The following is a 72,089-nucleotide window of genomic DNA, read 5'->3' on the forward strand; positions in this document are numbered from 1 at the left end:
TTGACTCAAAGGGCAACTAAAGAATATTTTAGCCTGGTGTCTCTGGACTAACTGGAAGACTAGCCTTGTAGATGGTCACAAGTGAACCTGAGATAGGGTCTAAAGCATGGGTGGGCAAAGTCAGTCTTGGAGGGCTGCAGTGTTGCAGGTTTTTGTTCCAACCCAGTTGCTTAATTAAAAAACAATCCTTGTCAATTATTTAATTTCATGGCTTGCTAGTGCTTTAACTCTGCCATCTCAAGTCATTCTCATATCCTAGATTTTTTTTCCTTTCTAAGGATATCATCCAAATGATTTGAAGTCTAAACAAGACGAGTTATTCTCAGTTATTCTCATTTTCCTTCCCGGTATTTAATTAAACCCAATAGTGCATGATAAATACACACAGGTGTAAATTGAAGCAAGCTAAATGGAGAATGCTGGTTTCTTTTGTCATTTGCATCTTATTGCTAATAAGGAGCAATTAAAAACCAAGACTACAGCTGTTTACAAATAGAATAAGCAATAAGGGTTCAAAATCTTAACGAGTGAGACAACTAAAGTGAAGCAGAAGTGTCACTTGAGCAATAAGTGCTTCTTATTAAGCAACTGGGTTGGAACAAAAAACTGCAGCCACTGCAACCCTCCAGGAATTAATCTGCCCACCCCTGGTCTAAAGTTTCTTTCGTGCCAGAGACCTATTAAGTGCAAAGTCAGAAGGGGAATGAAACAAACAGTCATCTTTTGGGAGGTAGATAGGCTACAGGTTGAAGAGAATAGAAGTGTTTTAAAGTGGAACTGTAGTCAGAATATGGGATACCCACAGAACCAGTCAGACAGGTAAGCTAGACCTGTATCATTATGCCCACAGGGGCAGAAGTGTTCTTGTTTTGGTTCAAAACAATTACAAAATATAAATAAGATGGCATCATATCGTGCACATGTACAGTATTTATTATTTTGTAAGAAAATTATTAAAATATTTTGTGGAAGAGTGAATTAGCAACACTCCCCAAACACTCATTCATCCATCCATTTTCCAACCTGCTGAATCTGAACACAGGTTCACGGGGGTCTGCTGGAGCCAATCCCAGCCAACACAGGGCACAAGGCAGGAGCCAATCCCGGGCAGGGTACCAACCCACCGCAGGACACACACAAACACAGCAAGCACACACTAGGGCCAATTTAGATAGATAGATAGATAGAATCTCCCCAAACAACTTTATCTTATTTCTTTCTAAATATTCTGCCTAAACCATTAATTCATCATGATTACAGTAATGTGCAAATAGTATAAAACCCATCCCCCAACCTTGCTTTTTAAACTTCATTGTTAATTGCCAACATACTAGGAAATAAGGAAGTAAAGGATCATAACCAGCAAGTTAACTAAAATGAAAAAAAAAACACTGTTCTCATGTGCATGAAAAACTATGACTGCACTATGTATCTTTGTAAATTTTCTACAGTACCATATTGACTATTGATTACTTCTAAGAATGTAGACATACAGCTAAGGTAATGTCTAATTATCTGGTATATTCACTAGTAGAAAGAATTGGTTTCAAATTAGGAAAGTGGTTGGAATGAAAGACTTCAGGCACAGTAGTCCATCCAGGACTGATACTTCTGGGCTAACATGTGTGCCAAATCATCCTGCTACTCTCCATTCGTTTTCCCCATGAGTTTTTTTCACTACTGTAATTTTTGAGTTTATAAAACCCATTTGTTATAAATAACTTTAAGCAGTCCAAGCTAAACTATACTGTATGCTGAACAAAATAAATTAAATTTGCAAGCATAAGATGTAGAGGTCCTTCCTGCTATTACCTTAGTTCAATTTTTATTTTAATCCACTTCTGTATAATGTTTACCTAACCTATACAGGTTCATATGAGCATATCTGGTAATACTAGTTTCTTCTTAAAGTCCAAACATATGCTGAGAGAATGGCTAATGACATCAAATGGGCCAACCAACCATACATGTGTGCATGTGTGTTTTGGGAATAACTGGTATCCCATTCAAACCTGACCCCTGTCTTGTACCTGTTACTGACAAAATTGGCTCCAGTTGTCAATGATCTTGAAAATCAAGTGGGGAAAAAATAAATAAAAGAGAAAAAACACGTGATGAATAAATTGAATAAGCAAAGTATCCTAAGTTATCTCTGGCATACTGTTACAGGTACTCTTCAAAATAACATTTAACTATTTTTGCACAATGCACTGGCCACAACAGGTATAGAAAACACATTGTTGAGTCTAATGGAGGTACAGCAAAACATGTACATTACTGTTACGATTGGAAGAACAATTCTACTCAGAATTTTGACTTGAATGTGAACCATTAAAAAAATGAAAGCAGCTTTCTTCCATATTTAAGAGGCAATTTTATTGACCTTTTTTGCTTTAAAGAGGAAAAATTTGTGCAATGGCATTATCATTCATCACTGTACTGTAGTAGCAGAACTCATCTGCTCTGTTACTCTTCGGACTGCATATCACCACATATTACATCCATAATTGGTATAATGTTCATGTACTCATTGCTTTCTTAAACTTTATATACCATAGCTGACAGATAGATAAACAGATTGTACTTGAAGTTAGCACAGTTGTTGTTTAACCCATAATTAATGCTTTCAGATGTAGGAGGAAAACTCATCACAGACATAGACACCTTTTCCTGGCGCTGTAAGGGAGAAATACTAAACACCTGTCACTATGCTGCCCTTTCACTGATCATTCATTTAATTTCAAAACTGTCCTACCCACTTCACTGCTGCCAGTCCCAACATGAGTGTGCCTGTCTGAATGAGAGTGCACTGTGATAGACTGTCATCTGGTCCAAGGTTGGTGCCTACCTTGCAACTGATTGATCACTCAAATAAAATTATAATTGGAGCACGAAACAATTGAATCAGAACGATTAATGATCAAGCCTCACGGAGTAAAATTTTACCATAGGCTGGAAGCTACTGGATCAGACTCCTCAGGTACTTGCAGATTGCATAGTACTGGAACTGCCCTTACCTGTCGATGAGCTGGAGGAGAGAGAAATTCAAGAGGATATGAACAAAGTGGTGTATGTATTGCAAATGCAGTCTCTGACAAAAAACGCAGTACTTCGACTCTTCAGTTTATGATTCAATCTAAGTACTGTTTGCATAAATGTGCATGTAATTGTAGAGGACAGGGCCATTTCTGGGCATACATGGGCTAGCCCCGTGTAGAGATTCCTATCTTTATTTTGTTTAGAAAAATATGTGCAGATCGGAATGAAGCACAAAGAAATGTTTATGTTGTATGTGACTTTTTTTTAAACAATGCAGACCTATGAACACACAGACTCAAAGCAAATGTACGTTTATATTACTTTCACATACTAGTGTTGCTGGGTCTTAACGTCCAACAACCTACACAGTCCAACAATAACATGAACAACAACAACGATGATGATGTTCCCAGTAATAATAATCCTTAAACTGTAGAATAGAACATACAGACATGGTGAAATAAAATTAAACTACCAAAATGGCAACAGGACTGTAGCTCTTGAGTGAATTGCTAAAAGTTGATTTAACCCAAACAATGATCGTCTCCCAAATGGACATACATTAAAACTTGGCAAATATCATCCACTGTTGTTCACCACCATTTGTGTGATTCGCTCTGGGCACATTGTGTGTTTTGGTAAATTGCAATATTTGCATACATGAGCATACGGTAAATAGGAATTGTGGGTAAAGATTCCTTTTTAAAGATAATTATTCTATTCTCAGTTTCACTGAATGTTGTCATTATACTAAGTTTTAATTAATTTTAATCGTTTAAACATCATGTATATGTTATGGTGATGTCTTACAAAAAAAAAAAAATTATATGTAGAATGTCACCATCATCAAAAGGTACAGGTTTAGCTGGTCGTTTAAATAGATAACTATAGAAACAAAAAGGAATGTTAGTAATAATTTAAGTGTTTTTTAAATTTTCTTTACGGAAACCTTAAATGCAATAAGTAAAGACTACTAATACAGCCCGATTCCTAGTTATTTTCTGAAATGGTACGCCTCAAGAGCATATTTTTCTAAGACAGTCTTGTAAACAGACGCTCCTGTCACTTGACATTCTCAAATTGTGAATCTGAGGTCCTAAATGCTTCGCTGACCCCCAGTCCTGACTTCAGGTTTCAATGTACAGATCTGGCAGTGGTGATTGCTCTCAAAGCAAAGGGGGTGGCATGGGGGTTATTTACAACTTCGCCTAGGGCAGCAAAAATCCTAGAACCGGCTCTGGCAGAAGGCACCAAGCACCACAATTAAAGTCGGCCGTCACCTTCATTCACTGCAAGCTCATATTAAACTGTTGGATGGTAAATTGATAAAGATAATGTAAATGTGCATAAATCTCCAGGTCCACACGCTACTACGTACCTTACGGAGTGGATCCCAAGCACTACTGAAAGCGGTTTTTCTGTGCATCTTGCGACGTCACCGTACCTTTTCCGTCAAGCCGCTATATTCGTTAGTTACTGAGAGCACGCAGCCCCTTCCTATTTTATATTATTATTTATTTATTTTTTTTGCAGTTTAAGTGTTTAAAAAATGCTTACTAATCCAACACTTTATTTAATTCGGGAGCGATAACGCTGCGTACTCGCCGATTGTCTCGCAGTGCCACCGCCCAGCAGACTCGCTGATCCACGAGGAGTCGAGTCGAGTGCCGCGCGCGCGCCTGCCTCTTCATTCCAGCAGTGCCGAGAAGCCCCGCGCGATGCTCCACCGGCGCGCTCAAAGGCCGCCGCGGTGACACGCAGCTCTGTTTTACCGTGGCGACGATGCAGAGTGCTGCTCGTGTGCTGCATTCCCAGGGACACAACCCCTACCCAGTTCCTGCAGGTTGCACCTTTAAACAGGTGGCCAGTGCTTTACTGGGAGGCTGACACCGTTTTGTTTGTAAGCCTTCTTTCTCAAGCGGAGGACAGCAGGTAGAGGGAGCTGTGCCTGCTGTCAATATCTCCTTTGCGCGCTTTTCTATTCCTCTCTGTCTGTGTTATTAGTGGTTTTATCGGCATTTTTTTTCTCCATCATGGCGGAGGACAGCGAGTCTGCAGCCAGCCAGCAGAGTCTGGAACTGGATGACCAAGATACCTGCGGAATAGATGGGGACAACGAAGAAGAAAACGAGCACATGCAAGGGTAGGCAGCGCGCACATGGCGGAGAGGCCGCCCTTCTGCCGGTGCATCTCGGCTACAGGAGCAATGCTGGCAATGAGTTCGCGGCCCCTGGTTGCTGGTTCGCAGTGATGCCCCGATAAAAATGCGACCCACTAAACGAGTGGGACTGCCTACAGGGTGGTAGGCTACAAGGTCAGAGAGACCGAAGGAGAAGAAATGTGTAAAGTGGAAGGCGGCTGATAGAGACGGCATTTCGCATCGGCACGAAGGGCGATGCTTTATCACAAAGGGAGCTCTCATTGAGCCAGCCACAGCATCACTAATAACCTATTATTGGCATCCTTTTGCGTACTTACCTGTGACGGTGTGTAGAGTCCGTTTAGCCTGCTCAGGTTCCTTAGTATGTGTTTAAGATCGTTCCTTAAATAATCCTGACGGGCTCCTTCTGTCTCAGGTGTTCATTTCTGAAACTGGACCAGGCAGTCCCACTACGGAAAATAACGAACGTTTCGTTTGATCTTGCATCGTTTTAGAATTCAAGGAAATATGGAAAAATATTTCATACTCCAAGCGTTTTAAAAAAATAAACAATCGAGTGTTGACTTTGGTTCTCGTGTCAGCAACTGCCAGGTCTGCGGGGCTGTGCTAAAAACTTGATATAATATCAGTCGTGTGTTGGATTAAGTGGGTTTGAGGCTTGAGTGTAAGTTTAGTAAGTACTCATACAGTGTTTGAAAATGCACATTAAACCTCCCATTTTCATTCATTTGTTTGACATAAAAAGCGTGATCCTGTGCAAGATTACTGCTAACCAGTCTGTTTATTTTATAGGTTTTCCCAGCTTTTCATATTATCTCTTGCATAGGTTGAAGCAATGTAACATCACTTAAAATCAGTGTTGTTTTGGAGACCACATTTTTGTAGAGTATACTGTATAAATTAATTTGTGAAAGAGGTATCAAATTACAAATGTGTTTTGAGAGATTTTCAAGTGATGCCAGGGTGTTACAGACTATGGCAGGAATCTTCACTCATAGTATTGGAGGGCTGCATTGGCTGCAGGTGTTTGGCCAAACTAGTTTCCTAATTAGAAGACAGTCTTTGCTGATAATGTACCTTGGTATTTAACCATATTGTTTGTTAGTGCTGTCATTCATCCAAGACAAGTTTTAATTACATTATAGTTTCCTTTTATAAGAGCATCATTCTTATATTTTGTGGTCTGGAACAGGTTTGCACTTCATGATCCTCCCATTTTCTCACGTTTATTAACACAGATATTTCATAATGTACATTCACCATTGCAAATGGAAACAGGTCTAACTAGAGAGCTGTTTTTTTTTTTTATTTGCATTTCGTTATTAACTGAGAAAACGATTAAAAACTAAATGGTGCTGCCTAAATCTAAAATAGGTAATTTTGAGTTCTGAGTCTTAATAATTTAGTTAAGTAAAATTAAGACTGAAAACATATTACTTTAGTAGCAAATATATGAGTTCTAATAAAGAAACTGGTTGAAGTGAAAACCTGAAGCCATTTTGGCAAATGGTGGGCACCACAGAGAAAGTTGGGACTCTGCTGCCCTTTTAAGGATGTGATTGGGGAAAAGCAACAGGAGGCCAGCCATTTCCTTCTGTCTGATTAGTTGGTGACAAAAATGCCTAGAGGGAAATAGATGTCTGTAAAGTCTGGCAGTAGGAAAGTGGCCTTTGATTTTTTTTTTTTTATTAAACTAAAGAGAAATTGCCACTGAAGGGAATCCAAAGGCCTTGAAGCGTGAGTGGGGTATAGCTTGGTGTTCCTGGCACCATAGTGGGCATCTTGGGCTTAGTCCACACTAATAATAATAATACATTTTGTTTTTATAGTACCTTTCCCATGCTCAAGGTGCTTAAAACCAAATTATACAAATAGTTTCTGCATCAAACAATAAACAAATAGACACAGGATATACAAAAGCATTAAGTAGAATAAAAGAAAGAATAAACCAGAGTGTAATACTAAATTATATAATTAAAGAAATGCCTGAACAAATCACAATTTATTATATAGTACACACACAAATTATCCTGAACATCTGGAGGAAGAGGTAAACTAAAAGAAGGAGCAGAGAGTTAGGTTAAGTTAAAAACCTTCCCAAACAGATGAATTTTAAGTTGTTTTTTAAAAAGAATAAATGGAGTCAGCTGAGCTAATTAATTTTGGGAGGTAATTCCAAAGTCTGGGCACTTCAAGGCTGAAGGCCCTGTCATCCATAGAGTGCAGGTTAGTGTGGGACACAACAAGATTGCCAGCATCGGAGGACCTTCGATTGCTAACAGGAGCATAGCGATGGAGAAAGTTATTGATATAGTCAGGTGCAAGGCCATTTAAAGCTTTGTAGGTTATTAATAGAATTTTAGACTCAATCCTGTGATACACAGGGAGCCAGTGAAGGCGAAGCAGGATGGGTGTGATGTGCTTGCTGTTGCTGGTTCATGTAAGGACTCTTGAAGCAGAGTTTTGAATTAACTGGAGATAAGATATGAGATTTGAAGGGGTATCTGCCAGTATGGAGTTAAGGTAATTGATGTGGAATGTTATTAAAAAACACTAACCCTGTTAAATATGAAAATTCTGTCTTTGTTTCCAAAGTTTTCCATCCATGCATTTTAGCTCACTAAACATCAAAAACATCACTAAACACTAAAACATCAAAAATCACAGTTCAGGCCAGCTGGTGCAGAGAATTTAAGAAAGGGACATCCCTACAGTAAATATGAGATCACAAAGGGCATTGTAATAAAATTGAAGTTCATACCTGATTACATGACAATCCTACATGAACATTTTTGAAAAGCTATGTTTTACCTACACCATGCAGTTTCATGAGACACTTTGGAGAGCATTTTAGAAAAGATGTTTTTTTTTGGAGTGTTAAACACACATTTTCAGTGTAGATAAAAGACCAAGTTGAATAAATAAACACATACATTTTCAAATTTATCCATGTTAGTGTGGACAAAGCCTTGCACTCAGGAACCACCTCTGACTAGTGTAAGGCAGGAAACAATCCTATACAGGGTACCGGTACACGGCAGGGCCAACTTTCATACTCTCACATCCTTGCATTCTCACTTAGCTAATTTGGAAAGTCTAGTTTACTTAACAAACATGACTTTAGGGATATAGGAGAAAAATCCACACATAAACAAGGAGAACATACAAATTCCACACAGGTAGATACAGAGTATTTGAATTAAAAAAACAGGATACTGAACAAAATACTTACACTTTAGAGTATATGTGTGTGTTTGTGTTAATTAATTATTTTACATAAACATATCTTTAGATCCTAACATAAAAACAATTAACATTTTTTAAATTTGTGTGATTATTATGCATGTTTTTATAAACAGACACACAAGCATATAAATATAGAATTAGAGATGTCATCTTTTACAAATTGGAAAACAAGACACACAAGCATTTAACTTAATTAATGCTTGATTTGATTCAAACCAAGTTTTGTAAAATTGGACTTGCTTTTATGGAATGTTATTTGATTTTAATAAATTCAATGAAATGTTTAAAAAAGTAATAATAATTAATGCTTTAAGATCTCTCAAGGCCCATATAGTGCAAAGTGCAGAATTGTGAGATGTCTGTCTTAATTCCATGATACTAACACTCTGTCTCTGGCTCTGCTACAGTGCTTTGTGTTATTAATGACCTTTGTCTAAAATGATAGTTAGCTTCTTCCATGTGCCACCAGTACATAGGTCTACAGAGTTTCCTGAAAGGAGTGCAAAACCTTTTGATTATAGGGTGTAATATACAGTGGCAGTTGAAAATAACTAAATATAGGGGTAATTTCTAGCAGCCTGCATACGACAAAGGCTTTGCATCTACTTGGATGGTCAGCCACTTCAGACTATTGGGAAAAGGGCATATATTTATTCAACAAAGTAATATAAACTAACAAATTAGAAAGGCATAATTCAGAAAAGATACTAAACAAGCATTAGAATTCCACATTGCAATGCACTGCAGCTTCAACTTTCTATGTCTGTTGTGTTTTAGTTTTCTTTGGCTTCTTTTATCAATATTTTCATTATATGTAACATTAACATAACTTGGAAGATTGTCTGTATGACATAGTGCAAAATACCTAGACATTGTTACACAAAGTCTAAGAAAAGCAGGTGTGGAATAGGAGAAGAAAATAAAGACATAACAAAAGACATGTACAAATTCAATTTAATTTATATAATATGAACTAGTTTATAATCCAGATTTTGAGAGTATTGGTGCTGAGAAAGTTTAATGAATTTCTAAATGTTTTTATTTTCTTTACTTTGAAAGTAAATGTGGTGTTTTCACAAGTAGGACCTTTAGGAACATAAACCTTGAATGGAGTGTCCCAAAAAAAGAATCATTCTATGATGTTATGGCCCTGTCTGTAGTAAATGAAAAATGGTAATCCTTACATGATTTTGCAAAGAAAGGAATATGAAACATTTTCAAATGTATTGGAACTTGGTGGACATCAAGACCATGCTTTGTTTCTCTACATGTCTTTTCAGTAGTGTCTGGTGTGATGAGATTTGGTGATTATTTCTTGTAGACACAACATGTCCTAATATTTTTTTCCATTATGGACAATATTTTAAATAGCCTCACATGAAGAAATCCATTGATATCTGAGTAATTATCTTTTAAGATGCTAGAGACAATTAAGCAACATATACAGTAAGTTTTCTGGCAGATGTGAATCCATAGCTACTGATGACATCATCTAATGTGTTAAGAAAGATTAAATTTGTTCTACTGTATTAGTTGTTTTGGGTATTTATTGAGCTAAAATATTTTTAAACGGCATAAACCATGCATTTTTATCTTCTAGTGAATAGAATATTTTTTTAAATGCTGTAACATTCTCAAATCTACTTTATTCAATTTAAGGTTGTGGTAGCCAAAGACAAGCAACTTTACCCAGACCAGCAGTCCATTGCCTGTTCATACAGACATCCACCCATACAGGGCCAGTTTGAAATTGCAAGTAAATGTGACCTCAGGAACCAAAACCAAAATGTTTATGTTGCAAGATAAAACGTCAATTTGGTGTATTGGTTTATTTCGTACATTTTTCTAGTACCTAGTTTATCAATCTAAACAAACTAAGAGAATGAAATGAACATTACTTCACAGAAGTAAAACCTGAAACAATGTATAGCCATTTTTGGAAAGATTTTATTTTGTATACCTATTTCTAAGTCTTTTGAAATTATTTAAGTTAGTCTTAGTAACAAGACATAAAATACAAAGGCCAAAAAAGAATTCATTTTAAAATGTGAGTTAACCCTTTTTGACACAGTGGTACATTATAGTTTGTAAGTCTTGTATTAGTACCCCTAACAATTTTTATATAATTTACTTGGATTATCATTTTTTTCCTGCATTGATTTTATTATGCTTTCAGCAATGTCTCAAAAGTCTCTAACTTCCTATTAGCTCATTTAAGCATATTTTATGCAAGCAACAGTCTGAGGTATGAACCAAGATCACGATAAATACTACAATGGGCTAATAGGTCAAAAATAATCTTGAGTTTGCGCCACAGACCACTTAATATATGGTCTCCTTAGGAACTCTGTTGGAATAATTAATTGAATATTGTTCTCTGTTGGATTGTAATTGATTTAGAACTTTAACTTTCAATCGTAGAAGTCCTGGAGGAGATGTTGGAGCCAAAAAGAAAAAGAAAAAGCAGAAGAGAAAGAAGGAGAAACCAAGTTCCGGAGGAACCAAATCTGATTCTGCTTCTGACTCTCAAGACATAAAGGCACAACAGCCCCCAAAGGTGAGAATGTGTAATTTTCTGTATTTCCTGCTAAAAATATGAATGTAGTCCAAAAAACTACTATATTACATATAGAATATCACATTTCAAGTAATGTAGAAGTCTTTCCTCTACCGATAGCCAGTAAAAGAGAACATAACAATATTTCATTACATACCACAGTATCACAATTTCAGCTTTATCTTTTAATTTCATTGTTTGAAATTATGTAATCATAGATAATAATTTAATGTGTATTATGTAACCTGAGACAAATTTTACAATTTGGCAGTAAATAAAAAATTTAATTTATTGCTCTCTCATTAAAACCTGTAATATTCTGAGTTGAGATAAAAATCACGTTGAGTAAATGCCTCTTGCTTGTGCTGTTTTATTCCATTGTACCAATTGTGTAATATTGTATTAAAATTACAGATACGGTATGGAGTTTTTCATGGTTTACATCCGAAATATTGAAATGTCAATTTTTTCTGGCATTAGCTGTGTAAAGCATGGATATTTTCAGAATAGCCATTGGATATTACGGTATTCTCCTGTCCTTTATTAATCCTTCATAATGAGGAGCTATTTGTAACTGAAATACCAAGAAATTGTATTTGTATAGAAACGCATTTTAAAATAAAAGGCATATTAACATAAGCTTATCAATGATAATATTGTGCTTTATGAAATTTCTGTTTTAAACCACTTAAACCTTGTTGTGGTAAATCATTCAGAATATAAGCAAAATGGCTGTTCAGTTTCTGTGTTTATTTTTTTCACACCAAAACGTTTTTACCATACTCCATTTTTTATTGTTAAGTGCGGCTTGTAGAACTCTTACGGAAAAACTCTTAAGAAGCTCTGATTTTTAAGGAAATATCCTGGGTATATTTGAGTTGTTAACCATTTTACAGTGATACTTAGATTTATATCCTGGCTAACCTGTTTCAGTTTAACCAATAATCATTTTAGAGTGACCAGATGACCCCTGTATGCTGTAGCCAAGTAAGGCATTTCTAACTTGCCCTGAGCTACTTTGCTGGAATTAACAAATACCTCCATATGTATAAAGGCCTTCCTGCTGTAGGGTTTTCATTTCAGTCATTTTTTAAAGTGCTTTTACCCATTTGTTCACTGTGAAGAAATTCATATCCAAGAATTACTGTACTACAAACCAGGAACAAACACCAAGGATTTCAAACAAAAAGGTTTTTAATTTTGTCATTGTAATCCTTGCAAACTACACTTAGGACATGTTTAATACAAACTTATTTCTCTTCACAGTGAAAAGAATTGAATAAATCATCATATGCCATCGTTCTGATGGCAAGAGGCTGTCAAAAGCGTTATGAGTGTACCTTATAGGGTGGGTGCTTCTCATATCCTGTACCCTCAGCTGAACATTAGTCATCCAGAAATAGTTGCATTTTTTTATTTTTAAATTAACTTGCATTCATTTGAATTGAATAATTTAACAGTACTATAGAATGGCTTGAATGTTGTCATCATGAATCCTTTGAAGTTTTAATGTGTCATCACAAGATTTTTTCCCACATTTAGATTTACTTAAAACTTTTTATCTTTTGCTTCAAATACAACATCATCTTACTGTTATTACTGCATCCATTGAAATAGCATCTTACTTCAGTTATATTTTATCAGCTGTTAGGAAGGATTAAAGGTACAGTATTTGTCATATATTCTTGCTAACGAATTGCCAATTAATTGGATGTAGTTCATCTTTGCATAGTATGTTGACTTTTATCAGAATGTTGACACTGTATTCCGTTCTGTTGCCAGATGTTCCACTATTATTATTATTTTTTATTGTTATAGTGAATGTCATGGTATTGTGGCACAAACTGCAAAAAATAACTCAGGTGTGATAGACAGGAGAACAATGTATTGTACAGATTATATTTTTCATTGTGTTGTAATTTTTTCCATTTGTACAAAGCAGAATCCTGCTGTCCCAATGCAGAAACTGCAAGATATACAGAGGGCAATGGAACTGCTCTCTGCCTGTCAGGGTCCAGCAAAGAATATAGATGAAGCCACAAAGCACAAATATCAATTCTGGGATACTCAACCAGTTCCAAAGCTAAGTATGTTTGTTCATCATTGATAAATAAACAAAACTTCTTAACCTAGTTAACTTATGCAGGAGCCTGCTTTATATTTACGTTTACCTTTTACTTTATGAGGAGGTACTACAGTATTGTTGTTATTATTACTCTGATAGACAGTAATTATTAATTATATGAAAAATAAGGTGACCTAAGAGATTGAAACACATTTTTCTCCATATATTTTTTACATTTGAAGCACAGGCAGGAACAGAGCCAGCAAGGGAAGAAATACAGGGTCCTAGGGTATTCCTAGAATTATGGCTATACCACACTGCCTATCAGTCTTTGCTAGATTTAAAAAAAAACAACGTTTTTTGAAGACTTCTAGGATCAGGTGTGTTGTTTATAATGTGTAAAGTTCCAAATCTTTCAAGATTAAAACATTCTAACCAAGATAGTGTTTTCTATATTGAGGATTTACCCTTTGCCAGCTGATCTTTTTAAACAAACTCCCTAAGCTGGTATAATAATAAACACACAGTTTCTTTGGCATGTGTTATCTTGCATTTTCTTGGTTACAGAACAAACAGTGAAACAAAACCAAAGTGACAGAAGCAAAAAATATAAAAGAGTAAATGATATACATGTTTTAAAATGTAAATGTTTATATCACAATTTGTGTTCATAAAATAGGGTCAGTATTATTGGCACCCTAGCCTTTTAGATGCATCATGTGCAGTGTCTCCTGAAATAGCTGGTGGTTCAGTATATATTTGTTTGTTTGATACAGAGCAGCACAGGATCAAACAATAACAGTAAAAAATGTAAGAAAATATAATAAAATGGAAAATTTGCCCTTTTCATTTCAAAAATGGAATTATTGGTGCCCTTTTGAATCTTTCAGATCAGTTTAGCTACAAGAACTATGTTTTTATTTGCAGTTAAATTAGACTCTCCTGGAATAAATTGCCAGTACTTGCATCACAATAATTAATCAATGAATGATAACTTTAATGCTTAAAAATGTCAGTGTCATTCACTGTTCTTTACTCTCGCTATTTGAGACCACCATAAAAACTGTTATTACTAAACATAAAAATCACTAAGGGTACAAGACTTACTCAGATGTCCATGGTATTTCTTTCTCCATGGGTTTTATGAAGATGTTTTCTGCTCCTTTAACTGTGAAGTACCTCCTAGGACATGTTGGTAAGAGATAAATTGATTAAAGAAGTTAAACATTCCAAACTGTTAAAAACACAATGTAAAACAATCATTGAGCTGAAAGCTGGACCGTAGCAATCTGGAGTGTTGGTTTCAACCCACACCATATGACACACATGAAAAGGAGAAGAGCTTTATTGGCAATAGCCAAGGAAGATCCCACTGTTGATAAACAAATGTAAACGGATACAACTGATCTTTGACCAAACCTACCTAGAGAACTCAAATTATGTCTGGGAGAATTACTCTGAGGACTCGGAAATAGAAAATCATGGTATCAGAAGAGTAACAGGGCATTTTAGAGCATAATGTGTTTACCCTGTGTCAGAAAACTAAATATCGGTCAGAGATCATGGGTTCTTCATCAGAATTGTTACCCAGAACACACATCCGAAAATACAAAAGATTTGTCAAAAAGGAAACAAAAATTGTATTGTTAGATTTTGGAAAGAGCTGAAATCTGCAATTGGTAAAGTGAATCTTACTAACATTCAAGAGCTGTAACAAACGCAATTGAAGTGTGGAGAAAACCTACATGCAGAAAGGTAAGGGAAGGTTTTAAATGACTGAAAGAAACATTTTGCATATATTAATGAAGGGTGCCTTTTATGCTGTTTAATTTCTACTGTCATTTTCTTCTGTGAGAATCACTACAATGCAACATGAAAAGAAATTATTTTTGTTGTACAGCTTTGGACATGTTAAAATATTTTGATGATCAAATTTAGGTTAATTTCCAATTATTTCTGAAGATATTATACATGATATAACTAAATGCAAGGGTGCCAAAAATGTTGACCAAACTGTATATATAATACAAAAACTCTAGAAATATTGTGCTGACAGTTTTTTTTTTTTTTTATCCCATAATAATACCTTTAAATTGCTTGCTTTGTGTATAGATGAAGTTGTTACAACTCATGGTCCCATTGAACCAGATAAAGAGAACATACGTCAGGAACCTTACTCTCTGCCTCAGGGTTTCATGTGGGATACATTGGACTTGGGCAATGCAGAAGTGGTATGTCTTGGTTGTTGTAATTGCTTTGTATTTATTTGCTGATAACTTTTTCCTCCTCCTTTTTTTCCCGTATCTGTCCAAAACAAAATAAGCTTACCTGTAGTGTACATTTGATCTATTTTAAGGGGCAAATCGTATGACATGTTGTTGATGATATTCTCCGCTGCTACCATCCATGCTTATTATAGTATAATCCCTCCAATTTGTTGTGGCTTATCTCCCATTGGTCTGTAATTGATAAACCCACTATGGGAGATGCCAAAAACACCCAAACTACCTTATCAGGTTCGTCTCACTCTGTTGAAGACAGTTGTACAACTCTAGGGTCCTATCAGTTTACTCAGTTCCTCATCACAGCAAATGGACCCAGCAACCTTGTAAAAAAAAAAAAACTTATTTCAGCTACTAGTACTCCTGGTCTCTTTCTTTCAATTATTACTTAGAGCTCTTGAGGATGGGAGTGTAGACTGACTAGTAAATCAAAAGTTTCTTTGAGGACTCTACTTCAGTGTCTACAAAACTGCAGCATCTGTACCAGTTCTTTCTCTTAAACAGGAGCACAATGTACTTGAATGGCTCCAGTTGGAGCAGCTGCCTGCTCCTTATCTTTAGGAAACGGGCCGATTTTTACCCCAATCCCCTTTAAGAGAGGTCTGCAACCTTCAAACTGGGGGACCCAATTTTCACCACAATCACCTCACTTTCAGCTACATGTTGTTCCAATATATGCTAAAGATCACAGTCTGGCATGTAGTAGTGGTGTTGTCATGTGTGCAGAGTACAGTGAAATTTTTATTTGCATATCCAACCAACATGCAACATGTTGCTTGTCTCTGGTGCCATGATAAATAAGAATAAATTAAAATATAGAAATTAATGTGAACAATAGTATTGCAGTGCATCAGCAAGATCCTATTATTATTACTACAAAGACTTTTACTAAACAATGTCAACCCATTATAACATCTATCGGCCTAAGTCACTGCATGCAAACAACTATTGTAAGCAAACCACTTGGAATGCTGTGAACTTTCTTTGGGTCATCAACAGTGATGAGGTCTCCATCAACCCTTAAACACGAAAACATTGCATGTGCACATGGAAGCAATGTGGGCACTAATACAATCTTGACAATATTCTCAGCAGCAGACGATCAGAATAAGGTGTTTGATGACATCACTTTTGATGGGTCACTCCTGCTGTTTGTTTGAACAGTTTCACCATGCAGTAGTATGTGTCATGATGTCATTCGTCATGTTGCCTTTTATGTGGTAAACCTACATGGTGACATGTTTTAATATGACAAAGCTCAACCAAACATGATTGGCCTTTCCCATGAATTCTGGACTAATGTTAGCATTCTTTCTTGTTCTGAAAGAATCCTCCACAGGTTATTGGTTTTCTGTAGGTGCTCTAGCAAAATGCTTAGTTGAATGTGGCCACAGGACTGTGACGCATATATCACTCCAGGCCACTGATGAACCCCACATCTAGCCCTGTTTAAGACCAGAATTTCTACTTAGAAATGATTCTAAAACTAGTTTAACTGAAATACTATTGGTTTCATATACCACTTTTTTTGTTAATTGGACCACTGTTAATCTAAAACCTAATCTGACCAGGAAGGACTTGTATAGATCTAAGTGCCACATAAAGTCTGTTTCGGCGATGTCCAATTGCATATACATCCATGGTCCCATAAGGTTATAATAGAGTTCAGAAATCATAATGCATAATGGAACTTGGCAAATGCAACAGCTTCCCGCACGCAACACGTGTATGCATACAAACAGATTGTGCTGCCAATACTGTACTTTCTGTATAACAGTGTGTACTTTGAGTCATAGGCAGCAGGCCCCAAATCTCGCTAATTGTGCGTCTCTGTAGCGTTATAGCATTATCTCTGTCTATGTAGACAAAACCGGTACACCACAGTATCCCATATACCTTTAAGTATTGTATATAATGTGGTGTTCTCACAACATGCAAATTGCATCATATTCTATATCACATAATATATCATGGACATTAAGAGGCATATACCTCTATCTATCTATCTATCTATCTATCTATCTATCTATCTATCTATCTATCTATCTATCTATCTATCTATCTATCTATCTATCTATCTATCTATCATATATACATACTATACTATATGTAGAGTGCAAATATAATTGTTTGTGTATGTAAGCATATCTTGTGTGACTGTTATGATGATGACTGATACTCTAAATCCAAATTAAACTCTAATAGACTACATGATTCAGTAGCTCTTATGACCAATAACAATGGAAAAATCATTCAACAATGTTGTTTCAGGGTATTTGGAAAATTCAGTCTGTAGCAGTGGTCCTGGAACTCCATACTCTAGTAGCACTTTTCACAAAGATACCAAGCTTTTTCTAAGATCCCAAATCACTCGAGGACAGAACAAACAAACTATGTTGACCCTTCAAATACTGTATCTGTGCAAGGACAAAGACTTAGTTCACTATTCCATGGTAAGAATGCAATCCACATTATTTCTCCTGGATCTGAGATTCAATTATTAGTTTCAGGCCCACAAAATCAGCTTTCTCTGGGAGATGGTACACTGTAATTAATTGGCAGCTGACATGGTCCATTTTAAAATTACTGCCATTCCAGTCTACCAGTCTCATAGCAGTGACCTGCCTTCAACCACTGAATAAGTACATTCACCTGACAAAATTCCCCAACCCCACCCAGTATTTTATTCAGTCATCTTTTAAGCTGCTTGCCCCCACTGCAGACTGTCACTAAAGGGCTTTTTATTTATTACAGTGACATAAACCACAGGAATAGGCTTAACCCCAATTAGTGTTTCTGGCATCGCCTTCTCCGTGAAGATTTTATCCACTGGCTTTAGGAGTTTCTTAAAATCCTCCTTCCACCTCTTGATGTAATGCCTAGTTGATGTCAATGTTTTTACACCTTTGTTGTGAATAGCCTGCACGTTGTCTCACTTCCCCTAAATTGTTCAATGGTTTTTCCTAAACTACTGTAAAGGTCATTCCGCATGGCCTTCCCCCACTCACAGATCTTCACTTTGGTCAGTGTTTAAAGTTTTGACTTACTATGTAAATCTGGAGATCCTCCTGCAGAGAAGGCCATATTGAACTTGTTGTCTTTTGTTTTGTTGTGCCGCATAATAGACACATATTTGCTGCAGAGAGAGATACCAACAACATTTAGGCCACAGCTCCTTGTAGCTGTTCTCACCTCTGAGGACTTGAACAAGGTTTACTCAGATTCCATATCCCTGAATTCTTCTGAGACATAGGACACCTTCACTTACCATTTAGCATGTTTAGGTCTCTCTGGCAGGCACTCAGTGCATTTGAGCCAAATTCTGTTCATTTGAGCCTTTCCCATTAGATAGATAGATAGATAGATAGATAGATAGATAGATAGATAGATAGATAGATAGATAGATAGATAGATAGATAGATAGATAGATAGATAGATAGATAGATAGATAGATAGATAGATAGATAGATAGATACATACATACATACATACATACATACATACTTTATTAATCCCAATGGGAAATTCACAATCTGAGTGTCCAGAACATACAGCCCCTCAAATCAGATGACACAAATACAAACTCAGTTGTTAACACTAACAAGAACGTTAATAAGAGAGAAAAGTTCAGGCTTGGCTGCCACAGTCACAGTGAGACATTATGCAGATATATTGTTGTTGGTATAAAGGAGTCTCATTAGCCTTTCTTGACACACTTTTGCTGTATAATTCTTTGGCTGAAAGTACTCGGTGTTATTGTGGTAGAGAGAGGATGTGCAGCATTTTTCATAATGGCACTCAGTTTTGTTTTAATCCTCTCCTTTGCTACAACCTCCAGGGGTCCAGAGGTTGCCCTATAATTGAGCTTGCCCTGTTAATTAGCTTGTTGATATGGTGGGGTACTCTTGAAGTGATGTTACAAGCCCAGCACACCACAGTGTAGAAAATCACACTGGCCATCACAGAGTTAAAGATAAGGGTGTCACTTCCTACATTAAAGGAACACCGCCTCCTAAGGAAAAAGAGCCTGCTCTACCCTTTTTTTTATATAATTCTCCTGTGTTCCAAGAGCAGTCCAACCTTCATTAATGTGAAACCCCAAGTACTTGTAAGGGTGGACCACATCTACATCCACTTCTTGAATAGGGGCTAGACATAGAGGTTGTTTGGTGAATCGAAAGTCAGTAAGTAGTTCCTTAATTTTGCTGATGTTAAGATGCAGACAGTTCTCTTTGCACCAAAAAACAAACTTCTCCACCTGACTATTATACTCTGTCTCATCCCTATTATCAGTACACCCCATAAGTGCAGAATCATTTGAGAATTTCTGCAAGTGACATGACCTGATATTATATTTGTAGTCAGAGGTGTGCAGAGTGAAGAGAAACGAAGACAGGACTGTACCTTGTGGTGCTCCAGTGTTGCTCATCCATATCAGAAACACACTCCTTTAGTCTCACAAACTGCAGTCTGCCTGACAGTCCATTATCCAGGATGCCATATGCACTTCCACCAATAGATTTCTGAGTTTACTTACCTCTTAGCAGGGATGGCTGGATGGTTTTGGAGGTGCCGGAGAAATTAAAAAAATATAATCCTGACAGTGCTGCCTGCTTTATTTAGGAGAGAATACGCCTTGTGGAGCAGATAGATAATTGCATCTTCCAATCCTTGTCCGATTGGCAAACTGCAGTAGGTCCAGGTAGTCTACCAGAAGAGGACCCATATAGTCCAGGACCAGTCTCTCAAAGGTCTTCATGATATGAGATGTAAGTGTCGCTGGTCTGTTGTCATTAGGTGAAATGGCACCTGCCTCCTTTGGAACAGGACCAATGTTGGATGTTTTCCATAGCAGTGGCACTTTCTGAAGGGAGAGAATGAACAGGTGACCAAGGACGCCACAAAGTTAGTCAGCACAGGCCTTAAAAACGTAAGGACTGACTCCATGTGGTCCAGCTGCTTTTCCTGTGCGATAGAGACTTCCCTTTAATGAGACATTTGGTTTCAGAGCCATCTTTGGGCATAAAGGCGAGTGCAACTGTCTAGGTATTTTTCAGTCTTCTTGCACAAGCTCTAGCCCCTTTATAACCAGTTAAGGGATGTTTCACATTCCAAGGACCAAACCTTAGACCATTTTGACATGAGCATCTGTAGTGAAGGGCACATATCTCCATGAAAAATAGCTATACAGATCATTGAGGCATATAAGCCCATGCATTTGTCACACTCCTTTTTCAAACATGTTAACACAAAACTAAATTATGAAGAGATAGCATTTTAAATGTGGTCAAGCGTACTTGTACTGTTTATGTTTTGTTAACTGTAGGAAACAAGGGTTTTATGGTCAGTCTGTAGTGTGCACATTCCTGCCTTTTGCTTCCATCCAGCAGTTACATACCTGTCTCCGCTGGTTTAAATCTGGCTGCATGCGTTTACCACCATTAACCACAAAATGATAAGTAACAATATTGCCATACTGGACAACACACAGCTCTACTATGAATTTCTTATTGGATTTCTTCATTCATTAAGATGGTGGCAAAATCAGCAATACTTGAGACATCATTGTTCACACATTTATTGTGTGCCATTGAATGTTCTCATAGAAGCTAGCCTTTTATTTCAGCATTGGGTGGGATAATAGTGACATAATTTGGGACATTTAGTAGGTGTGGGTTTGTTGAACCCGAAATGTGAAAAAATCAAAATGAGCTTAACCCGGTATATTCTCCTTTTCTTTTAGCTAAAAGAATTGTACACCCTACTAAATGAAAATTATGTAGAGGATGATGATAACATGTTCAGGTTTGATTACTCTCCAAATTTCCTAAAATGGTGAGTATATGGTGGTCCTTGCTTATTTTTTGTATACTGCATATTTGGCCTTCCCTCAATGTTTAAAATGTAGCATCATTTTGAATTTCAGTGGTACAATTATAGGTTGTTATTAACCTGTTTTGGTTATGAAATAAGAAGAATAAATGACTAAATACCTGACCATCTCTTTTGAGCCTACTTAATGCAGTTAATTGTAATTTGGGGCTGGAGCCAATGGGAAATAATTGGGCACAAGGCAGGAACTAACCCAGTCAATTGTAGACCATAACTCATACACACATCCACACTATATCACATGGGGTGACTTTAAACTTTTCAGTTAAAAATCCAGAGGCTGTTTGACAAGTGACACTTGCTGATCCTGGTGTCAGAGCGTGGGAACTTGTTATGTGCTGATCAGTTACTGTATGCAAGAAAAACAGTTGACTGTACTCTGTACAGTAAATGCAACAATAAATCTGCACTTGAAGTTTCATGGCTTTGGGGTATTTGAGAGGGAAATAGTACCCAGTTAAAAAAACCTGTTTAGATAAGTACTGACATGTGCGGTTTTTCATTCAAAAGACTTGTGACAGATATTCTAAGCTAAACGTTTGGAGCTGCAGGGTAGTAACATTAGCAACTGTGTCATAATGCCTCCTTCAGTAATTGTGTGTATTTTAATTCCTTAGGAATTAATTTGTGAGTAAAAAGGAATCCCCCCCCCTCATTTTTTTTGACCAAAAAATAAAATCTCATGTTTTCATGCAAAACAATGAACAATAGCAAACTGTATTAAAAATGTTCATGTTAATCTCAAATTACTTGTGTTGTATAACCTACAACTCATGTCAATAGTATTAAACACATGTATTTTTTTTAAATATTGTTAAATATACCACTTGCTCAAAATGTTCATGAACAAAAATTGAACACGCATAATTTAACTGAGCTTTTGTACTGTACACCCAAATGTAATGGTATTTAAAAATTGGATTAAATAAGACTTGTAATATCTAAAATAAAAACATGCAAATTAAATAGGATGTAGCTTTTAAGTGAATAAACAGTAACCATGACTATAAATATACTATAGGGCTTATAAAGCAAAACTAACAGTGCTTTTAATTGTGTGCATTTTACCAAGAATTTAGCAAAAAAAAGGAATGTAGAAAGTTAAATGCAGTCAGTGGGCAAGAGCATAGGACAAGAAGTGCATTACAGCAGGTGATTTAGCTCAAAGATGACATCATACTGTCCAGGACAGCTGTAGGAGTGGGGAGTAGATAAAGGCGAATAAAGAGAGAGGCTAGTGAGAAAGATACAAGTTTCAGAAGAACTGTGTAGGCAAAGTGTGAAATAGCTTTGGAAAAGTGATGTACTAGATCTGTTACTCTTCTCAATCTTCAGTTGAACAAATTGAAGGGAATAAAAATGTATGTCAACATAGCATTGCATTCTGGGATACAAATAGACATGCCAATACAAAGAACTCTGTGAGAAATGTGTAGATGTACAACAAACATTAGGAAGAAGTGTTACCTTTTATGTTTAAGCTTAGATAAGCTAACCAGTGTGTATATGCCTGTAACAAAACGGGGGCTTTGGGGGCATTGTTTTTTTATATTGTACTTCATAATTACCTTAAGGTAACTTCAGGTTGATAGAAGAGCAGGACCAAGGGTAAATTCTCAATTGTCAGATTTTTTTGGCTAGTGTCAAGTTATATAGCTATCAAGTCACGGTATAAAACAAAGCATCTATTGGTGTGATGCAGACGTATATTTAGCTCGGGAGAGAGACACATGTGAGGCAGACAACATACCTGCTTTCAAAATGGAGGTATGACTCAGGTTCTTAATATGAGAACACCATGCCTGCTCTGAAAAAGTAAGTTATGAAGACACACAGAAAACAACTTGCTACCTAAGGACAAAAGTATAGCACAAGCTTCGAAATGAAAATGCAAGTGAACCATGCCTGCTTGATTATGGTGTAACTTTTTAAGTACCGGTAATATCTTAGTTGGATTAAGAAGTCAAATGTTGTTGTTTTGGACACTGATTTGAATTGTTTAGGTTGTATCTTTTCTTCTACTTTTTATTTCTAGTATTTAATGCCTGGTTTCTATGTAAATAAACATAAGGAATAATTAATGTTTATATATTTTGCCACTGGAGCTTGCCTTGTTTATTGATATCATCTGCCCCTAGTGTGTTTGTTTCAGCTATTCGTAATTTGTTTAGCTCTTTCAAAGGTATGGATCTGACCTTGTTGGAGTATGCCTTTCATGTTTATTCAGGTGCAAGCTATGCTCGCTCTATTAGAATCATGCAGCCCGTTCAGGAGTAATTATGAGAAGGCTGAAGGATATAGACATCTCTCTGGACCCTGCTAAGGTATTTTGAAACTGAGGTTGCTAGCGTCTTGCTCTCTTTGGTTTGTATAGCCCTCACAAAGATTATCTGGTAAGTCCCAGCAGGAGCGCAGCTCTTTAAGTTTCTCGGTTTCTTTACTAAGGTCCTTTCAAGGGAAGCACACAGGGGCAGCAATGGGCCCTTGGTCACTGTATTATTGCTTGATTTGCCCTCTGTTGTTACATTTATATTAATACTGGTGAGCTCCAACTGGAGTGCCTCAGAAATATTTAATGGCAGTCTGTGAAACTGCACAGGTGAAACTGACTGTGTACTTGCTGCATTTGAGCATATTCCATTTTAGTTTATGAGAGCATTTGCAGGGGTTGGTTGTTTAAAAATATTTTAGTAAAAATGTGTTTGGGATTTTGGGAGCACATGATGGAATGACTTGACAAACTATGCAACATGAGCAATATGAGATTTTTTTTCAAGGACATTTTTTGATATAGTTTGCTTTTAGCCAGCACTGCTCACCATAGATGCCTATTCTATTAAAAAAAAAAAACTTTACCTCTGCTCTGCATGTAAACATAAGATTTTTTTTTTTTCTTGGCTGTCAATGCAAACTGCATGGAGTAAGTAACTTTAAAAATTGTTTTTGGGTGGAGTATCCCTTTAAGTGAATATCTGACTAACCATTTCAAAATGTATTTGCCTAAATACAGTTAGGTCCATAAATATTTGGACAGAGACAACTTTTTTCTAATTTTGGTTCTGTACATTACCACAATGAATTTTAAATTAAACAACTCAGATGCAGTTGAAGTGCGGACTTTCAGCTTTAATTCAGTGGGGTGAACAAAACGATTCCATAAAAATGTGAGGCAACTAAAGCATTTTTTTAACACAATCCCTTCATTTCAGGGCTCAAAAGTAATTGGACAATTGACTCAAAGGCTATTTCCTGGGCAGGTGTGGGCAAGTATGTCGTTATGTCATTATCAATTAAGCAGATAAAAGGCCTGGAGTTGATTTGAGGTGTGGTGCTTGCATGTGGAAGATTTTGCTGTGAACAGACAACATGCGGTCAAAGGAGCTCTCCATGCAGGTGAAAGAAGCCATTCTTAAGCTGCGAAAGCAGAAAAAACCCATCCGAGAAATTGCTCCAATATTACGAGTGGCAAAATCTACAGTTTGGTACATCCTGAGAAAGAAAGCAAGCACTGGTGAACTCAGAAACTCAAAAAGACCTGGACGTCCATGGAAGACAACAGTGGTGGAAGATCGCAGAATCATTTCCATGGTGAAGAGAAACCCCTTCACAACAGCCAACCAAGTGAACAAATAGGCGTATCAATATCCAAGTCTACCATAAAGAGAAGACTGCATGAAAGTAAATATAGAGGGTGCACTGCAAGGTGCAAGCCACTCATAAGCTTCAAGAATAGAAAGGCTAGATTGGACTTTGCTAAAGAACATCTAAAAAAGCCAGCACAGTTCTGGAAAAACAGTCTTTGGACAGATGAAACCAAGATCAACCTCTACCAGAATGATGGCAAGAAAAAAATATGGAGAAGGCGTGGAACAGCTCATTATCCAAAGAAAACCACATCATCTGTAAAACACGGCGGAGGCAGTGTGATGGCTTGGGCGTGCATGGCTGCCAGTGGCACTGGGACACTAGTGTTTATTGATGTGACACAGGACAGAAGCAGCTGAATGAATTCTGAGGTGTTCAGGGACATACTGTCTGCTCAAATCCAGCTAAATGCAGTCAAATTGATTGGGCGGTGTTTCATGATACAGATGGAAAATGACCCAAAACATACAGCCAAAGCAACCCAGGAGTTTATTAAAGCAAAGAAGTGGAAAATTCTTGAATGGCCAAGTCAGTCACCTGATCTTAACCCAGTTGAGCATGCATTTCACTTGTTGAAGACTAAACTTCGACAGAAAGGCCCACAAACAAACAGAAACTGAAAGCCGCTGCAGTAAAGGCCTGGCAGAGCATGAAAAAGGAGGAAACCCAGCATCTGGTGATGTCCATGAGTTCAAGACTTCAGGCTGTCATTGCCAGCAAAGGGTTTTCAACCAAGTATTAGAAATGAACATTTTATTTCCAGTTATTTAATTTGTCCAATTACTTTTGAACCCCTGAAATGAAGGGATTATGTTAAAAAAATGCCTTAGTTGCCTCACATTTTTTGCAATTGTTTTGTTCACCCCACTGAATTAAAGCTGAAAGTCTGCGCTTCAACTGCATCTGAGTTGTTTCATTTAAAATTCATTGTGGTAATGTACAGAACCAAAATTAGAAAAAAGTTGTCTCTGTCCAAATATTTATGGACCTAACTGTATATTTAAAATTTCACCTACTTCTGCTCGCTTCATATTCCTGGCTTAAGGTTACATCTGCTTACATAAAAGCATATGATGATACTTGTTTTCAACATTTTATTTTTCCTTGTTTTCATCGAACTTTCATGAACATTTATATTTCAGATCTTTTATTATGCTTTTCTAAATAAATCTGATCACTAATGACACTAATGCACATCACTAATATTAATGACAGAGATGTATGATCAATACAGCAGATAAAAAGCGGTTAAATATTATCAATATTTCTTATGGACCGATCCAAAGGTTTAGACCAATATCCCTTCTCAGATCCCTGAAGTAAGTGATTTACGCTCTGCTCCTAAGGTACAAACAAAAGTAATGTATCACAGTTATATAACTAGTAGGGTGTGATCATGATTAACCATAACTACATTTTATTCTAGAAAATAAAAGAAAAAGCTCAACCTGACCTAACGTATGTAAGCATATGCCACACAAAGCAATGATTTTCAGTGTTGATCAAGCTGCTTTGTTATTTTGCATTTACTTGATTGAATGTTTAAACTGATTGAAATGCTTTCTATTTTATGCCATCATTACCCTAAAGATAAGCTTATCTTTAAATTAGGTTGTTGTTGTTGTCTATTTTAGGGCCCTTCGTCCTCCAGGCTGGTTACCACACTGGCATTGTGGAGTCCGAGTTTCCTCAAACAAGAAATTAGTAGGGTTTATTAGTGCTATTCCTGCCAACATTCGCATCTATGACACGTAAGTAATGTACATTTTGATTATGCAAGATAAACTGATATAAATAAAGGATATCTCAAATTTTAATGCAAATAATAAAACATAAAAATTGTGTTCTAAGAATTGCAAATATACTTTAAAAATAATTTCTTAAAAACAGTGCTTCAGTTTTAAAGTGTGCATTTTAGCTGACTTTAACCCACAGTGCATGGTGAAATTATCATTGAAGCTAATTTTTCATGTTCATTTTTATCAAAATATAACAAAAAATCATTCAATATTATTTCTGACTTCTAGTGTGAAGAAGATGGTAGAAATAAATTTTCTCTGTGTGCATAAAAAGCTACGGTCTAAACGTGTTGCACCAGTGCTGATTCGGGAGATAACTCGCAGGGTGAATCTGGAAGGCATTTTTCAGGCTGTATACACTGCTGGGGTGGTGCTACCAAAACCAGTTTCTACTTGCAGGTAAATTTAAGTGCAACTGTGTTTTGCATTGTTAGGTTTTAGATTTTAAAATTGGTGGTTTTACATGCTGGAAATTTTTTACTTTTGATTTTTGAAGTGTGCTCAAAATTTTTGTTGTTGACCACGGTGCAGGTTTCTGACAGGTAAAATTCTGTGGAGCGAGTATCTTTATACTTAGTAGAGTTAATGCTGCTATTGACCTTATACGAAGAGCCCTGGGTCAGTTTCACCAAAATAGCTTTAGCAATTCACCACCATATTTCACAGCTTGTATAAATTTTATTTGTTTGTCCTCAGACAGAGAAATTCATACAGATGGGCAATAGTTCCCACCCTCGAGTCAGGGTGGAATTACCATAAGCTGAGCCCTGAAATTGACTCCCAGGCACACGGTTGTGACACCTTATTGACACTCCATTGTTCAGAAGGGGGCACCTGTGTCCACAATAGTGTACAAGGAGCCTAAGTAGGTTTGAGGGGTGATCAAAGAAATCCAGATGTGGGAAACCTGGGCATTACATGGACATTTTGGCAAAATCTCAGTCTTCAAAGTCAAGTTATTCATCAAAACAAACCCATGGAAAAATCATAGGAAATGGTGTTTTTAGCAACTTTTCTGTAGTATTTTTATCATTTATTTTTACATGAATTTTGAACTTGATATTGCTTGAATGTTAAGGAAATGTGCTTCACACCTTAGGAAAGAGTGGTTCAATTTCATGTTGATATGCTATTATGAGACAATACATTTTTCTTTGCCAAACAGAGCAACTTTTCATATAAAGGAAGATATATTGATGTAGATTTTTTCAGATGGATTTAAAAAGAATTACTGTTCTAGTAATGTTAATTCTAAGTAATACCCATGTAATCCACCTTTGATAAAATAATTATTCGCCATGTTTTATGGGCTTTGATTAGTGATACATTTTTATTTATTTATTTACATCAATTTGGGGTGATTCTCTTGAAACCCATGTGGATTTATTTTCAGTGTTTTTAAAATCTGTGGTTGTAATTTCCTTTAATCCTCATGTCGCATGTCTTTTTTTCATTTCTTGTTAAAATCTGTGGTTGTAATTTCCTTTAATCCTCATGTCGCATGTCTTTTTTTCATTTCTTGTAGAATATTATTTTAAGAATGAATTACTTTATTTTTTACATACAGTAGACTGTTTTGTATTTTTGTCACATCTTCTGTGTTTTCATTGTGATTCTTTTGGAAATTTGTTTGGTTTATAAATTTGAATGTCCCTAAATTGACAGCTTTGAATATTGATCATAAAACTGTTTTTCAGTTGTTTTTTCCGCTCAAGTCTGTAACTTTTTTTTTTTCTAATTATCTTTATTTGTGCAATGCAAAGTTGGCTTGACTGACTCACTCACTCTCATATCAACAAAACATTATTTCCTGTTTAACCAAAAAGTTGAAATTTGGATGGATAGTACATCTAAGACAATAGGTATTCACTAAGAAAAGACATTTCAATAAATCATTGTTTAGGGGTAAACCCCCCTTAATTGAAAAACTTGATACCCCAAAATCTCAAAAATGCTTTGACTGATTTGATTGAAATTTGATGATGTACAAAATAAAAGCAGACCTGTGTTGTATTGTTTGTTGGTATTTGTTGTTAGTAATGCAGGAGAGGGCAGGACATTGCGTTCCCTTTTCGCCACAGTGCTGACAGTGATTGCATGGAGAAATGTGGCATACTGGTTAATACAAATAAAGTCCCGCTGAAGCAAATGGAAGGAGGAGGAGAGTTCGGTGAAGCTCAAAGGCGCATTTGGAAAGCGAGCTAAAAAGCTCAAGTGCTTGCCAGGTGCTGTGAGCGTAGTGAGCTAAATTCCCATCAGCCTGTGCGCTTCTCCTGATGCTTTCATCAACGCTCACAATGTTTACATAAGTGCACTGACAAAAGATGTATGTCATCAAAAGTAGCAACTTCTGTATTTGGTATTTTTTTGTTTTAACCACTTTGGGGTAACAACTTCTTTGTCTTGCTAGAATACAGCATTTATCTTGGAGTACATCTGTTTGTCTTGTTTTGCATTGTGTTTAAACATGTTGCATTTACAAACAACACTTTTCCCAGCTTTATTTTAATCTGGACCCTTGTCAGAGGAATGTTGCTAAAACCAGTGTATTCAGTGTTGCTAAACCCTTAATGAGCAATCTTCCTTCTTTTATTTCTTTGTGTAAACTCATAAGCTCAAATTCCTGTTTCTAGTAAGTTTTGCTATTGCAAACTAGCATGCAAAATGTAATGTATTCAGAAGAAAACTTTGCAGTTTTGCTTATTGTTAGCTTTTGTGATGTTATATTTGACATAATTTACAAAGCAAGATTCGGGCAGCCAGACAGTGACAGTGTCTTGCACTTGGCCAAACGTGTACTTTATTTTGTCCAACATATGTAACAATACATCTGAGATAAACTGATTACACTACATTTTTTTTATCAGTGCATACATAGCCTTGCATTTTTGAAAAAGCTAACACTGTTGTCCAAATGCATATTGTCATTAAGTTCTCATTGCCAATCAATGATCAGCATAAGGGGGCTTTTTCAAATTAAAGAGAAACAAAAACACCGCAAATTAACTAATGGAGCCAAGCCACAATTGAGCAGAATGAAGCACTTTTTTTTTTTTCTTTAGCTGGTAGAGATGCTGTTTTTCAGAATGTGATAAGAGAACAGGACCATGCTTTTCAGTGAGTAACAGTAATAACTAACTTTTGTTTTTCTTCATAGGCAGTACAAATTTTAGATTATGATGCTAAGGGAGATACAAGATTTTAGCAGTTTTTAACTTTGAAAGAATCAACTTTAAATCATATTTATAACATTACTTAATATCACTGTTAGTGATGTCCTTTAATACAGAGTTCTGCTGCAATCTCTTTCACACCAACACCCCGAACTCCCCCTTCGATGCTTTCCACAGTCCATGATGTTTGTAGTTGGCTTCTTTTCTGTACAATGCATAAAAATGTTAAATTCATTTCATGGGCCGTGTAAATGTGCAGCCTGTAAATGTCATTAATGTTTGTAATAAGTTAAAAGTAAAATACGATTGAGTGTTTGAACGTTATTGTATGGTTATGAGAGGGAGAGGTTGGGAGCATGTGCTGATTACAATGTTTTTCCACACCTACTACATGACAAATCACCATTAGGACCCGAGTGCAGCCGTGCAACAGATGACACCTTAGTACTACACTTTTTTTTTTTTTTTTTTAAATGGTGGCTGAAGTGCCAGTCCTGCCACTAACCCTCAAGATTTCCTTGAAAGCTGGAGGACCTGTTTGCCGGGTTGGATGCAGATTAACGTCATAACCAGGATGAAGCAATTGCAGGTTAAGAGCATTGTTCAATGGCCCAACGGAGTAGAATCACTTCTGGCGTTTACAGGATTTGAACCACCCACCACTTTGGTTATGAGTATAACAAAAAAAAAAGACAAAAAACGCAAAAAGAAATGCTTGAGTGAATGACAAACAAATGAAAATCAAAAATATATAATAATGATAATAATATGTACTCAGAATTCACTTTATTCCAACTGGTTACCCGTTTAAATTCAAAAGAATATAGTTTCCCATAAATGTTTGCTTTGCAGTCATCTTCAACAAAAGCCAATGCACTAGAAAAAGCAGGAACCGATTGAATACTGGAATGTTTTTACTCATGGGCAATTATAGTAGCATGTTCAAGACTAAGCAATTCCAGTGACTTAATAATGGTAGCCCCTGGTTAATAAAATACAAATATTGTAAACAGAAAATTCCTTGCAATAATTAGTTACATAGTACTTCTGATACATCCGATTATCCAATATATAACTATAACTTAGTCCTGTTGTCTCAGAAAGTTTCCTGGGTAAAGCCGGGTAACACGGCTAATATTATTTAAAATAAATAAATAAAGTGTGGATTAAAAAATCAATAAATTCTAATTTCTATTTCTCTAGTTTGTTAGATAAGATATACTATATATAGTATATAAGGTAAGAGACCCATTTTAGGCTTTAGAAAAAAGTTATTTTCTGTGAGCACAATTTAAACTTCTTTTGCTTGCCTTCTAGTAAGAGCTTTTTTTGTTTGGAAGGTTGAAATCACTTTGCAGAATCATTGCCTTGTCTTCAGTGCATAAATGTCTTGTGTCAAAAACAATTAAAAGACTTGTCAGGAAGAATTGTAGAGAATGTAAAGAGAAAAAATATGTTTTTTATTTTTGAATCCATACTGTATTGTTTTTCCTCTCAGAGTTTAATTTTCTACAGCTTTAAGAAAATTGACCAGTCAGTATAAGGCTGTAAGTGTGAATGCTGTTAATTAAAAAAGAAAAAGCTATTTATTTAAGACATAGTTAATATATTCTTAGCTTGGGTGGCACAGTAGTGTAGATTGATGAGCACTGCCACTTTCCAGGTCCAGCCTACGAGATTCAAATCCAGGATCTGATTGCCTGTGTGCTGTTTGCATGTTCTCCCTGTGTCTCTGTGGTTTTCTTTTGAGCCCTTCAGTTTTCCTCCCACATTTTCAAAGCCTTGTAAATTTTGTTAAATGGTCCCAGCGTAAGTCTAGTTATGTGCATGTGTGGATCATGCAGTGGACTAGTACCTTGTCCAAGTCATTTTCCTGAATTGTGCTCAGTACTATCAGGATAGTCTCTTGCTTCCTGCTCCTCTTAAGCAGGTTTAAGAATGACTAGGACTATTTTCAGACTACCATTAACTGTTGCTAAAACCAAACATGTTTCTGAAAGGCCATAAAAGAATGTAAAGGTTAATTGCAGTATCAGGAAAAATCATCCTGCCAAGTCCTCATGTTGAAATGTCCTTCTTTACAGAGTCAGAGAGGTTGCAACCTTAACCATGGGTATATCTACAGCTTATTTTCTTTAAAGTTAATGTAGAGCATTGTTTATCATTTTGTGCAAGTGTCACTGAATTTACTTTTCAGATTCAGGTTTAATGACAGTCAGTCCACCACAGACATATCCAAGCAAAGAAGTCGCTTCTTATAATAAAAAAGAGCAAAACCTAATACAAATTCACTAAACAATCTAAGTCAGTTTCTTGAATTTTTGATTTGATTGAGTTCAAGAATATATTTTAGACTGTTTTTGCTTTAATTTTAACAATGTTTACTTGAGTTCCTTCTAAAGTCAAGTTTAAATGCAGGACATCATGCTGGCAATGTCTTCGCCTCTTGCTGTTCACTTGTACAGCTCCACTTAACATTCGATTGTCAAATTCTGCAGGTGCATGTGTCTGTCAAGAGAAGCTGCAACAGGAAGGTGACAATCCAATGCATGTGATTTTAAGAAAAAGTAAAAAAAAAATGAATATATGTAACAAATAAGGCACAAATAAGTAACAAATAAGGCACAATTATAAAGATGTTGAATATTTTTGTGACAAGCAAGAGAGACTGCATACCAAATAATTATGTTATGGAAACCTGCTCATTAAAAATCTAAATGTGAATAAATTACTGAATTTATGTGCGATACCTGTAATTCCGCCATGTATTTCAAGTCTGGGTAGTACAAGGTTCTTCACTGCTCTAAAATTTCTGTAGTATGGTTCTCTTTTTTTAAAGCACTTAAAGTCAGCAGGTGAGGTAAAGCGAAGGCAAGGAGGTAGTGTAATTAGACAATACTGCAAAGTTAGTGTGGTGTGAAAATGAAGTCTTTGTAGAGAAGTTGAAGAAACACAAGTGTTGTGTTTATGAAGCCATACTAAGGAAGTTAGAGCTTAAATATTGCTTTATGTCCTCTTGATCATTCCTCCTACTCAAGATATAAGGTTTTCCTTACACATAAAACACTTATGTGTAACTAGCAGGGGAAGCTAGCACTGCACGGGTAGGGGCACAAACTAAATTTCAGACAGTAGTTAGGCTATGGTGTTTCCTATCTACAAATGAATCTGTAGGTAATTTAGCAAAAACACAGCAGGTTTAATTGTAGATAGATTTGCACACTGGACAAACACATGCCCAAACATTCCGCTTTATATATTAGATTATACTTTACAGTAAAATGAAAAAGGATTTGTTGCCACTAAATAATACTAAATATAAATAGTTCAGCACCCTGGCACAGTGGATAGCATTACAACTATACAGATTCAGCATAGCTGCCTGGGTGGAATCTGAACTTGAACTTCATTTCTAAAAACAGATCCTCATTAACATGGTTGACTATTTCAGATAAAATTAAGTAAATGAACGAATAAATAGATACTTTAAATAGTTATGTAATCAAATTAATTATTTATGCTCATATATTGTAGTATACCAGGGAATAATCAACATGGGTTTACGTGGGGTAGATTGTATTTGAGGAAATATATGTCAAGGGAGGTTATACTTAGGCTATATAGTGCACTAGTGAGGCAACATGTGCAGTTTTTATATACAAACTACCAAAGAGACATGACAGCAGTAGAAAAAATCCAGAGAAAATCAACTAGTCTAATTTGAGCCTAGAAGGTGTAACCTGTGAGGAAGGATTGAAGAGACTGACACTTTATAGTTTAAGGAAACAGAGCCTAGGAGAAGTATAGAGACAGTGAAGATAAATAATAATCAGTGGACATTTCTGAAGTAATGTGTTAGATAAGGCCTTCAAAATCTGAAATCCACTAGGTTTATAGGGTTATTGTTGTCACCTGTACAGAGTACACTGAAATTATTAGCTCCAGCACCATGATTAGTGAGTATAACTATCTTACCTTGAAATTTCTGCCTTCCTTACCTGAAAAATCTCAGAACACAGTTTACAACACTATCTGCCATATTGGATATAATCAAGAAAGCATTGAATTTACTTCTTAAAAAATAAACACACAGTTCAGTGTACCACTAGTAAGTTTCATCTCCTCTAAAGTCCTGAATACCAGTCTGGTTTGACTATAATACATTTGATACATTGTTGTTGCCACAAACATGATGATCTAGTTGGAGTGAAAATAAATATAAGAAATTTGCATGACTTGGTATTTTAATGTTTATATTTGCATACATGTTCAGCTTATGTTTTTGGTGGTATGCACTTCAAGTAAGTCATAAAAAGCACTTTCGAAACAGAGTTGAATAATATCAGGACATTTACTGCTAAAGCAGCATACAAAGAATGCCCCGGCTTTCTATTTGTTCATTTTGGTCAGAGTATACTGTGTGGTTTTGGTGTCTCTAAAATGTAATTTTCCCCCTGCTACCATATATCTATCTTTTATTAGGTACAGTTCACTCCCAAACTGTTTATCCCCAGTATTGGATAATTTCATTTTATAATGAAAACCATTTAGAGGTGTCATGAGCATGCAATAATAAAATGTCTTTATCTTGTTTTCACTCTCTCTCTCTATTTCTCTGGCACTTGCACCTACTCCTCTGACAGGCCTAGACAGCTATTTACTACCATCTTTTGATTACTTTTGGATGGCTCAACTGGAGTTGGTGCAGGCGAATTGGGGATTTATTGGTCGTAGATTGGGCAATTTGGTGATTAATTTTTGTTTAAATTAGTTTAACTTGTTTTGTGTTTTTTTTCAATACTTCATCTCATTTAAGTTAAAATGATAAGGACTTTACTAGGTAGTAGGCCATGACCTGGCACTAGGCTAGGAAAACTTATTTTTCTTTTTAAATTCCTACAGGAAATTCATAATCAGTATGGGGATCTTATAGATAGACAAATTCAAGGTAGAAACCAGGAAATTACTGCATGTTTGATATGTATCTAATATTTAAGCAGTGACTGGTTGAATTAAAACTGGAATAAGAATAAGGTCCTACACAGTGAATATCTGCTTATCCGTTGTTAGCATAAGGTTGTTTGTGTTTCTTTAAAAAAAAAAAAAAGTAATTATTTATAGTGTGCTGAATTGATGTATACGAAATACTATCTGAGGATAACACATAATGCTTAATGAAATTGGTTAAACATTGCATACTGATTACAGGTCATTGAATTTTGTCACATTACTTTTTCACTGAAATATTACTAAACAAATTGTTATGTACTCTTTTTGTAGGTATTGGCATAGATCTTTGAACCCAAGAAAATTAGTGGAAGTGAAATTTTCGCATTTGAGCAGAAATATGACCTTGCAGAGGACAATGAAGCTGTACAGATTACCAGATGTAAGCATTGCTGGTTTATTAAAACCTCCAGTTTAAAAGAAGTTCAAACTGTCATAGACTATGTGTGCTTGTATCAACAGTGTAACAAAAAAGTTCTGTAAATTACTATTTGGTAAAAATACAAAATATTCTAAAATATCAATTACATATTCATTTTCTGAGGTTTTTATGTAAATTCAGCAATATTTGCTTCTTTTTAATTGAACAAGTACAGTATATACATTGTTGGGCATTGTAGGTAAAGGAATATCACTTCAAAAATAAGACTTAGAGTATTACTGTATATAAAAATGTTAATTAAAACATTTATTACTGTAGATTACTTATCTAATAATTATCTTAAACAGAAAAAATGAATTATGCTTACTGTTTTCCAGGCCACTAAAACAAATGGTATGCGAGCTATGGAGAAGAGGGATGTTAAGCAAGTTAAAGAGCTGCTTGAAAGTTATCTGAAGCAGTTTCATTTAGGACCAGTGATGAATGATGATGAAGTAGCTCACTGGTTCCTTCCTCAAGAAAATATTATTGATACATATGTGGTAGAGGTAATAACTATTTCACAATGTAAATTACCATATTCATCTTTCTGCTACAGTAATTTTGCATGTGTAATCATTCAGATATCTGAAAACAAATGCTGTTTTATGCTTTTTGATAAGTACCTGTTGATTTGTAATAGTATAAATGAGATATTAGAGCATTACCTACCTTGTTAAGAAATCAGATGACTCTCAAGCATATTATAAACATTACTTCTTCTTCTTCTTTCGGCTGCTCCCATTAGGGGTTGTCACTGCTGATCATCTTTTTCCATATCATCCTGTCCTCTGCATCTTGCTGTGTTACACCCATCACTTGCATGTCCTCTCTCACCACATCCATAAACCTTCTCTTAGGCTTTCCTGTTTTCCTCTTGCCTGGCAGCTCCTTATAGCATCCTTCTCCCAAAATACCCAGCATCTGTCCTCTGCACATGTCCAAACCAACGCAATCTCACCTCTCTGACTTTGTCTCCAAACGGTCCAACATGAGCTGTCCCTCTAATGTACTCATTTCTAATCCTGTCCATCCTTGTCACACCCAATGCAAATCTTAACATCTTTAACTCTGCCACCTCCAGCTCTGTCTTCTGTTTTTTTAGTCGGTGTCCTACCATCTCCAACCCATTTAACATAGCTGTTCTCACTACCGTCCTATAGACCTTCCCTTTCACTCTTGCTGATACCCGTCTGTCAGAAATGACTCCTGACACTCTTCTCCACCCATTCCACCCCGCCTGCACTCTTTTTCACCTCTCTTCCACAATCTCTGAATTGTTGATCCCAAGTATTTAAACTCATCCACCTTCACCAACTCTGCTCCCTGCATCATCACCGTTCCACTGACCTCCCTCTCATTTACACACATGTATTCTGTCTTGTTCCTACTGACCTTCATTCCTCTCCTCTCTAGAGCAAATCTCCACCTCTCCAGAGTCTCCTCAACCTACTCCCTACCCTCACTACAGATCACAATGTCATCAACAAACATCATAGTCCACGGGGGCGCCTGTCTAATCTCATCTGTCAACCTGTCCATTACCATTGCAAATAAGAAATGGCCGATCCCTGATATAATTCCACCTCCATGATGAATGCATCTGTCAGTCCTAACGCAGACCTCACCACTGTCACACTTCCCTTGTACATATCCTGTACAACTCACATACTTCTCTGCCATTCCCGATATCCTCATACAATACCACAACTCCTCTCGAGGCACCTGTCTGTCATATGCTTTCTCCAGGTCCACAAAGACGCAAAGCAGCTCCTTCTGGCCTTCTCTATACTTCTCAATCAATGCCTTCAGAGCAAACATCACATCTGTGGTGCTCTTTCCTGGCATGAAATCATACTGCTGATCACTAATCATCACCTCTCTTCTTAACCAATTTTATCCCCCTGCACATACTATAGGTCTGCACATCTCCCTTATTCTTAAATATTGGCACCAGTACACTTCTCTACTCCTCAGGCATCCTCTCACTTTCCAAGATTCCTTAAAACAAACTGGTTAAAAACTCCACAGCTATATCTCCTAAACACCTCCATGCTTCCACAGGTATGTCATCTGGACCAACAGCTTTTCCATTCTTCATCCTCTTCATAGCTGTCTTTACTTCCTCCTTGCTAATCCATTGCACTTCCTGATTCACTATTGCCACATCATCCAATCATCTCTGTTTCTCTCATTTTCTTCATTTATCAGCCTCTCAAAGTTCTCTTTTCATCTGCTCAACACACTCTTCTCGCTTGTGAGTATGTTTACATCTTTATCCTTTATCATCCTAACTTGCTGCACATCTTTCTCAGGTCGGTCCCTCTGTCTAGCCAGTCGGTACAGGACCTTTTCTCCCTCCTTAGTGTCCAACCTCTCATACAACTCATCATACACCTTTTCTTTTAGCCCTCGTCACCTCTCTCTTCACCTTACGCCTTATCTCCTTGTAGTCGTGTCTACTTTCTGCATCTGACTATCCCACTTATTCTTCACCAACCTGTTCCTCTGTATACTTTTCTGTACTTCCCCATTCCACCATTAGGTTTCTTTTTCCTCCTTCCCCTGTCCAGATGTCATGCCAAGCACCCTTCTTGTGGTTACCTTCACTACTTCTGCTCTAGTTGCCCAGCTATCTGGGAAATCTTTAGTGCCACCTAGTGTCTGTCTTACCTCCTCCCTGAACTCAACTTCCACCATTTGATCCTTGGCTTTGTCCTCATCCTCCTCCTCTTCTTGATTTCCAACGTCATCCTACAGACCACCATCTTATGCTGCCTAACTACGCTTTCCCCTGCCACCACTTTGTAGTTTTCAATCTCCTTTAGATTGACCCTCCTGCATAGGATTTAATCTACCTGTATGCATCTTCCTCCACTCTGTGTCACCCTATGTCCCTCCCTCTTCTTAAAATATGTATTCACCAACATGTCTATTGAAATCATCTCCAGTCACCACTCATTGTCTCTTGGGTACACTTCTTTCTCATCCACCACACACCCAACTTGCAGGGCATATGCATTTCCAGCTTCATAATCATTATTCTGTCTGACACTCTTTTCACCTCCAAAACACTCTTGACATACTGTTCTTTCAGAATAACCCCTACCCCATTTCTCCTCCCATCCACACCATGATAGAACAATTTGAATCCACCTCTAATCCACCTAGCCTTACTCCCCTTTCTTTAAGTCTCTTGCACGCACAATATATCAACCCTCCTTCTCTCCATCATACTGTATCAGCTAACTCTCTCCCCTTACCAGTCATACTGCCAACATTCAAAGTTCCTACCCTCAGTTCCACTCTCTTTACCTTCCTCCTCTCCTCCTGCCTCCAGACATGTGTCTTCCCTATTCTTCTCCTTCTTCGGCCAACAACAGCCCAATTTCCACCAGCACCCTGTTGGCTAACATGTTAACCTGGGCCTCGACTGATCCAGTATGGAAATCTGTATTGTTGTCGACATATTGATCTGGCAAAATTTTTTACACCTGATGCCCTTCCTGACGTAACCCTCCGCATTTATCCGGGCTTGGGACCGGCACACTGGTTTGTGCATCCCCTGTGGCTAGGTTATATTGTTGTTGTTATTATTATATTACAAACATTACTAAATATCTTATAATCCAAAGCAACTATAGTAGATCACATATGATAATCTACCTACTAAGAGCTTTAATTTTTGTCTTTTTTTTCCCTGACATAATGTGCCTTTATCACCTTAAGAAAAGTTACAATTCTTTGAGCTGAGTAAAACAAAATGCCATGCTAACAGTTAGTGTAAGGATACATGAGATTAAATGGTCACTATCATCATGTGTACAGAGTACAGTGAAATTCTACTTGCATGAGCTCATCAACATACAACACTTCACACCTCAAACATTGGTATAGTTTGGACATATACCTTGCTTTTTACACTAGATTTTGAGGAAAGATTAGAAAAGTTAACTAGCTTTCTTTTTAACAATGTTTCACACGTGTATATAGTAGAAGAAATGTTTGATGAAAGGTTAAATCTGAGTCACAGCTGTTCAAACGATGCAGTGGGTTTTTTGTGCTGTTTTAGGTTTTAAGCCTAAAAAGATGATAAAAAATGTAAGAGGTAAATAATGTATTAAATTTAGAAAGACAGTTTGTCATTGTATGACCAATTTTGTTTTGCAGAACCCTGGGGGAGTTTTGACCGACTTCACAAGTTTTTACACCCTTCCATCAACAGTTATGCATCATCCTGTTCACAAGAGTCTGAAAGCTGCCTATTCTTTCTATAATGTGCACACTGAAACCCCTCTCTTGGACCTTATAAATGATGCACTCATCCTTGCTAAACTGGTACTTTTTACATTTTTTTAAATTAATTTGTTTTTACTTGTGAAGATAGGATATCTCAAGAGAGAGGCTAATAAAATCTGTCCACAAAAGTCATGGGAAATGTGTTGGATAAGGTATAACAATTTTTAGAACATTTCTCAATTTTTTGAGACACATAGTCAGGTCCAGAAGTATTTGGAAAGTTACACAGTTTTCATAATTTTGGGTCTATGCACCACCACAATGTATTTGAAACAAAGCAATCAAATTGTGATTGAAGTGTAGACTTTTCAGGTTTAATTCTTGGGGTTTAACAAAGTATAGTATACGTTGTTTAAATGGTCCCCCTATTTTCAAAAGATCAAAAGTATTTGGACAGACTAACATAATTATAAATATAATGTACATTTTCAATATTTAGTGGAAAATACTTTGCAGTCAATGACTCCCTGAAATCTGGAATCCATGGCTATCTCCAAGTGCTGGGTTTCCACCCTAGTGATACTTTTCCAGGCATTTAATGCAGTTGTCTTCAGTTATTGATTGTTGGTTGGACTTTCTGCCTTCAGTTTTGTCTTCAGCAAGTGAAATGCATGTCCAGTTGGGTTGAGGTCAGTTGATTGATTTGGTCATTGAAGAATATTCCACTGCTTTGCGTAGAAAAGCACTTGGTTTGCTTTCGCAGTATATTTTGGCCCATTTTCAATCTGGACTGTGAATTGTCGTCCCATCAGTTTTGCAGCATTTAGCTGAATATGAGCAAATAGTATTGACCTATACACTTCAGAATTCATCCTGCTATTTCTGCCAGCAGTCATATCATCAATAAACACTAGTGACTGATTTATATTCGCAGCTATGCATGATCATGCCATAAAACTGCCTCCACCATGTTTCAAAGATGATATGGTATGCTATAGATCATGAGCTATTTTTTCTGTTCTCCATACTCTTCTCTTTTCAACATTGTGTTATATATTGATCTTAGTTTCCTTTGTCCAAAGAAAGTAGTTTCAGAATTGGACAGGCTTTTAAAAAATGTATTCTGGCAAAGTCTAATCAATCCTTCCTATGCTTGAGGTTTACCAGTGGTTTGCATCTTGTGGTAAACCCTCTGTCTTTACTTTCAGAAGTCTTCTCCTCATTGTAGACTTGGCAATGATAGGTCTACGTCCCAGAGAGTGTTCTTGGTTTGGCTAAATTTTGTTAAGGGGTTTTTCTTCACCAAGGACAGAATTTTGCGATCTTCTAGCACTGTTCACCAGTGTGTTCCTTCTTTTTAAGAATGTACCAAATGGTTGATGTGACCACTCCTTGTGTTTCTACTATCTCTCTGAAGGGTTTGTTTTGTTTTTCAGCCTAATGATGGAGTGTTTTTATTTGCATGGACAGCTCTTTGGACCTCATATTGAGAGTTCACAGTGACAGCTTACAAATGCAAATTCCACACTTGGCATTAATTCCAGACCTTTTTTCTTGCTTAATAGTTAATGAAATTAAGAGGGAACTTCTCCCAGCATGCTATGGAACAGCTTGTCTTTCAGTCGAATGTCCATATACGTTTGAGACCCCGGTATTTTGGTATACAGAAAAATGGTTGTCATTCCCAAATGACTGAGAAAATATTTTGGTAAACCCCTTAAATTAAAGCTGCAAGTCTACACTTCAATCACCTAATGATTGCTGTATTTCAAATCCATTGTGATGGCGTACAGAGCCAAAATTATGAAAATTGTGTCACTGTCAAAATACTTCTGGACCCGACTGTATTATTCTTTATGTTCTGTTGTGTATGTGGATGTATATACATTCATCCTCCTTGGTGTCACAAGTACAGGCCATCAGTTGCAGTGTGATGGTGTAACAAAATGTTTCCTGACATGAATTAGGGTCCTGAATCTGAACATTTTACAAAATTTTACAAAATTACAAAATTTATGTCTTCATGGCAACAATTTATTCATATCCAGGTGAGAACTTCCAACATGACAATGCACCATATTCCAACGCATGTATCGTTATTGAATGACAATGAGTTTTCATTGTTTCTTTTACATGCATGTTCCCCAGATCTCAACTCTGATGGGCATCTTTAGGATGAGGTGGATAGGGAAGTTCACAAGAAGACTGTGCAACAATTTTTAAATACATACAGAGGATTCTACTTAGCTTTATAGCATGCCAAGCTAATAGGCAAAAATCACTCACCGATAATTAGAAAGTACTCTAGAGGAAACATGGTTTGGCACATAGGTTTACATTGAAGGCATTAAAGAGTATTTGGGAAAACACCATTTTCACTCTACTACAGATGAGGCAGCAAGCAACAATTTAAGTTGTCGTGTGCTACTTCTCTGATGAAGTGCTGTACAGTGATGAAAGTCACTGTACAGCACATTCCATCCCTTAGCATCACTACAGGTGATGGAAAGTCTTGTTTAATAAAGCTCATGATTTCTTTGAGGAAAACAACATTACTTGGAAAAATTTAGTGTCCTTGGAAAAGCTTACATTAGGAAGCCGCAAAGAAAAATTAATAAAAATAAAAGAAATATATATAAAAATGTAAAAAAAAAAAAAATTACGCATTATTTTGGAATAGGAATACATTATTTCTGGTGTTAGATATTAAAGGTGATGAATTTATATTTTTGTAAGAAGGTTGTAGAAAGGAAGGCTAAACGTATAATAAAAAATAAGGCAAATGTAAATGAACAAGGCTGAAGCTAAACAAATTCTGCAGTCTTGCACCATGAGTGAGTGCTAACGTATTAAGTTACATATTCTAGAGAAACTAAAAATTCATAGAGGCTGTTTTCCAGGCACAGCATTAAGAGCTTCTACTAAGTTTTAACTGTGAGTCTGATCCAACTTTGCCACAAATAGGCTTAATTTTTTTCCATAAAACTACATTACAAACACCACTGCCTGCACGTAGACTTTCAGGTCTTGTTCCACCTGACCACCTTAATCTCTTATCAGATACTGTGCTTGTGGGTTTATCTTAAATCGCATCTGAGCTTTTTCATGCCACAGGTTGTTGTTCAGCTTCATAAACTAGAGACAGCAGTCTTCTGAATTATTATTAATAGTAACTGAAAAATAATTCCTGAAAACCACATCCTTTTAAATTTTTAATATGTTGAGTTTGTTGTGGAAATTTCAAGAGTTTTATCAGAAAGACTTTTGTTGGCAGGGCAGTGACAACACAGACTTAAACATAGCGTTTGCTCTATTGATTTTGGCAGTCACAAGCTGAGCATTATTGAAATGCAGCAGCTTTTTCAGCAAGACACTAATGCTAGAACCACAGTAAAACTGTATAGTAGACTGGTAATGTCACTCAGATTAGCGACTGGTGTAATTGATTCAGGGGATTTCACAATATCTAACAAAACCTCAGATTAACTGTTTAGTGATATTACAAAGATCTTTCACGGAGTTGAAGAAGCACTGAAGCACATAACCCCTGACTAAGCAGCAATCATATTTATGTTGCAAGAAGTCCACATACTGTGCATTTTGATTTCTTTGCAGCAATTTGAAAATGCAGTGTTGAAGTAAATAAAGGCTTTGAATGATTATAGTCCCTTTTGCATTTTTCAGGTAATTTTGCATCTATTACAGCTTAGTGAATTATAAGGTGCATCATTTATCAGCAGATTTTTAAATATCTCTGTAAAGGCAACAGACTTTTTGTGCCCAGTAGATGGTACTGTTATACTTCGGTGTTTCCAATTACTGACAAAGTATGTTAAAAGATTGCAAATGAGATGGTTTTTGATTTTCTAATTAGTATTATAAGAATTGATGACCATGTAGCAGGCCAGTTCAGTAAAAGCCATGATCCAGTTTGTACAGCAGCTAGCAGCCTTTTGAGTATTGCTGTTTTTCAGGTTATCCATATTGTCTTCTACAAATATGAGTATAAATGCTATTTCCTCTAGAGTAAATATTTTTTTTCCTGATTAACCTGCATTCAACATCAAACTTTCTTTGTTCTGGTGTGAGCACATACATCAGATACTACAGGAGAAGTGTACAAATGCTTGGATAAAAATTTTATAGTTCACAGGTTTTATTGTTGCTCTTTGGGGTAATTTGGAAGGAAGTCCACTACTAGAAAAAGATCTTACACTTAGTGCATTTTATAAAGAATTTGTCATATTGTAGGCTAAAGATACCAAAAAAAATTGGTAAAGTTTTAAATCCCTCTCCATGCTTAATGATCAATTGTAACACTTCCTGAGGTCAGATTATTGATAAACTAATCTGTGAGATAGAACAAAATGACCAGGGGGCCTCAAGTATAAACGATGTGTATGCACAAAAATATTGCGTGCGCCCATTTCCATGCACACTTCAAGATGTATAAAAACTAAATCTGGCATAAAGCAGGGTTCCCCCTTGTGTACGCATTTTTCTGCTTGATTTTGCAAACTGGCGGCACCCAGCATCAAAGCAGTGCTACTGTTTCTGTGTTGTTTCCCTTCGTTTTCATATTAGCATCCATGATGTGGGATTTATCAAATACACCGAAATTAATTGCATATCATTTACAAATTTAATTCACTTGATTGTAATAATTCTGTAACAATATAATGGTACACAGAATAGCCAAACTATCCCAACTACCATGGCTGCTTTACTGTTGTTAGAAGACATCGCAAATGGAAAAATTAGAAGAGTGCGCATATTTATAGATGATGATGAAGACTGGCTTCTAAGTCGATTTCCAAGAGCCATCCTTTTGGATCTGTGTGCTAAACTGGTGCCAGCTTTAGAAAGGCAGTATTTGAGGAATCGTGCTCTACCTGCTCCTTCTCAAGTTCTGTCCACACTCTGGTTTTTAGCCACAGGAGCTTTTAAATATGAACTAGCTGACCAATTGGGCATTTCACAATAACCACTGAGTCACAACATGTCATCTGTATGAGATGGTATTATCTGCTTATCGTCCAGATTTCCTTACACTGTGGTTGAACTGGGAAGCATTAAAGTATAATTCGCAGCAAATTCGGTTTTGCAAATGAAATCAGAGTGGTCAATTGCACGCACATTGCTATTGCTGGACTTGTTATATCAGCCAGGGATGAATTACCAAAAGAATGAGCTAGCATTACATCATCTATAACAAGAGAGCCTATAAAAACAGCAACTCCGCACACAGTCACAGGTGCTTTTTCAAAATAGTGCGGCAAAAGGCAAGCAGTCCCTTTAAGGATAGCAAGTCATCTCAAAGAGCCATGTAAAGAGCAGAGAATCTATCCATTGTGGTGCTTGTCGCCGACCTTACACTATAAAGGTGCCTTCAGAGAATGAATTTGCTTATGTAAATAGAAAGCATTTCCACTCTATTAATGTGTTGCTCTGTAGTCCACAGAAAGTGTGTCGCATTGTGTAAACATGTAGCATGCTGCATAATATGGCACACAATCATGGCTTGCCTGTACCTGAAGAGATGTGGTATGATGACCCTGACCTACAAAAAGATCAGCCTAATCAGACAGCATTACAACTTTATTTGAATGTAATTAGCAGAATGTAAAAACAGGTAATCTGACGCAAAATTTATTTTTTAACCAATTCATTTAATTTGTGATCAATATCACATAATACAGCCCTTATGTTCCTTAGTTCATTGGCCACATGTTTTACACCATCCACTATTGCATTTTGTGACTCCAGAACAGCGTCCGTCAACACACAGCCAGATTTTCACCCAGCGGTTTCCGAAGCAGAGGTGTGTGTGCAGCCAGCACGTTTGGGTGTTGCGTCCTCGGTACAGGGGTCAGCTTTTGTAATACTGTCTGAAACAGAATAAACAGATGGTGGGCTGCGAGTCACCTTTGCGCTGCAACTTTGGTATCTGGCCACTTCTTTTTTTTTTTTTTTTTTTTATTTCGGCCAATGTGCCACTTTCTGAACTTACAACATGGTGGAGACAGTTTCATCACTTGATTAACTTCCTTTTGTTGCTTATACCACTGCTTAAGTCAACAAATAGTATGTTTTTCCTTGCTTCCACTTCACATTCAATGAAATTCTTTTTTTCCATGTGCTTTTGCCATTGTGTCTTATAACACTGAATAGAAGGGGCTATTTATATTGATTTGCATATTCAGATATGCAAAATTTTGGAAGGAGTCGGAGATGGGCTGTAGGTATGTGTACGTGCATTAAATTTGACGTTCATTAGGATTTATAATGCGGAAGTGTATGGAACTTGGCATACGCACAGTGTTATGCAACCGGATTTTTTTGTGCTTATGCACATTTCCAGTTTTGTCCATACACCATGTTTTAGTGTAAATTCTAAACACAAAATTGTACATGAGGCCCTAGGTCTTTACCTTTATAAAGGCAGAAGGCTTCTTGAGGTTTGTGCTAGTGTTTGGATCCCTGTTTGGTTAACCTTCTACCCAATTGTTTTATTACCTGATTCTGTTTGTTATACTTCATATTTGTCTGCTTATTTATTCTATTACAAGCACCACTTCTCTAAACAATGCATATAATTTATAGATATGTGTCACTTAATATTTTCTGAAAATGTAAGAGCTAGTTTTAATTCTGCTATACAAATGTAACATTTAATCAACTACAATAGGGGTTTACAAAGCCCAGTGGGATGAGTTACACTAGTGCAATAAAGTGCGGCACACCCCAGATTGTATTATAAGGTATTAAGAAATGTTTGTTTTTATGTCATTTGTTCAGTTATCAAAGCTGTGTGTGCTGAGTGTAAGTAAAAATCTGTTTCATTTGGTAATAATTTATTCACAATAATGTTCTGTTAATTTGTTTGATTACAGAGCACACTTGTTAGATTGATGATAGTACTGATGTTTATTTTGGTTTTTATTGTTAGATGTTGCAAATATTTAGTTCCAGTTGTTTATGTATATTAAATGCTATTTCTATTGTAATCTAGTGACCATTGCCTGCGCAGTATGTACTCCTTATTGGAACTTGTTAGTGTTTTAAGGGTTGTGTGTCTTACTGTTAGAATTAAGTAATTAATGTATCATTACCATACAAACATACACACACACACACACTCACACACTCTCGTACAGAGATCAACTGTGGTCATGCTGGCCTTACTAAAAGTTTGTGAGTGAGTTCAAATGTGAGAAGATCCTGGCCCAGTGTTCTGAATGCCAAATAGTACAAGCAAACCAGTTAACTTTTATATTATTTACAGGCAACTTTCTCAGCAATAAAGTTAAAGAATGACCAACTGCTGTTTTCCCACAGCACAGTTGTAACACAGCATCCACAAATGAAACATTATCCTCCTGCACTCCTGGATTGGGGCATGTTGCAAAATAAATAGCACATAATTAAATGGCCAGTCTTTCAACAGTAGATAATAATTTAGAACAGAATTGTGACAATATACATTAAAGTTCATATGGAAAGTTGAAATTATCAGCTTTGGAAACGGTGTGTTTTGACCAGCACATAGTGATGCCAGGATAGGCTCCAGCTCCCTAGGGCCATGTACTTGAAAAAATGGAACAATTGATATTGATTGTGCATATTTGCAATTCAAACAAACAAATTGTAAATGTTTGAAAATTTAGCCATTCACCTAATGAATAGCCTCTACAATAATCTGATCATCCTTTGTTACAACAGTAAAAGTCAGTGCACACTAATAATGTTCGGATTGATTAGCTGCTGATCTAAATCAGCTTATTTTCATTCAAAATAACTTGATCAGTGATTGGAGAGTTGGCAGCTCTCAATAAACTTTGTTCACTATATTTTTCCAAATTTTATGCTAATTTGATTGTAATGTTCTTTAATGCAAAGTAGTTTCTGCCAGGCAGACTTCATCTGAGAGAGAAGACTGTAATAATTGGCTTTTACATTGAAGAAAGTGGAGTAATAAACAGAGAGAAAGGAGTATGAGGAGTCATCTTGTGCTTGGAGAGGAACAGCAGACACACAATATATGTTGGCCAGCTAAACTTTGAGTAGAAAAGAGAGGTGTATAGAAATTAAAAGAAGCTGAATTCCAAATTTTTCATTTTGTCCTTTAATGAAAACAGACGGTCCTTGTCTGAGTGTGGACAAAAGCTGCTCACATTTTTTTATTTAGAAAAAGAATGCCTATTAATCCTTTTTGTAAACCTGCTGAGGCACAAAGCAGGAGCAAACTGTGGACAAGGTTGCCAGTTAGACAAACAACAAATAAAGAAAACTTTGCCCATATTGATTAGTGTACAATAGGCTTATTAACATAAAAGGCAAACAAATATTTTTGTACATGTTTTATTAGTTAAAGTATGCATTTTAAGGGGATTTTATTTATTGTAGTATTTTTATGGTTACTCAACAGTAAACCTATAGAATTTAATTTTATTAATACAAAATTAACAAGTAAAATCTAGGGTAAACAGTGTAACTATAAAAATAGCAAGGTTAACACTTTAGTGTAGAACACAAGGATTCTATACATCTTGCTCTGCAGGAGCTTATTGTTAAATAAATAAATAAAAGGATAAAGAAAACAAATTGGTACTGGAATCAACCAGTTCTAGTAACATGCAGTTGGTCATTGATATCGGCCCTAAAAATACAGACCGAACCATCCCAAGTACACGCACACACAAGTTGCTGAACATATTGTTTAAACAGAGGAGAGAGGTGACTTTAGGGAATCTGCGAATCCACCTCCTTTAGTGACTTCTAAGGATGTAATTAGTTTGTTTTCAAATAATTTGTATACATTAAAACTATATGCACCCATTGCACCAACTTCTGTGGAAGCTTAGTTATGACCTTAGCTAATGAAGATCTTACAATATTACAACTAAAATGTGCATACATGTATGATCACCTTTGATTGAATATGTTTGTAAAGTTACTTGGAAAGACTGCTTATGCAAAGTTAAAAAGATGTGTCAAATGGTTCATTTCTTTAACACATTGTTTTGTATTCACAGAAAGGTTTTGATGTCTTTAATGCACTGGATTTAATGGAAAACAAAACTTTTCTTGAAAAGCTGAAATTTGGTATAGGCGATGGAAATTTGCAGTATTATTTGTACAACTGGAAGTGTCCTGCAATGGAGCCAGAAAAGGTGAAGCTCTTTTAAGAAAAGTAACAATCACACATCACATTGGTTAAAGAAATTTGTGGCTCACAGCGGAATAGACTTGTTTAGGAAGATTATTTTTACAGTGATTAACTGAAACAAACACAAAGACATTACCATTTGAATTATAACACCTGAGACCGTAATTAAACCCAAATCTGACTTATAAGCTGCTTAATTTCTGTCTTTCAGATTCACACAGAATGACAGAACATGCAGTTGTGTTTTAAGTGAGGTGTACACATCCATTCCTTAATCAGACAGACTGTTGTTGACATGATGTCCACAGTCTGTCATAGCCTGTTCCTTCTACAGTTATTTTTTTTTGTATCATAGAGATATTGGAGGCCCTACATACTGGTTGTGAGACAGTTTTACATGTAGGTGGTTTGGCACTAGATCCTGACATGCCGAAAAACATGTCTGTCCACCCATCATTTCCAAGTGACAGCTGATAACTTTTGTTTCTGTCTTCCAGGTCGGGTTGGTTTTACAGTAGAGACCTGAGGAACTGAATGCCATATTGAGCCAGAGTTACACTTTGTCAAACTCTGGACATGCTTTACCCTTCAATCCACTTCAAAAGAAGGAATGCACAACCTCAACACAATCATGTGAACAGAGACCACAACGTCAGTTTCTCTTCTAAGGCTTGTCGATTTAACACATGAGAACATTGCAAGTTCAGATTTTGAAGAAATGATGTCTCTTTTTAACCATTTACATCCTGAATGTGAACCATACAGACTGCTTGAGACAGAATTTCACCAATAAATTTTGATCATCTGATAAGAAAATGAAGTTACTTTCATTGTCTTAAAGATATACACCTGCCTAAATGGCTCCTAATGCTATAAGGGGCTTGGAGGGGTAGAACAAGATTCATTGAGATGCAATTCATTTCTTTTTTGCACAAAGATACAAAATAAGTATTTGTATTGAAGATAAATTATTGCTCCTGTCATTGTTCAATTTGATATTTATTATTTGTTTTTGTGCTGGAAGGTTAAGAAGATGCCAAAGTGCCCATATTGTTTCCACCTGTTAAGTGCATGACTTTGGAGCAAAGAAAATATATACTGTACATAGCAGCGGTTCTAGTTTTGCACACCGGGATATTTTTGTTTTTTTATTTTATTTAAAGAACAAATGTAACAGCACATTATTGATGCTGCTAAGCCATACATTTATCCATGTCTGAGCACAGAGTAGTCTATTCTCCAAATGCTTGTATTTCTTGTATAGGTATCTGGGAACAGGACCAGCACTTTTTGTTTACAGATTGTATTCGCAAGCTTCTACACATCTTTTAAATCTGCAGAAGAAAAAACAAGGTAAATAACAATACCAGCCGATACTGTGATAGGTGTTACAACTGCACACACAGTACTGAAAGCTTTTTGAAGTGCATAATTTTATTTTGTATATATGTGAAAGCATGTCTGCTTATTGCAGCTAGAGAGCATTTGTTTATCAGCTTTGTACTTTCTTTCTTGAAAGGCTTTTAATGACAGCTTTATACTTGTGGGAGAGATTTGTTCCTTTGTGGTATGATATGTTTCTGATGCTGTGGTCATATTCTTCTGGTAAGAATATATAATTGTTTTCCATACTTTAGGTGTGATAATGTGTCTGGTGCAGTTTTGTGTGAAGCGCTGACAAAAATGAAGTCATAAAGCAGATGAGCAGAATGCCAAGCTTGTTCAAAAAGATTTCAGCAAAGGCTTTTTTTTTTTTTTTTTTTGAACATGCTCAAAATTTATACTTGAACAAATACTTTAACTGGGTTTTGTAAATGTTTTTGGTGTAACATTGTAAACGTGATAAGTTCCTGGAACTATGTAAGTTACCCAGGTCTAAAGCCATGTTCCCAATAAGGCCTGAAAAAGTCATGTTTTTATATTTGTGGGGGCTTCCTTTAGGATTTTACTCCATACTTAGACCTTTTTAAAATTACTCATACATCTGAAAATCAAGGTGGTGGATTGACAAGATTTGTAAAAGAAGCCTTTTGTAAGAGTCATTTGTTCATCATTTTTAAGTAAAATATCTAATAGGTGCAAGGATCAACTGAATGAGTGACCATTTTGGACTCCTGATTTTCAGTCATTAATTCAGTTTTATACTCTAGTTTTATTTTGTTTGTAGATGGTAGAAGAGCCTTAAGGACAAACTGAAGACAAATGAGAAAAACCAGCACTTTTAACTGGCCATTAATTAACTCCCTTCTTGTCAGAAACAAATTTAAGGTCTACCAGCATGGATATTCAGTCAAATAAAATTCTCCCAACTTTGAATTTCCTCTTTGTATATCTTATTTCATTGAGATGCATAACTGTAAGTGGGTGCAAGGTACTTCTAGTGAAATTAATAACCATCCATGTATGCCAGTGAAGGCCTAAATCAGTGAACCACTACTAGTACAGAGTGGTCAGTGATTATGGGTTTAAACTGGGATATTTAACTTTACTGGACCTTGATCATTTGTGCTGTGAAACTATAGCCTTTCCAAGTTATCATCCTGAAATATGAAATAATGCTAAAATTATTTAATACAGTAGGCCCCCACGAAGTCACAGTTCAGGGTTCATGGGCTCAGTCGTTCACGGATTTTTCCTTAGAACCTAACTATTAATTGTTAGCGGAAAGCACAAATATCTTCCACAATTTTTTATGGCAATACTGTGCTGTAGAGAGAACAGGGAGCAACCGCTGAGGGAAACGCGGTTTGGGATGGTGAAAGTAGCCAATCAGAGAGCGTTATTCATTACTCCTTGATGCTGATTGACTGCTGCCCTGTGACGCGTCTCCAGCTGAATGTCCTCGTGTTTTCCACTTTGTTATTGTATTCATTTTGTTATTCTTAAATGCACAAGATGACGCCGAAATGCACCTTCTAAGGCTTCTGGCACTGAGCCTAAGTGCCAGAAAAAGTTTAAAACACTCCAGGAGAAGGTTGAACTACTGGATTTGCTCCAGGAACTATAAAGTTATGCTGCAGTAGTAAGCCAATATGGCATTAATGAAAGCACCGCACGCTACATAAAGAAGAACAAAGCAGGGATCTGGAGTACCGTAACTGTACGTTTCTGTGATAGTGCCAAAAAGGTAATGACCGTAAGCAATAAAAATATCGTCAGGATGGAATCTGCCTTGGCATTGTGGATCACCAACAGCAGGAAGAAGAGCATCCCCTTGGATGGTAACATAATCCGTGAGAAAGCACGGAAATTGTACCAGCAGTTCTCTACAGGAGACAATGTGGCAACTTCCCATCACAATGTTCCTGAAACCTATAAAGAAAAGCCAGCATGAAACCCCACCAGAAGACGACCCGTACAAAGATACGACGACTCCTGAAGCACCTGAAGAAGAGGCGCCACCCGAAGAGTTTTAAATCCCCTGCATAGTACTGCACAGCTACTTCATCATCAATATCATTCATCATTGGTGAGTACCCGTACGTTTTACTGTATTTTAATTAAATGAAATTATGTATTTACTCATACCAAAGAAAACGCGCTTGCATGAATTACAGTACGTATAGCCATAACATCGGTATTTTACATTCTAGCACCGCAGGAGACATAGCAGTACAGTACTGTACAGTATACGGGTTTAACTTTACATTGTTTTTAGGTAATGTATTAAGCTGAGTTTGCAACGAAATTAAAGTGCTTTGGGGGCATACTGTATTTAGGGTTTAAACTATAAAAATAGGAATTTAAAAGGTATTTTTTTAACCACATCCAAAAGTCGCAGTTTTTCACAATTCGTGGGTGCTCTAGGAACGTAACCCCCCGTGAATTTTGGGGGTGTACGGTATTACTAATATGAATAGGTAGATAGTTTCTTTCGAAAAAGTGAATCTGTATTGGATCTCTGCTTCCCTTGTCCTAACCATTTGCCGTACTAAATGTTCAAACGACCTGCATTTATTGAAGTTATCACTTACCTCTCCATGTTTTCTCCAGTGTTACAATGAAAGATTAGAAGAGGGAAATCTGAGCAAAGCAGAATCCCATAAGTTTAGCGACTTTGTTTCCTAAAAAAATACATTCTAGCTCAAACCGTCAAGCCACTGATGGAGCAATGGGACCCCAGCACTGCCTTTAATTAACCTTGTCTTGATCCAGTAAAAACAAGGTAGGACCCCAGATAGCTTTTGTGTTCCACCCTTTGTGTTATGAAAACTGGGGTGAATGTTCTATCAAAATTAGAATGCAAAGAGTCATACATTTATTCATATTTCAGTTATAATATCAAAAGATTTTTGTGACCTGATGACTGACATTTCAGTGTGGAGATACTATTATGTATGAAGCAATGAGTAAGTACCATAGAAGCTTAGTGAGGACACAAAGCCAGCTGACTGTTAATGATGTGTATCACAATCAGATAAAACTGCCAAGTGCGGCCTAAGATTTTTGCACAGTAAATTATACTGTATATAATGTCTAGCTGAGAATAAGATTGTTATGAGACACCCTTCTTCAAATTTATGATGTAGTAGTGTACATTTCAATGAAATTTGTACAATCAGACACTTCAGTTTTTGCTACTTTATCACATTAAGGATGGGGAACAGAAAACAACCTGTCAATTGATCACACAGCTTCCTTCTGTAGGTGTTGCTAAAAAGAAGTGTCAAAGGTGCAAGAGGTGTTCACGGGTGCCTGAAGGATTGGTGCTGGGTCCTCTTCTCTTTCCTCTGTACACCAGCCTCATTAGCCCCTAATATCCTAATTGATTCTCATAACGGTGCTATGCTGATGATAGTCAGCTGTACCTGTTCCCTTTCAGAGGACCACACAGTATTCGCTAAAATCTTGTGTCAATGAACAAGCTCAACCTGGCAAAGAGCTTTTTGTGATGTACCAGGCAGTATTCAACACCCAACCTCTTAAGCTCAGCTTATTGTAGCGATTAAACATTTCAAAGTTACATATGGACTTGGCGGGCATCAATGACCAGCCATCCTTCACTGACCAAACTGCAACTCTCAGTCATTCATGCAGATTCAAGCTGTGTAACATCCACAAGGTCAGGGCTTAACTGATGGAGCATACAGCAGAACTGCTGTACTATCCTTTGGTCATGTCACATTTGGACTACTGTAACTCTACTGCCAGAAATACCTGCATGTGCTGTCAAGCTGCTGCAGACTATTCAATGAGCTGTGACATGCGCATGTCACTCCGCTCTTCAGGTTTATCTAGTCTCATGTTGTTCTGTTTGATTTAAAGCTCTTCATTTGTGATCATTAGTTTTGTTACCTTGTTTTTGATCACTTGCTTCAAAGCCTTTCCTCAGACAGATGTTTACTCAGTTATGTTGACTTCTTGTACATAATTCTGGATAAAAGCAAATCAATGTAAAAGTTTAGTACTGAAGCCAAATGCACTGCTTGGTCTTAATACACCACTAAATTATCACGCTGGTGCCCTGCTTGTCTTTAGGCCAAGAATTGTTAAGCATTCAGGACAGAATGTGCACTCCACTGGGAACTCTCACCTCATCCACAGTAGACTAAACCTTTTTGAGGGACCTTTCAACCCTGGATACTCAGTTTTGGAGGATGCTCTACTGTGCACATTTTGATGGACTGATCTTCACAACATAAATGATTTTGCATTGGGGACATGTGAATGCCTTGGAGATGTGTTAGTGCTCACCTCATCCTAAAATGACATTCCACTCTTTTGTCCACATAATGTAATATGTGTTTGACGTAAAACCCTATGTTTGTGTTGTTGATCATGTGGACATATTTAACAAATTCATGAGGAATAACCCAACTACATGAAGCTTAACATGTGGCTTCTAAAGTCAAATGTTAGCAATGAAACAAACAGAACAAATTATCTTCTCATTCTTTAAAACCACAAAATTTATTTTACTTTGACTGTTTTTCACATTGGATTTAAAAATATATATATTAATAAACAAATTAAGACATCGTAAAATAAAATTCTCAAAACAGAAAAAAGTAACACTATTAACAACTGCAGTACTGCCATCATGTAAGAGTATAAAACTTCAATAGTCACGCTCTCCCTTTTGTGCCATTTTTGTTATAGCAATAAATTGCAATTATTCTATAATAAAAGGTTATTAGTTGTTCACAGAACTCTTGTCTTTACAAACCAAGTAACTTGAGATACAGGTTTGAGACAAAAAGACAGCTGGTTCTCTGTATGGAGAGGTCCATTATAAGCACCACTTTGTAACAAATGTGGACTTTTTGAGGTCAGTATGCTGCAGTGGGAAAAAACAATGAAAAACATCTTTACACTTAGTAAAGTCATGACTCTCAGATTGGGAGACAGCACTGGTATCAAGTTAAACTCGTGTGAAGTAAGTTCATGGTGGAAAAGACACCTGAAAACAAGGGCCAAAACAGCTGTTCCTTTTCAGCATCCTTGACCTTAAACAAGGAGTGGACAATAATTTGTCTGATCTGGGACAGCTGATGAAATTCTTCACAGTATGGATTTAAAGAAAAAAAGTGTTATGCTAAAAATGTGTGGAAAACCTACAAATTAATTTAAACATAAAAATTACTGCATTCTATTACAACTAGTGAAACTAATAAGCAGCTACACAAAGCACAAGTGAAATGGCATCCGTAGTACAGTGTGCAGTTCTGGTCACCACACTACAAATATAAATAAATAAATATGCAACGGCAGCGAGTGAGGCTGTGCAAATGAGAGCATCAAAGAGCACCTCAGGACTTACAGGCACGTTCAACGCAGACCGCCTCCGAGAATTAAAATAGTCTTGTCTCGAGCAGAGGAGACTGCGTGGGGTCCTCGTACAGCTCTCCAAACTTCTCTATAGTCACTGATTCAGTAGATCCAGCCAAACTCTTTTGACTGAATGGCAAACTTGAGAACACCAGTGGAAATTGGGGTAAAGTGCATTTAAGACAGAAGGCCGGAATCGCTCCTTTACACAAAAAATTATGAAAATCTAGAATTAAAAATACCAAGCCATGTGGTTGAAGCAGAAACCCTGACAATCTTTAGCAAGCATCTGGATGGAATTCTAGACATCTTGGCAATTAGCTAAACTAACAAGCTTAATGTACTCAATTCCTCATTTTTGTCAAAATTCTTAAGTGGACTTACCTCTTTAAGGCCATCATCCATGTTACGTGCACTACAACTTGATTGTCAAGACGCTTGATGACAATGATGCGAGTGAGCGACTGAGTAAGAAAGACAACGCACTTTTGTTGGTCTGAGGTGCATACCTGCTATAAAATCCACTTGAGTAGCTGTGTGTTAAGCATTACAAATGATAACAGGTTTGTCTGTGTACATATTTAATCAGTAAAACATTTGTTATTAGTTTAAAAAAAAAAAAATGTTTCAGTCTGAAAAGTATATGAAAATACATTATGCTGCTTTCTACTGAAACTAATTATACTGTGATGTGGAATTTTAGGCCATACCCGTCACTCCTATCATAAAGGTGTCAAGTTATTGTCATTTGACACAACTGGTCATGAAAGATCAAAACTCACCATTACAGGTGCATGCACAGATGACAGAAGACCAACAATTTAGTCACAACACAACTGGGGAGTACTGACAGAACTAGGTATTCTCTGTTTTGCTGCCTTTTAAGGAATACTGGCAGATAATAAAACATATTTGTTAAGACACCAAAACGACTAGACAATGTCTTCAAAATAAAAATTTAATTAAATTCAATGATGCCATCAAAAATGAAGCACAGGCTGCAAGTAATGACGAGATTAAATGCCATGCTATTTCTTTTTTTTGTTACCTTTCTGTTTGCGAATCTTTGCAGGGTTAGGCACCACCCTCTTTATTTTAAGGGGGTGTAAAGTTACTTGGCTAATGTCTGAATCCTGCTTTGTGCCTGTTACCTCGTCACTCTTCCGTTTGTGACTGCCATGCAGCTTCACATCTCCATCAGGAGCCACACACTGGACCGTTTCCTTTGCAGGTGTCTCAGGATCTTTCTGTACGACATCCTGCTGCGGTGTTGTTTGGTCAAGCCAGGGAACCTTTAATGGAGGCACTTTAGGTATTATAGCATTAATTTCATTAACAAAACTTTCAGAGTTCCTCATAAAACCAAGTGCCAAAACACTCTTTAGACACAGAAGGGCCGACACATTCTCACTAAGACGGGGAACCTGACAAGCTGGCACTGCCCGGCTGCAGCTTAGCTGAATTAAGTGGTTTGTCATATGAACAGGCTTCACAGATTTGCACACCAGTACTAAGCCAAGCTCATCTTTCTCCAAAGCTCTAGTTACTTCATTTATTCCTATAGCCAGCTGCTTTCGCACCTCCAAATTACTCCATCCTTGATGCTGTTCCTCTTCTGAACTCTCCATTGGCACCTCTTGCATTACATCCCAAGAACCCTCTTCAGGGTCTTTATTATCACCTTTCTGACCTTTAGTACAAATCCTTGGTCTCCTTTTTCTTGTGGGGGGTTCCTTCTTCTGCAGCCCTAGTTCTTTAAACCTTTTTTGCAGGATCTCCAAGATGTAATGCATGTTCTCCCTTTCAAGGGGACTCCAGCATATATTATATGGGTTGTTAAAAGACGTCTTTGTCTGCACAGTCTTTGCCTTGCCTGACGCTTTCCCCACACTGATGGGCGTCTTTGTGGACATTGTGTTCAGGGTTTTTCAAACGGATTTCTTAAATTACACTGGGAACAAAAGCAAAGACAATAATCATTAGTTTGCCAGTAGATAATCTGTAGTGATACTAGGTTCTGCTTTTGTGTTCAACATAATTTAAAAGTAAGCAGTTGCTGCTTCACAGAGATCACTTAAGCCAGATCAGAGTTACCCAAGTGTAGCAGAATACATGATGTGCTGCCATCATCATAAAAACATTAAGTCTGTCTATATTAATATATTACAAATTACATGTCAAGTCTAGAACTTATAGATTATTCAGATAAAAAAAAAATCATCTTCCAGTAAACAGCCAAGAAGAGTAACTTAAGAAACTCGTAACGGGAATTCAGTGTGTGAATGGCATGTGCGATACTTTAACAAGTCATAATAGAATTCTACCAGATACATATTTAAAATTCCTTATAATGCCTTGAAAAAGTACCCAAACAATTTTCACATTTTATTGTCTCGGATTCTCAGTTTAAAATATCGTAAAGTATTTTTAGCTGATGTACAAAAACAGTGTACATGCCAAAACAAGATAAATAATTTAAAAAACCTTTCAAAAAATTGCTAAAAAGGAAATATTAAATTATTGTGAAGTTTTAAGAGGTAATCCTACCCTTTGTAAATACAAGGCTAACTTTGCTCTTGTGCAGTGCATTACATTACAACACAATATGCCGATGGTCTCCACCTGTGCAGTAAGTGAATGGTCACTTGTTCTCAATCACTAGGAGGATAAACACAACCCTCTCTCGTTGAGGGCCAACAGTGTGGTGATGTAGGACTTTCCAAAAAGCAAACCAACATAATGGGAAAAAAAAGAAAATTCAAAAGTCAAGAATACAGTCAGATGCACGATTCTGTGGCAGTGTACAAGATCTGAAAGGCATACCTCACAGTTCAGTGCAATCCATCATACGGCAGCAGAAAAAAAAATTCTGTATGAAACTACAGCCTAGGCCAGACCGCCCCTCTACTCTTAGTCATTAACTAAGACTGGCATTCATCTGAGAGGATACTGTAATACAGGGGTAGGCAACGTCGGTCCTGGAGTGCCACAGTATGTGCAGGTTTTTGTTCCAACCCAGTTCCTTAACGAGAACTCAATTATTGCTGATGAAGCACATATTGCTTAAGTGACATTTTAATGCTTCATTTTAGTGGTCTCGCTTGTTAAGGTTCTCCAACCTTAATTGCTTATTTCAATCTTAAACTGCTGCATTCAGTGTTTTAATTGCTCCTTGTTAGCAATAAGATGTAAAACAGGGGTAGGCAATGTCGGTCCTGGTGAGCCGCAGTGGCTACAGGTTTTCATTCAACCCAATTGCTTAATTAGAAACCAATCATTGCCAATCTCAGACCTTATTTAATTTTATGGCTTGTTAGTCTGTGCAATGTAAGGCTTTTATATCGTAGATTTTTTTTCCCTTTCCAAGGATATCCAAATGATTTGAAGCCTAAAGCAGATCATTTTCAGTCTGTCACATTTTTCTATTAAGTGTTTTATTAAATCAAACCGTGCATGATGAACACACACAGATGTAATTGGAAAAAAGCTAACTGGAGAACTGCTGGCTGCTTTGTCTTTTACATCTTATTGCTAATAAGGAGCAATTAAAACACTGAATGCAGCAGTTTAAGATTGAAATAAGCAATTAAGGTTGGAGAACCTTAACAAGCGAGACCACTAAAATGAAGCATTAAAATGTCACTTAAGCAATATGTGCTTCATCAGCAATAATTGAGTTCTCGTTAAGGAACTGGGTTGGAACAAAAACCTGCACATACTGTGGCACTCCAGGACCGACGTTGCCTACCCCTGCTGTAATATATACGGTCACTTTGACGGAGTTGCAGAAATACGTGACTGTGATTGGAGCAGATTTTCACAGTTCAACAGTCTTCAAGGCATTCCATAAAAAGGTCTTTAATGAAAGAGTGGCAAGAAAATTGTCCTGGGTGTGGGGAAAACACATATTGCCATGCCCCGAAGAAAACGTGAAAAACGCAAATCCAAAGATAATGCAAAAAATAGATATTATGATGGAAAGTCTTGTAGTCTTGTTAGGCTAAAGTGGAACTATTTGCCTTGAACACAAAGAGGTATGTGTGGCATAAATCTAATGCTGCAAATCAGCCTGGTAAAAGAATCTCCAGTTGTTCAATTTTGTGGTGACAGCATCATGTTGTGAGGATGCTTTCAGCAGCAAGGAGTGGCAATGAGATCAAGACTGATGAGAGGATGAATGCTGCTCAGTACACACAGATCCACTACCGGAGAGCTTACACCTTTAGATAGACTGGTCTTTAACAAGACGAGTTAAAACACACTGCCACCACAGCAATGGAGTAGTCTAAAATAAGGGAAACTGATGTCCTTGAGTGACCAGGGAGTGCTGACCTTAACACCATTTCTCCCCAATTAACCTTGAACAGCCTGAGCAATTCTGCAAGGAGGAACAGGCAAGTCCTTCTTGATCACTGATCTGAAAAGACAACTTGCTGTAACAGCTGAGAGAGGTGCTTCAACCAAGTACCAAACAGAAGGGATGCATACTTACAAATTGTTCACACTTGAGTTTTGAAATTTAATTTCTTAATGGTTTTCTTTCTATTTTGTACAGCACTGTGAAAAGGAGTGTTTTATTTACAAATAAAAATTCCCAGTCAAACTGATCAAAATTCCAGGCTCGGTCAACCATTTATATGAAAAATTGAGGGCTGAATACGTTAAGACACTGTACAAAAATGGAAGATTTATTTTCATGTTGTTAAAGCAAATAAAACTGTGTATGCTTCGGTACTAGAAGTGTTTTACAGCTATACATCCAATATATTTGTCCAGTTTTCAGATGTGCACTACTCTTCTAAACAATTTGGATTAAAGACCATTTTAATTTAAATAAGACCTTTTTCAACACATTGCAGTGGTATATTTTTGTAATCTACAAAAAACAAAAAGAAAGTAATGGTCTAGTTTTGAGGGCGGCACGGTGGCACAGTGGGTAGCGCTGCTGCCTCGCAGTTGGGTGATCTGGGGACCTGGGTTCACTTCCCAGGTCCACCCTGCGTGGAGTTTGCATGTTCTCCCCGTGTCTGCGTGGGTTTCCTCCGGGTGCTCCGGTTTCCTCCCACAGTCCAAAGACATGCAGGTTAGGTGGATTGGTGATTCTAAATTGGCCCTAGTGTGTGCTTGGTGTGTGGGTGTGTTTGTGTGTGTCCTGCGGTGGGTTGGCACCCTGCCCAGGATTGGTTCCTGCCTTGTGCCCTGTGTTGGCTGGGATTGGCTCCAGCAGACCCCCGTGACCTTGTGTTCGGATTCAGCGGGTTGGAAAATGGATGGATGGATGGTCTAGATTTGTATTGGAAGCAGATAATGACCACAGTAGTACAATTTATTGGTTCTCAACTTCAGTCCTGTGAAAGCTTTTCAAGCAGTGTCACAATTACAGGGTCTTTCCATTAATGTCTCTCATTAGAACAACTTAGATGAGAACTGGTCCTTTTGCCTAATAAGCTCATCTGTCCCATTCACCTCACGTATCTGAATTAACATCAAGTCGAGTCTGGAAGTGTGAGGAAAAACTGCAATACACATTTAACATTTTCCCCTAACAAATGTCCAGCCATCACTCTTATTGGCGAAGAGTTTATTTTAAAATAACAGCTGGCATCCACTGTACATAATTGTATTATGTTGTCTGTTGACCTCCATTTGAAAAGTTTCAATCATTCCTCATATTTCATACATCTCAGTCCTGGAATCAGCCTAGCCCCTCTTCCCTATACTATATGCATGTCTTTTTTGCAGCCTGGAGACCAAAACTGCACCCAGCACTCCAGATGAGGCCTCACTAGTGTGTTACTGCTCAAGTATAACCTTCCATGACTTGTACCACACACATCAGGCTAAAATGACCAAGCATCCTATTAGTCTTCTTAACAGCTCTTGCACACCAATCTGTATATAGAAAGTGAAAGGTCCACTAGGATCCACTCCACAGGTCCTTTTAATTTTCAAACCTAACATTAAGTATTCAAATCTAACATTTTCACTTCCTTTGTGTAATACTTTACATTTATTTCCATTAAATTTAAATTTACCACAGGTCTGCCCAAGGTGTCCAAGTCACTCTAATGATTTCTACGTAATCCACTGTTGTGTCTAGTTTCATATCATTTCCAGACTTAACCACCTTGCACTAACAGACATAGACAAATGTATTGGTATCGTGGCAGCTCACTGAAAAAGTGCTGCATGCCTCCTGAAAAATGAATAAATTAAAAACAATTGTCCCACGAATAGCTGTGTGCCTCTGATATGTCACTGCGTAAAGCAAAGCAAGTGTGAATAGATACAAAGTATTGCTTATTCCACAAAGATATTTGTTACATATTTGTTGGTACCCGCAGAAAAGATCATAAATGAATTATAGCAATCAGTCATTCAGCCTATTTAAATGGAGCAAAGTAGCCACTCTGCCATTTGGCATCATCAGGTGTTCCACACTGAACATGGACAAGAGAAAGCAAAAGAGAGTTATCTGAGTAGATCAATAAGAACATTATAGACAGGCATGTTAAAGGCAAAGACTACAAGGCCATCTCCAAGCAGCTTGATGTTCTTATGACAAAAGTTGGAAATATTATTAAGAAGTTTAAAAACCATGGGACTGTAGTAAACCTCGCCGGATGCGGTTGCAAGACCCCAGAATGGGTAGAAGGATAGTGAGAATTTTAGACAAAAAGCCAAGGACAACTTCCAAAGAGATAAAAGCTCTACTCCAAGGTCAAGGTCCATAATTGTCTGATTGTACCATCCATTGCTTTGCATGCATTGTTGAAAGAAATACAAAAAAAGCCAGAATGAAACTTGCTAAAATATGCACATTGACAAGCTGCAATGAGAGAATGTCCTTTAAACAGATGAGACAAAACTGGAGCTTTTCGGCAAGTCACATCAATTCTTTGTCCAAAGGAGAAAAAAAAATGAAGCTTTTAAAGAAAAAAACACCAGCTCTGCTGTCAAACATGGAGGAGGCTTGGCTAGGTTTTGGGGATGAAATCTCAAAACTATGAAGACATTCTGGAGTGAAACATACAGCACAGTGTCAGAAAGTTCTATCTCAGATGGAGGTAATGGATCCTCCCAAAGGATAACAACCCAAAACAAACTGGCAAAACTCACCCGGGAATGGCTAAGAACAAAACATTGGGCTGTTCTGAAGTGGCCATCTATGGTCCCTGATTTGAATGTTATCAAACATCTATGGAAAGAACTTAACCATGCAACATGGAGAAGGCACCCTTCAAACCTGAGCCAGCTGGAGCAGTTTGATCAGCAAGAGTGGGCCAAACCACCTATCGACAGGTGCAGAAGTCTCACCAAAAGCTACAGGAATTACTTGTATGCAGTGATTGCCTCTAAAGGTTGTGTAACAAAACATTAACTTATGGGTCCCCTTAATTTTTGTCCATGCCATTTTCATTTGTGTTCTTATTTGAATATTCTGTTAAATCAAAACTCTAAAGCAAAGTCTGACTGTTGTTAAATACGGAATAAACAATGACAGGTGCCAATTACTTTGGTCAGAGACAATCTTCTTTTTTGAGGAGGGGTACCAACAAATTTGTCCATGTCTGTATCTCTTTACTGACTTTTTTTCTGATTGTAATATCTACATATTGTCACATTTCAAATTGTTAGTCTTTTTTTTTCCCACTCTGTCTGAGACGTTTGCTTGGTTAACCCTTAATTAACTATTCGTACCATATACTTTATGCACCAGTGATAAAATGGCTATTTATATGCACGCTGTGAGGTTGTAATAAAAAATATTGCAATAATTTTTAAATTGTACATGCTTTTAATACCATATTGCTGATTAATATCTGAAAATAAAGTCATTGCAAGAAGAACATCTCATCGCTGTCATACATACGTAAGTACCCGCGCGGTGTACCAAATGCACCATATGGAACTTGTGACTGTGCATTCACTCATTTAAAACCGGCTGGGGACACACTGGAGGGAAACCATTGCGACAACGGACTTGTAGCGAATCAAGCCGATTGGTGTACAAAATGCACCAGCGCGAGTAGTTAAGGGCTAACTCTATCCAAATAAGCACAATTAACAGACCAAACAATCGTGTAAACGACACCGAATGTTCAGGGAGAGCAATTTTAGAGTCAAGACAACCTGTGTTCATTAATACGCAACGACTTAAATATTCAGGAACTAAAAAAAATTAAATGTAATAAAACTTAAATCACCCTGTGGAACAAATAAATGCTCGTATTCTTTAAACATTATTAAAACCAGTTTTTGAAGATTCTGCACTGACACAACACAGAAACTGGGGAAATAGCGGCGGCGCACTTAATGACAGTGAAGTTTGCACCCACGAGGTCCGCCGGGAATTACTTGAAAATTAGTAAATAAACTGTCCTGACTGTTAGAAGGCAAAACGAGCCAATGAAACAGCCACAGGCAATTGAAATTTTCATTGACTCGCTCCATCTATTTCATGCACGTGCTTAGCAAGGAGACTTCACTTGATATCAACACTTCATAAAAACTACCAAAAAATAGGACAAATAAAATAAACGGGTGTGTTTTTAATCGGATATGTTAATTTTTGAAACAATGTAACAACTAAGACTGCTCAGTAAAGCTAAAGGACTGAAAAGACAACCTCTTAGTTTGGACCTTATTGTAAAATGTGAATATTAATAACTTTAACAACAAACTCATGCATACAACCTATTGCTTCTCGGCATAAACTTGAGAAACAGAGCAACTGTTCCTACCTTAAAAGTTATTTCTTATGATTCCAATACAGCGTGAGACGGAGTAAAATATGAACACGGCACACAGTCCCTTTCTTTCAATAAACTTTATTCATATTTTCAAGCAAACGAGCAGTATTTCTGCGCATGCGGCGCTGCCGTATGGCGGTCACGTGATTTCTGCCTGGGTTCCACACTGTTTGTTTTTTTTAACTGTTTACACGCCGCCGCGCTACGGCTGGCGCTGTGTTGCAGATGGGTCGACTGCAGAGGTGAGGCTTGCCTGAAGAAGGGGCCTGAGTTGCCTCGAAAGCTTGCATATTGTAATCTTTTTAGTTAGCCAATAAAAGGTGTCATTTTGCTTGGCTTTTCTCTACATTCATAATGGCTAACACGGTACAACACCCTAGTTCTTAGGATAACTAAAAAGAAACCCAAATGTTTTAAATGTGGATCACATTGGTCCAAATACAATTTAACCTCAAAAATTGCACTTTTGGCAGACCTGGATATTTTTTAGTTTTATACTAGATGTGTTATCTGTCAAAAACAAGTAACAAAATAAATTTAAAAATATCTGACGCGTGTGCCGTGCACACTCGCACACACACACACACACTTCTATATAGTAGAAGATTATTAAATGAAATGTCAATGTGTGCATTCACATGAAATTTCCAACTAGGAAATCCATATTTTCTGTCTGTCTAATAGCGAATGAACGAAGTGTAATAGTATGGTATTCCTCAAGAGAACAATAGCCTGGTGAGACAACCTGGTAGTAGCAAAAGAAAGACTCGAGAACTGTGCATGTGTCAACAAAAAATCAGATGAGATCAGAGGAGTTAAGCAAAAAGCCATGTTCACAAGAATTGCAAAATTATTGCAGAAGATAAACAGTTAAATTCATTTTGATGAAGAGATGTTTTGAATCAGGAAGATAAAATAAGGCATTTAGAAAAAATGTCTTCATTCTTAAAAAATTCTCAACTGTGTTTATAAATAAAGTGATTAAGTAGGATTTGGAGCGATTTTAGAAATTCCATTAAGAAGGAGTTCTTACAGGGTTTGAAAGATTTATCAAAGCAAAAAATGAAAGCCTGTGAATAAATGTGAAAAAGTTTATGAATTAGATACAGCAGTAATAACTCAGACTTTTACACTCTTTTTTCCTCTTTTATGCAGAAGAAGCTAAAGAAATTAGACAGAAATATACTGGGTTTGGTATAAAATTAGGGAAAGACTTTCTGAGACGACGACAGGCGATTTAAAGCTGCATAAAATAAATATCAGGAGATTATCTCAAAAGGAGACTACCAGTCTGAAGAAGATTCATGAATATAATGATAACAATTTAACTAAAATGTCTGGTGGCGCAGTGGTAGTGCTGCTGCTTTGCAGTAAGGAGATTGTGGGTTCGCTTCCCAGGTCCTCCCTTTGTGGAGAGCGCTTTGAGTAGTGAGAAAAGCGCTATATAAATGTAAAGAATTATTATTAATTATTATAATAAACTCTGTAATAAAGAAACTGTAGACAAGCTGTAATATAAACAGAACCAGACAGCTATGGACAACTACCCAGAACAGAGAAATACTAGTTCAGGATCAGCTGTATTGTTGCATCTCTTTGGCCCATATTGCGTAACAGGTTGACTCAATACTGGCTTTACTGCATAGAGAAGGCAATGCATTTAGAAATGAAAATGACTGAAAGGAAAAAAAAGTTTCAAAGCATTACAGATGTGCATATGCTGGCAATGATCAGCTTTGCTGAAATTGAGTATCTGTACATTAAAATGCTGTCAACATTTAACATAAAATAGGAGGAACATAAATAATAACACATAGAAAAAGCAGGGATTGTTTGCCTCATATAATTATTCAAAGAAAATCTATGAGTGATGAGGTAGAAGTTCCAGAGGAGCCTGTCATAGACTCCTTGTGAAGAGACAACATTGTTGTTTTATCTTGGTAGAGTACTATATTGCTCTACTTTCCCCTATTGTATTATTAATATGTAAACTCTGTCAGAACGCCTCAAATCTCACAGACTTTCCACTGTTTATAAGGTATTATAGTATATAATTTCTCCCCAACCTTCCCTTCTATATCTATAACCTCAGGCAATTAGGTATAGTAAAAGACAAGCAGGAGTTAAGTTACACATAAAACAATGTATTATTGGTAATATTCATAAATAATAACAATATGAAAAGTACATTTGAACATTGGCAACCATACAACCGGATTAAATGGTGATGTGTAGTTCAGGCGGCACACAGACTTGTAGTTACTTAAAAATGTCTCTAGTTAAAGCATCATTCAGCTTTCTTCAGAACAGGCTGCATTGCCTGCCTCAATATGGCTGCCGAGTTGTGCTCTCCATTGTGTTGTCTTCTTCAGTTCATGGTGTGATGGTCTTCATCAGTTTGGTAAGAGAGATGCTTCTTCATCATATGTTGGTTAGTAAGAGAGAGAGAATGTGGTTGAGCAAGCAGATTTATAGATTCTCTGTCCAACCCCTACAGCCAATAGGACATCATGATACTTAAAAGCTTCTGATCCAAGTCAATTCCAAACAGCCATACTTCAGACCAATGGGAGAATACAACATCTTAAAACCTGCCACCCCCAAGACCATATGTTAAGGTAACCTGGCTTCCTTGTGGGGGTTGAAAGACTTTAACAGAGAAATACTCGCCAAACTGGTTAAAGGCACATCCCCCCATCTCTGTCGTAAAATTCTAAGAGACCCATTCCTAAAGGGGGGTAAACATGAATACTTCTCACAAATGTAACACTAAATTACATTGCTTTGCCTAAATTACAAATAAAGACATACAAAATATTTATCAACTTATATGCAAAATCTTACATCACAACAATTGTAAAGCTGGTTATCTGTGTGTAGCTCTATCTGATACATACCTATCATCTGGTCAGTAGTATATTTGGGACAGAGAGCAAGGTTAGATGAATGGAGAGATTAAGTGGAATAGAAAGAGAGAGAAATGAGCAAGCACTGAAAAGAGTAGGACTGGAAGCAGCTGCTAAGAGGGGTGGGAATCTCTATGGCTCAAGCTGTAGCCTCAAAGATTAGAGGCACTGGATTCCCCTATGACCATAAAACCTAATTTTGTTAGTGTTATTCACTACCTGGTCTAATTCAAGTGTATCATATTGATCAAGTGTACATTATGGATAAGTGAAAGCTAACTTTCTGTTTGCAAAAAAAGTAGCATTAGGATGTTTTTTAATTTTTTATGCATAAGAACATAATTATTTAGGTCAATTTGGTGAGTCAGTACTTTTTTCAAGTGCATTTTGCATACCATTTCCAGGAAGGCTACATCTGAGTGGTATAAGATAGAGCCAAAGGTACATTAGTGACAGTATACATTTACATATATTTGCTTAGCAGATGCTTTTGTACAAAGCACCGTACAAAAGAGGTGAACATAATTGCATAAACATTAGTGTGGGGGACTGTTTAGGATCAAGCATCACAGGACAAGGTTACAAAATTGATCATCACAAGTGAAGAGCTCAGAACAAAATAAAAGCTAGTTACAAACCTAACAAAGCCAATATCAGACTGAAGTTCTGAGGGAGTCAGAACTTTGAATGGAGGTGTGCAGGTCATTCTTCCAGCTAGGAATTACACATTAAAAGAGTCTGATTTGAGATTTGATGCCACGCAGAGGCATCATGTCCAGACACTGTTTATCAGCAGACATAAGTGGCCGAGAAGGAGTATAGGACCTCACAAGTGTCTTCATATATAAAGGGAATGAGACAGAGTATAGGAGTCAGGTGGAGAAATTGGCTTGGAGAAGTGTCTGTAAGGGCGGCATGGTGGCTGCCTCGCAGTAAGGAGACTTGGGTTCGCTTCCCGGATCCTCCCTGTGTGGAGTTTGCATGTTCACCCCATGTCTGCGTGGGTTGACTCCCACAGTCCGAAGACATGCAGGTTAGGTGCACTGGCGATCCTAAATTGTCCCCAGAGTGTGTGGGTGTGTGTTTGTGCGTGCGTGCCCAGCGGTGGGCTGGAGTTCTGCCCAGGATTTGTTCCTGCCTTGCACACTGTGCTGGCTGGGATTGACTCTAGCAGACCCCATGACCCTGTGTTAGTTTATAGCGGGTTGGATAATGGATGGATGGAATTGTCTGTATCTTAACATCAGCAAAACCAAAGAACTGGTTATTGGCTTTTGCTGCACCAAACAGCTTTGGTGTCCATTCACTATTCAGGGAGTGGATGTAGATGTACTCCACTCCTATAAGTACTTGGGGGGTCCACATTAATGACAGGTTGGACTGGTGTTAGAACACAGAGGAACTACAGTGTATAAGAAAGGACAGAGCTGACTCTTTTTTCTTAGGAGAAATCATCCTTCACATCTTCTATAGCTCTGTAATGGTGAGTGTGATTTTCTACACTGTGGTGTTTTGGGCTGGTAACATCAATTCAAGAGAGACCCACCAAATTAACAAGCTAATTAACTGGGCAATCTCAGTTATAGATAGTAGCAAAAGAGAGGATTAAATCTGAGTGCCATTATGAATAATGCTGCACAACCTCTCTCTGACACACTAATGCTAAGTACTTTCAGCTAATGAATTTATACAGCACAAGTGTGTCAGGAAACACTACTGGGGCTCGTTTATACCAATGGCAATAAGCCTGCATAAGGCCTCGCTGGGACTGGGACTGCCAAGTCAGAAATTTACTTTATTTTTAGTCCTTCTGGTGTGTGTACACACCATCGTCTGTGTGAGTATCTGTCTGTCTGTGATGTCACCCAAGTTTCATAACAACCAGATGTCATTGAATGTACACCCACAGTTGGCTTCAATATATTTGACAATATTTTAAGTAGATAATAAATTGAATTTGGTTACCTATATACTGTTTATGTTTATTTTTATGGCCAAAAAGATGTTTTTCATGAAGTCTGTGTACACAAGGGTCAAACTCAATAAGAGACAGGCAGTTTTAGGTGACAAAGGATGAATCCATTCTCTGCTGTGGTAAATAAATAAAATATTCATGTGAAGCAAAAATAATGTTTGGTTTTGTAAAGAAACAATCGGGTGCAAGGTAATCAATCACAAGAAACATTCACATTACTTTTAAGCCCTAGAACATGTATCAATAAATGTTACACAAACATCCTTTTTCATACACATTAGCTTTGTGCATTTTGACTGACAGTGTTTAAAGCAATGATGCTAACCGAAACTGGATGCCAGATAGATGAATGAGTCACATTTGTACACACAATCTTGTCTGAAACTTATACTTTTTTAATTGGAAGGTATGTCATAGCAAGATTCTGTCTGATCTGCAAAGTATAGCTATGGCTGCAGCTTCATTGTGAGAAGTATGTACATTTTTCACATTTCTAATGGTTCCACCCAAACTAAGAGAACTCTAATTTGAAACTACAGATTGGAATTTCAAGAAGAAGGTTTAATGTTGATTAAAATTAATATCCTTCACTTTCTTTCACCTTTACCAATGCCCCAAAATAACAGGGTTGTTTTCACACGTGCACTCTTCTTTAAGTAAATTACAACACAGGTTTTATTTTCTAAAGTGTTTTTATGACAGACATCTGAAATAAAAAAAAAATACATTTTGGTAATTTAAACTTAAAAGATTATTTATATTTTTGTGAGCCAAGTAAATACTGTGACTTGCAAAACAGAAATTCAGAATGCCTAATGCCAAACTGGATTGAAGACCCATAACAGCATTAGCAATTCATTCTCAGATGAGTTTGTGCTCACTTTCATTCCAAATAGTCAGTTGTCTTAATATACAGTTTTACTAGTGTCATTTTTTCCACCTGCATTTATTCAATATTATTCACTATTGTTTTCTAAGAGTCATCTTCTTTTCCCTTGGAATTTCTTGAATGTTCAGTTATTATTCTTCCCACAATTGTTTCCAGTTGTTCCGCACATTGTCTTCTTTCTTTATACTACATGTGTCTATATATTTTATATTTGTTGTTTCTTTGTAGTACTTTGACACTGGAAATTGTGTTTGTTTTTGTTTTTTCACATTACCACATATTTAATTAAGTATAATGCTTTCCATTGCATTTATTACTCTTTTGATGTATGTTTTAATTTCACCAGTTGTTTTCAAGTCTGGGGAGTTTTTTCTCATTTCTCCTTTGCCAACATTACCTTCCTTCTTCTTAAATGATTGCACAGTGAGCCCCAAAAAACTAAACGCATCCTTGGGTAATCTAATTAAAAAACATTTTGGTTAATAAAACATACTTCACAAATATTGTAATGAAAACGGGGCACCAGTGAATCCCAAACCTCAAACATGAAGACACGATCATAAATCGTGTCTGGTTCAAATAAAGGATGGTTTATTGCAAAAATACCTCCACAAAGTACCAAGCACAAGTTTTCTTTCTCACGATCACCTCTCCTCTCACCACCGCACTGCCCTCCTCCTGTTGAGTGTTGCTGTCCGTCCTCCCACCTACGACCCGCCTGGACCCAGGAGTACTTCCGACACCAGGGCTGCTTCCTGTGGGAAGTACTACCGGATCATACTGAAGTCCAATATAGTAGGGAGCGTATCTCCCTGCAGCGCCCTCTTGTGGCACCCACGGACCCCAGCAATGCTGTGTTGCTGGACTACAACTCCCAACATCTCCTGCTGGTTCCCAAATGGGCATCAATATGAAGGGTTAATGCCATCTACCACCTGAGGGGTATAAATCCCCCACAGAGACCGTCCTTCCCTCTCCTGTTTTATCCCAACCAGGACAGGTATTAAGCAAGTGTCTAGTCGGGACGTCTGGCCATTTGTTTGGGGCCTCCCACCCATGTAAGGAATTGTGCCATTTGGGTGGGATGTCCATCCATCCATTGGTCCGCCTTGTCCAGGTGTGACATCCTTCCCTCTATTGGCCGGGATGCCATTTTGTTCACTTTGGGCCTCCCATCCTGGTAAGGGGTCTTCCCGACTTCTTGCTGGGATGCCTGTCTATCCCATGTGCCACCAGTAATATATAAAATAAAAAACTTCATAATATATTTAATAAATAAAACATTCTTGGAACAATTATTGTTTTTAACGATAAAACTTTAACTTTACTCGTTATTCTCAGTCCCTTCTTCCGTTTTTCTTCTCCTTAAAAGATATGCCTTGTATTTAAATTCCTTTTTTTTTTACCAGTCACATCACCCACATATGCAACTAATAATTAGTTCTGGGTATAGAAAACATCCTTGAAAGTTTTCTTTATTTCATATTTTTTAAAATAGACGTTACGCAACATACAAATAAAGCTGAAGGGGGATTGGGCACAGTTGTCTAACTCTTCTCTGAATTTTACTTTTACTTGTAACATGCCCATAAACTGAACTTATATTTTAATACCTCAAATAAAGTAAATCTTATCCATTCTATAACTTTCTCTGGAAAGGTCATTTTCACCAGTACTTTCTGTATTTAGTTATGTTGTACTCTGTCAAAGGCTTTCTGTAAATCCATGTTTAATGATGCCAGAGGTACCGTATTTTTTGCTCCATAAGATGCACCTGACCATTAGACGCACCTAAGTTTAGAGGAGGAAAACAAGAAAAAAAATATTCTGAACCAAATGGTGTACTAAAATGTTTAATAAAATATAGCAGAATAATATTTCAACCATGTAAATTCAACAGTGGTATTAAGAAACATCATCACTGTCATTGACAAATAAGGAGAGACTTTAAGGTTCAAGCACTCTTCTAGTTTTATGGAAACCCCAAGAAGTCCTCATCGCTAGTGTCAGAATTTATGAAGCTCAGTTGCTCACAATCACTTTGCAGGAGCACGTACCTATCATCACACGGCATAACCTGTCCAAAGCCACCAGGGGACAAAG

At 37.0% G+C, this 72,089-nt stretch overlaps 2 protein-coding genes across 3 annotated transcripts; one reads left to right on the forward strand and one right to left on the reverse strand.

Annotated features, from left to right (window-relative positions):
- The first annotated feature begins 4,757 nt into the window (after positions 1 to 4,757).
- nmt2 (N-myristoyltransferase 2) lies at positions 4,758 to 51,011 on the forward strand. Of its 2 annotated transcripts, none has more exons than XM_051936027.1 (12): positions 4,758 to 5,182; positions 10,868 to 11,003; positions 12,943 to 13,090; positions 15,181 to 15,299; positions 21,094 to 21,185; positions 26,522 to 26,638; positions 26,915 to 27,085; positions 35,140 to 35,248; positions 35,626 to 35,796; positions 39,458 to 39,625; positions 48,562 to 48,699; positions 49,193 to 51,011. In XM_051936027.1, the coding sequence occupies exons 1-12, from the start codon at positions 5,073 to 5,075 to the stop codon at positions 49,211 to 49,213; spliced, it is 1,500 nt and encodes a 499-aa protein (XP_051791987.1). In that variant the 5' UTR covers positions 4,758 to 5,072; the 3' UTR covers positions 49,214 to 51,011. The 2 variants fall into 2 exon arrangements, with proteins under 2 accessions (XP_051791987.1, XP_028672956.1); XM_028817123.2 differs by having other exon boundaries at positions 12,946 to 13,090.
- A 5,392-nt stretch (positions 51,012 to 56,403) lies between these two features.
- rpp38 (ribonuclease P/MRP 38 subunit) lies at positions 56,404 to 64,318 on the reverse strand. The gene is made up of 2 exons (XM_028817124.2): positions 64,208 to 64,318; positions 56,404 to 57,414 (listed from the first exon to the last, which is right to left on the reverse strand). Exon 2 carries the CDS (start codon positions 57,374 to 57,376, stop codon positions 56,492 to 56,494), a length of 885 nt encoding a protein of 294 aa, XP_028672957.2. The 5' UTR covers positions 57,377 to 57,414; positions 64,208 to 64,318; the 3' UTR covers positions 56,404 to 56,491.
- Between the last annotated feature and the right edge of the window lie 7,771 nt (positions 64,319 to 72,089).

The sequence above is a fragment of the Erpetoichthys calabaricus genome, chromosome 13, assembly GCF_900747795.2.
Source record: "Erpetoichthys calabaricus chromosome 13, fErpCal1.3, whole genome shotgun sequence".
In the NCBI taxonomy this organism is placed as follows: Eukaryota; Metazoa; Chordata; class Cladistia; order Polypteriformes; family Polypteridae; genus Erpetoichthys; species Erpetoichthys calabaricus.

Excerpts from the sequence above, each read along its gene's own strand:
- nmt2 (XM_051936027.1), top strand. The coding sequence starts at position 5,073 with ATGGCGGAGGACAGCGAGTCTGCAGCCAGCCAGCAGAGTCTGGAACTG. Across the intron at positions 13,091-15,180 it reads TCAACCAGTTCCAAAGCTAA|ATGAAGTTGTTACAACTCAT; the intron begins GTATGTTTGTTC and ends CTTTGTGTATAG. Across the intron at positions 39,626-48,561 it reads CACTCATCCTTGCTAAACTG|AAAGGTTTTGATGTCTTTAA; the intron begins GTACTTTTTACA and ends TTGTATTCACAG.
- rpp38 (XM_028817124.2), bottom strand. The coding sequence starts at position 57,376 with ATGTCCACAAAGACGCCCATCAGTGTGGGGAAAGCGTCAGGCAAGGCA.